Below are 72,089 nucleotides of genomic sequence, written 5' to 3' on the forward strand. Positions count from 1 at the left end.
TAGAGACAAGCTACATTAGCTTAACTTTTCTCATTTCAATAATAAACAAAAACACCATCATAGACTGTCACTAGTCTATAGACCAAATGTTATAAACGACTTTCTACCGATGTGTTTTAGACATGAAGACAATCTTAATACTCTAAGCGTCTAATGCTTTTACAATTTAGAGTTTGATATCTTTAACAGAACTGGCTTTAAGAAGCCTGATTGATGGTATGCAAAATTGACATGAAATAAAGTGACACTTCAATTTTATAGGATGGACAGCCAATTACAGGGCTCTACTCTCAGATCCTTCTGGGTTTTCCCTCCTCTACAGTGTCAGAACCCTTTAGTAGGTAAACTTGAGAAACAGTTGATAAGCAGGGACAATTATTGACTATCCATCAATATTTAGCTAAATAAAACTAAAGCATAAGGGTGTTTTTCTGTCTCTAATGGGAAATTAAATTACACAAACACTATAATCTGCTTGGCAATTGGAATTGCAACTTCCTTCAGCCATTTTTTTCTGCCTCCACACTGAGTATAATCTGTTGTAGCATTAGGTTCTGAAATAAAGGCATTCTTTTTAGAATTCCTTTGCCATGGTTTGATAAAATATACAATGGATTATTCAAATTAGTGTGTTCTAAACACAGTAAGAGTAGTTTGCAAATGCACAGATTAAAAAGGCTTATTGTTTCAAAGACAGTATATCACATACTTTACCTGAAAGGTAAATTTGTTATTCCACTCTATTCCAATCCTTAAAGCCACTTTAGAGTTGAAATAGCTGTGACATCATGGAAACATTTTTCTTCCCCATCTCTTATGACGTGTTCATTTAAAGCTTTGATTATACGAAAGCATATGTATACTACCGCTTGATGAGTCATTAAAGGAAAAATGGTTTACATTGAACTGCACACTTTAAACAGGTGAACATGATCATATTTAATTATATCTCAATAAAGCTGCTAATAAAAAAAGGTGATTTAGATAGCCAGTCACCTAGTCTTGTGGCTCTTAACTGTAGTGCAATGGGATCAGAGGCAAGGAGGAGGAGTGTGATGAGGCTAGCCAACCAGGAACTGGGCTACATTTCCAGCCTATTTTATGTGGCCCTTAGTAACCTAGAAAGAGAATGTGCGCGTGTGTGCATGTGTGCTTATGGGAGACAGGTAGACTCTGTGAACAAGGGAGGAAGCACGAGGGCAAAAGGTCAAGAAGAACCAAATGTTACTGTTGAAACACTTTTCTTTCACTAATTCCTATAAACATAGACTTACTTAAAGATTTCTGGCCCTGGCTGATTTGTTCAGTGGATTGGGCGCCAGCCTTCAAACCAAAGGGTCATCAGTTCGATTCCCAGTCGGGGCACATGCCCAGGCTGCGGGCCAGGTCCCCAGTGGGGAGCTCGAGAGGCAACCATACATTGATGTTTCTCTCCCTCTCTTTCTCCCTCCCCCTCTCTAAAAATAAATAAATAGTATCTTAAAGACTTCTGTCAGACACTAATAAAAGGAAATGATAGCCCCCTCCCTTCATTCACAAACACGCCATTTTGAAAACAGTAGTGAGAACACAGGATTCCTACTTAAGACTTCTTTCCACAGCCTGCAACAACTGTGACATACGGACTGCTGGAGTGCAGACTGAAGGCTGTTTTTAGAATCAAGAATTTAAAAACAACTCAGATCATACTTTATGTAAAGGGAACAATTTTGATAGAAAATATACATTTTTTTTAAAAAAGACAACACATAGATGATGATACAACATAGAATGCTGGTACTCGTTTATTTTTTTATTGCTATACATCAAATGCCAGCAACTCTGGTATTTTCAAGTTAAACCTTAAGAATGAATTACAGCACAGTCAAAAGATTTAGAGAAAAAAATCTCTGTGCACCATTAGTACATGGACATTCAATAAATACCATAGGACAAACTGATGACGAAGAGCCACATATCCATGATGCGCATGTTTACAACTTACTGTTAGAACGGACAATGACCTACAAGAGTGATTATCAAAAGGTCAAGTTTAACTGTATGTCTTTTAAAACTGAGATGCTGAAGAGAATATATACATTCTTTACAGACTGTAGGTAATTTTTAAAAATCCTCAAAAATGTAAACAATGCAGAGCAGGAACACTGAAAATAAAATTTTGTTGAACAAAGTGACAACACAGAAAGAACTCCTTCAAATTCTCAAGATAATTCATTTTTCTAATTGCTCAACAGAAACCAAAATGGGTTATTTTCATAAAGATGATAATATACCAGGGACACAGACCTTCTGAGTTATTTTTTATGTTAACATATATTTATAGTAAATATTTAATAGATTTTATAGCTTACTTAAATAGATACATGCTTTCCTAAGCCATAAATAACACGATTCATCATCCATTCAACCACATTTGTTAAGTATTTATGATGTCTCATGCACTGTGTCAGGGATGCAAAGATGAGTGTGACATGGTCCTTGCTCTAGAAGTGCCCACAATCAAGCTGAAGAGATAACATGTAACATTTCCTTCCTTCCTTACATGAGGAGGACATTTCTACACAAATGGGGCTGATCTGCTCAATATCCTAATAGAATGGTTCCCAAATCTTGACCCTATGAAGCTACAAAAAAGAAAGAAAGAAAAGATGTGTTTGGGTTTTTTTTTTCACCCAGAAAATTAATGGGAAGGATTTTCTCTACTAAATTTCTCTCAGTTTTTAAAAAACTGACCTGCACATTAAACAACATTTTCATTAGTAAACTGCTTAGTTCATGTAATCGAATTCATTGTGCAAGTATTTCATGGTATTCCCCAGGTTCTACCTGAACAGGTCTGAACACTATCCTGCTAACACACTTTGATCCTGAATGGACTGTCTGCCTACGAATAGAACAAATGCCTTTTTCCTGGCATAAACCAATAATCTGTATGGTTTTAGTAGTGGTAATAACCGACCACCTCAAGTCATTAATTAATTAAAATCATAATCAATACATAATTTATTTAAGAAGGCAGGCAAATATGTAATACAATCTAAAGAGTTTGTTACAAATGATTAAAAACTTTTAGTGCCTAAACAGCAACTCAGTGATCTGCAAAAGGTGAACCCCATGGAAGACTTCACTTAGTGAAGAAGTTGGCTACATGACTGTTGGTGTTCCTGAGTGTATGAGAGAAGCACGCATTTGTCATCAAAGAAAAGCATGCCCATACACTTCTAAGAGTACAGTGGCCTGCTGACTTTCCAAATCTCCTAGGGCTGCATCTCCCTGGGAATTATATATTGAGTTTTTTTAGGCACAAGGGTTGGTTCCCAGGCTCTGGACAATTCATGTTTGCACTCACGTATAGCCATTCTCATTGTACTACCAAGTCTTCTGTGGACCCACTGAGGTAGCTTAGGAGAAAGGTGGAAAGTCAGGACTAGATGTTTTGTTACCCAACACAGAGGAACATGGCGAGCTGCTGGTGAGGACAGAGCATAGCTGAGCTTAAGGTAGTTGCTTCTTGAAGACAGGAACCCAGGAGCTAGGACCCAGATAGCCCCAGCAGCATGAGAAAATATCTACCCTGGAAGGATTCCAAGCTTCAAAGCTCTGTAGACGATGGTAACCAGGATTGCAGAGGTCCTGTGATGTGTCTTGTGATCCGCTGGAAGACCTAGCTCAGTTCTGAGGTTAAACCCTAACTGCCTCAGCCCACATGCTGCAAGTAGGACACAATTCCTGCAGCTCATTATAAATGTCAAGGCTAAGTGCTACTTTGAGGGAATGGGAAACACATTCTCAAAGAGGTAACTCTTGTGGGGCAAAAACATGTCTCAAGATATTGTGGGCTCTACTTCCTACTTTGTTCACTTATTTTGGTATCATTTGACAAAGATTTCCCTTTTCCTGTCAGAGATTCTATGATAGAATTTTGTTAATTTAATCAAATCAGATCTCAATTATCAGAGTACAAAACAGTCCACCATTAAGTTTTAGAATACTTTTCAAACAAGACAAAGGGCAAGAGATATAGGCCAAGAAGATGCTCACCCTACCACTTGGCCAAAGTCTGGTCTCCTTCAAATCTGGATTAATGATGCTTTTTCAAGAAGTTTCCCCCAATTAATTCCACCTAATTCTGTTCTCCTTTAAATTATTGTGACATGATTTGTAGTCACACAAAATGGTTTAGTAAGAATCTGCACTTGTTTAGAAATTGTTCCACGAGCATCTGCAGTTTGTAAGTTCAGTTTTTAAAACTAAAATGTAGTCAAGAACTATATCTTGCATTTCTTCTGTTTATTCCCATCAGAGTTGGGATACTCTGGATATAGGAGGAGCTTACAAGTTGTTGGCTAAAATGTAATTTTAAGGGAACACTTTATATTTCATACCAAGTGATGGTTTTCAATATTGCATGTTGTAACTCAGAGATTCTGTCAGATGAGCACAAACATTACCGTGCTGTAACCATCCAGAGCCCCAGGGTCACGTTGGCAGCCAAAAGCACACTGCCACCAAGCAAGATGAAAAATCCTATCAGATCTTTCACATCATTGTCTCCAATCACTGAGGTAAGGGTAGCATCAAGGAAAGAGTTTAAAATCCACTGTCCGTCCAAAGCAAAGCAGGGCACTGCATTAACAATAGCCAGAGCTCCTGAGAGAGAAATTAGGTACCTGGTTAAAATCAATTAAGGAGCCAACAGCGAGGTCGGAGTGGAAACCACATTTCCAGGAGTGAGAAGATATCTCTGCCCACCAGAGTTCAGGCCACTCCTTCTTAGATATCTACTATTTAAAACAAATGACATGTTATTTCAAAGTTCAAAAACCTTGACTAGAAAAAAAAAGGCCAACCATTTGTAAACTAAGGTAATCTATAATGAACGCTTAGAAAGACGAAGTCCTTTTAATTCTTTTTTTAAAAAAAGATTTTATTTATTTATTTTTAGAGAGAGGGGAAGGGAGGGAGAAAGAGAGGGAGAGAAACATCAGTGTGTGGTTGACTCTTGTGTGCCCCCAACCAGGGACCTGGCCCGCAACCCAGGCATGTGCCCTAGACTGGGAATCTAACCAGCGACCCTTTGGTCTATAGGCTGGCACTCAATCCACTGAGCCACACCAGCCAGGGCAGTCTTTTTAAGTCTCTAATGATAGAACAAGGAAAGGAATGTGGAAGGAATAAGAAATAAAAGAGCCCTGACCGGTGTGGCTCAGTTGGTTGAGTGTCATCCCGCAAAGTGACAGGTCGTCCATTCGATTCCTATTCAGGGCACATGCCTAGGTTGCAGGTTTGTTCAGTGCCTGCTTGGGGCATGCATGAGAGGCAACCGATTCATGGTTCTCTCCCGCCCTTCCCCTCTATCTAAAAATAAATAAATAACATCTTTTAAAAAAGAAATAAAAGAGAATTATTTTTTGTTCCTTATAAGGCATTTTGGCCTCATGACCTCTATTTTACCATCGTTTATAAGGTTATAGTGTAAATATAACACTATTTTACTATCATCTATAAGGTTATAATGCAAATCTCTGAGACAAAGCTGCAATCTACAAGATACAATATTGATTGTACATATTTTTTGGCTAACTGCTCATTTGTTTTCCATTTCTTCTTCTTCTTTTTTTGCAAATCATTGAGGAAATAAAGATTTAAAAGTGGCAAAAAGAAACTCTCCAAAACTGTTCAGTGTATTCAAATTCTACATAATTGTTTTTTTTTTAAAAAAATTTCATCATGTATATGCAAACATATACTAAGGAACACGAGAGATTTTGTCCTCTGAATTGTTATTTTAGTAGTGGAAACCGCTTTGCTCTCTCGTATGCATTCCTCCATTTGCTCAGCACTTACAGGCTCAGAAGAGGCAGATTTCATCACCTCACTAGAAACTGGAGATTTTATCCTTTATAATTCAATTCTTAATTTGTACTCTGTGTTCCTTCCCTTCCATACCCTCAACCTTTCTCCTTCCCTGATGAATCTCTTTCCTCTGAGTTCCTCCCTCTTAGGTACAATCTGGTCTTTTTCAACTTTAAAGTCTGTCTTTTAGTTGTTAGTAACTAATCGATACTTGCAAGGTGTACACATGCTCTATTCAAGATAAGACCGATCAAATTCCAAATAAAACTTTTAAAACAGTTTCACACCAGAAAGGATACTTGACAAATGTCTCCACAACCACAGGCAGATCTATGCTTAGAAAGTTAAAACGTGGGATAAAACTGGTGATGCTCACTAAAAAAGAAGAGGGAATAATGCATATTATTCATAAACATTATGAATAGCATTATGAATTTTACCATACAGTGAAAAATTGGGCTAGCCTATTAAATTGGTTGAGAAAGTCCTTCTCAAACATACGTGGCAGGTTATGCCCCTCATATAAAAACAATACAATTATTCTAACAACATCTAATACAAATAGTGGAATACAGAAATTCATGTCTTAGGGTGTACTTATATTTTGAGGTAAGACTAATACAATGGACTATATGCCAAGTACTAATACTAAATACAGAGACTGACTTAATAAATATAGAATTTACATCAAGAATCCTTAACCTTCCAAAGAGGTATAAGCCTTAAAATCACATTCACTGCAACTATTATGTCACTTAACCTTTCTGGTCTCACGTTTTTTCTTCACTGCTAAAACAAGGATTAAGACTAGAGAATTGTTAAGTGTTAAGGCCTCTTCCACTCTGTGGATTCCATAACCCTGTTTTGTTGAAAATATTCAAACACATTCCTGTAATTAAATAGAACCCACAGTACACTCTTTTGAATTACCCTAAATGGGGGCCCTTTCTCATTTGTTCAGGATGTATTTAATATTTACATTCTAGAGTCACTTAGTGTAAAACTCAACCAGTAAGCATGACCCAGGTTGTAACTCAGGATACGACCATGAAGCAATGAGAGTCTTTTAAAGAGTAACATAAAACCAACTGACAATAAAGAAAATGTGCTTTGCCCACACAATGGAATATTATTCAGCCATAAAAATGATGTACCAGAACAGGCTACAACACGAACAAACCTTGAAACCCTTATGCTAAGTGAAAGAAGCTGGTCACAAAATATTCCATTTATGTGAAATGTGACGAACAGGCAAATTTATAGAAACAGAGAGTAGGCTAGTGATTGCCAAAGGTTGGGGGTTGTTGTGGAGAAATGAGGAGTGACTGCTAATAGGAGTGGGGTTTCTTTTTGAGGTGAAAATATTCTGGAACTAGATTTTGGTGATGGCTACACAACTCTGAATATATTAAAAACTACTGAAGGCATGAATTATGTGGTAGCTGAATTATATTTCAGTAAATTATTTAAAGAGGAACATAAAAATCTTATACAAGCCCTGGTTGGTGTGGCTCAGTGGACTGAGTGCTGGCCTGTGAGCCAGGGGGTCGCTGGTTTGATTCCCAGTCAGGGCATATGCCCTGACTGGGAATCGAACAGGTCCCCAGTGGGGAGTGCATGGGAGGCAACCACATATTGATATTTCTTTCTCCCTCCTTTCCCTCTCTATAAAATATTAATAAATAAAATCTTAAAAAAAATCTCACACAAAATGAGTTAGACTGTATGATCTTTAGCCATATGGAAAAGCTGTTTATTTAGTCCAATCGTGTTGCTGCTGTTCAAATACTTATACTGGCCCAGTTTTGAAATTATGTTTACATAAAATCCATGTGTCATGCATAAATTACTTGTCATATCCCTATGATTCCTAGCATTCTGGGGTATGCTGCTCGTCACTGATTTGGGAGCTTGGATAAATTTAATAAATTTTCACAGAATATCTGAGAGATCAGTTCTGTGATTTGGGCATAAATGGTGGAGAAGGAAAAATATACTGCTCTTCAAAGGCAGACAGGGGATTCAGCTCCATCTTGTTTTATAAATCCAGATTATTTTTCTACTGCCTAAATGTTATTTAATGCTTAAGAATAAATTAGGAACACCCAAAACTAATATACCATTGTACATCAACTGTAACTAAAAAGTTAAAAAAATTAAAAATTAAAGTACAAGTTAACAGGGCTTTGAAATCTGACCAAATTTATCATCAATAAAACTAATGCAAGGATTTGTACTGAGCTTCTACCTCTGAGAATATATGCCATCTTAGTGATTTTCTGAGGGTCTACCGCCAAAGCACTCACCTGTGTAGTGCAGGTGCAGCGGGTGTCCTACGTACAACATATCAATTTGAGGGGGATGTTTCACTTTTATTAAGCGAGTGTGAGTTTCCAAAGAAGGTATTATGCAGAAACTTGAACTTGAGCTTTTTTTGCAATCTTTATTGGTTCTACAAACTTGGGTGGCTTCAACTGCTTTCCGGGCAGGTAAACATGTATGCTATGAATAAAATATTAATTAGTCAATACTAAAAATGATTTATTAAAAGAAAAGCACCAAGTTACAGTCCTTCAATATCTGTCATGTCATCTAGCATATTAGGAAAGAAGTTCATGTAAAAGAAATGTCATTTATGTGCACATACTATAAATTAGATTCAAGTATTCTACTTTGTCCAAATAAGATATTATCACTATAAATTTTTAAACATTCTCAGATGAAAAGTGACATGTGAAATGTAGAGATTTTAGCAAAATGATACAAAGCAAAAGGGAGAAGTTTTCATATATTCTATTTTAGCTCTATCTGCTTATTTACAATTATATCAGACAAGCAAGACAGCTTCAAGGACAACTTACCAAACGCTTATTAAAATTATTTCTGTAGGAAAAGCACACATCTGTGAGGCTTTGATTGTTACAGCATTCAGTGGAACCATCTAGCCGTTTGTATGCTAAAGGGAAATAGTTTATGAGAATCTGTTATATATAAGTACACTGTAAGAAAATTTTGCTTTCCAGACAAAAACAGTAAGTAAAATGCATATGAGTTCAGAAACAACTGGGTAACTTAAAGTTCAGCTTAATGGCTACTCACTGTAGTTTGATTTTACATTACAAAAAGATGTATGTTCAACTTGAAATCAAGAAGCAACACTTACCCTAGGTTAGCCATCTTCATATAAACTTACTCACTCATAAAGCTGGAGCTCCAGTGTCTCAGTGGGTTTTGCAGTAATTCCAGCTGGTCAAGCACCAAGTATTTAATGAGCCACTGTTAGCTGCCCTAATGCCACTGATCCAGTATTACTACTGAACTCCTGTGCTGTGGTGTTAGCAAACAGAGTGGGCCCAAGGATACCCAGAGACTCATTCCTAAGGAAATACTTATCATATCGAACACTTATCTCAACTCCAGTCTTACCTTGGGGTTTTCCTCCCCAAACCAGGGCAGCCCAATTCAACCCCACAGGTATGTACACATTTGCCTGCATAACAATAATCCAGTTACCATTTTTGAAAGACGAGAGAAACAACTGTTTATTCTCAGTATTAATTTATTTTTTCAAAGTTCTTTGGCAGACTGCTTCACTGATACCTGGAGCAGAATAAGGAAGCTAAATCACTGATGCAGATGGCACGAAAAATGATTTCTACGTCTTTAGTTTGGAAGATTTCCTGCATTTAGCACATCAAACTCGTAAAGCATAAATTGATGTATGGAAAGGACCAGTTCAATTTAGAATCTTACATTCATACTACCATACTCTTCTGTGCTGAGGAAGACAGGCTCAAGAACAAAGTTACCACAGTATTACAAAAAGAAGTACATTTCCCAGTACAAAAAAAAAAGCTTCGGTATTACCAAAATGTCTTCAGAAACACTAGCATGAAAACGTTAGTTGATATGCAATGCAATTTTATAAGGACTTTGTATTTGTTTGTTTTCAAATAGTTTTTTTTTTTAAACTAGGTTATTTAAGGAAGACACCTTGTATTGGCTACACTGGATGTTGCCTTGCCACCATTGCTCTCTCTCCTTGGCCAATGTAAGTGGAGAACAACAGGTAAAGCAAACTAACCAATGCATCGATTTCTCCTCTGCAATAGTTGGCTGTATGGGTAGTTTCGTTTTCTTAGCATAACTGAACAGATACTTAAATTTTGGGTGACAAATCATATTTAAAATGTGAAAGTAAACTGTGAATACCTAATGTCACTGACAAACCTGTGTCCACAGTCACTCATCAGCTGAACGGTAAAGCATAATAAGGTAAAACGTTGTTTAGAATTTTATTTTATTTTATTTTTTCCCAAGATTTTATTTATTTTTAGAGAAGGGAAAGAGAAAGAAACATCAACGTGTGGTTGCCTCTTGGGTGCCTCCAAAAGGGGACTTGGCCTGCAATCCAGGCATGTGTCCTGACTGGGAATCGAACCGGCGGCCCTTTGATTCGCAGAATGGCACTCAATCCAATGAGCTGCACCAGCCAGGGCTGTTTAGAATTTTTTAAAAAATCAATCCTGGCTAAACCCCTCAGTGTTCTCTTTGGTTGGTCAGTTGCCAAGTCCTACCAATATTTACCTCATCATTTTTTCCTTATCTGTTCCCACCTGAGTACAGACTCTAATTCCTTCTCACCTGAACCATCTGAACAAAGCCCTGATGAGTCTTGTTTACTCACCACCAAGCAGGCACATGCAAGCCTGTCCCACATACTGAATGCTTCAAATTAACCAGCCAATGTAGAACTATAAGAATGTAAGTCCTCTAATCTAACATTTCCAAAGACTCTGCACTATTCCCAAATAAAATCTAAATTTCATCGCCTAAAACTTAAGGACTTTCACTTTTTATCATCTTATCTCATACTATTCTCTTGCCGAACCAAATTACTAGCAGGTCTTTGAACACCTTCTAGTCACGGTGCCAAGGTTCACTTCTATCTTGGCCTCCTGAAATTAAACTCACTGTTAGGATCAACTCAAAGGGCTGCTGCTATGAATTTTGCCCCAATCTCCCCAGTCAAGACTGACTGCCACCACTCCCAATGGTTCTAGTCATTACTTTACATCCAACCTCGTGCTATAATAATGGTCTGTTTCTTTGAAGCTCCTTGAAGGTTTCTCAGTATCCTATACAGGGTAGATAATTCGATATGCACCGAACACTTAAATGATGTTCTATATTACTTGCCTTTGTATTAGTAATTATTTTTTTAAAAATCACATCATGCCCTGGCTGGTGCGCCTCAGTTCGTTGAGTGTTGTCCTGCAAACCAAAAGATCACCTGTTCCATTCCTGGTCAGGGCACATGCCTAGGTTATGGGTTTGGTTCCCGGTCAGGGTGCATATATATGGCAACTAGTCGATGTTTCTCTCTCATGTTGATGTCTCCCTCCCTTTCTTTCTCTCCCCCTTCTCCTCTCTAAACAAACAAAATTACATCTGATGCTTGACCACTGACTTTTCTTGGAGGATTGTATCCAATATAGAATGAAAGTCAAGAATTTGCTATTACTGTTGATACAGCATGTGGTAACACAAATGCTTAAAAGAGTCGAGCAAATACCAAACTAAATGAAATGGATAGTGTGTGGAAAAGCAGAAAAGAGTAGAGACTGTAATGAATTAGAAAACATGCACCCTATTCTAAGGAGTTAGCAGCCAGGCCACTCAACTTGGGGCCCAGATTCAACAGTTCATCCATTTTATTTCAAGAGACGTCAGAAAGCTGGACCTTCATTTGAACCCTCTTGCATTTTAAATATTAGCAGCCATTTAAAAATTTAAAAAATACAGTGCAAGCCAAACCAAATACATCTGCCAAGGCTGGATTTGGCACCCAGGTTTCCACCGATTTTCTACCTCTGGGCAATGGCTTCTTCCTATGGTGATTTTTCCAACCCAAACATAAAGCCGTGGCTGTGAATGTCCTGACAAGATTAAGTAGCTAATAACACACAGAATTTTCCAGTAAAAAGTTAAATACCTTGTTACTGTGTGAGAAGTAAACTTGATATTTCTGTTTATCAATTTAAGAAAAGTTAGGTCTAAAAACATTTTATTTTAGAATTCTACTGGGTCACATTAACAAATATGCAATCATAAAATATTTCTCTCAGAGAAGAGCACATTGTGGGTTACATACCAACCTTCTGACAACTGAAAAATTTTGGAAGATAAGTGGCTCTGGAGAAGAGGAAAAATTTACAAATATTTCAACCTTAAAAAAAAAATCAGGTTAGCCCATTTCATCAACATCACCAGAAAGGAGACAACTTCACCCTGCCTCCTGACATGATGTGATAGGAAGTATTGAGTGCTACCCAGGAGTACTTTTGCCACCCCCCTCAAATGGATCCTGAGTATAATCAAACCTGTAGACCTAATCACTGTTTATAAGAAATTTGGGGGACATCTGAACATAATGACATCACAAGGATAAGATATAATTAGACAAATCCAGAATATGGGAAATCTAACAAAACAAATAACTCAGTTTTCTTCAACAAATAAATGATATCTTAAAAAAAAAAAAAAACCAAGGAGAATTGTTACAAGTTAAGAGACTTAAAAGACATACCATCCAACTGAAATAAGCCAAGGGGAAAAACATAACAGGGAAAACCAATGGGCTGTTAGGAATTATTATTAATTTTGTTAGGTTTGATAAGAGTACTGTGGTCATGTTTAAAAAGTCACCTTCTCTTAAAGACATGCTGAAGTTATGGATGAAAGGATAGGATGCCTGGGATGTACTTTAAATACTCCCCCCAGAAGTGAGGTGATTCAATGAAAAAAATTGGCAAAATGTTGATAACTGCTGAAGTTGGAAGAAGGATGCATGAGTTCACTTATACCACTCTCTTGACTTACGTAAGTTAAAAAAAAATTTTATAATACAAAGTTCTTAAAAATGGTTATACATACAAAATTACACTTGAAAAAAAAAGTTTGAAAATCAGTTCTTACTACTTTATCATTGTTGTACACAGCACCTCAGTAAGGTTATTTTTGATTGTTAATCATACTTCCTAACCCCAGTAAATGTGGACAAGGATGCAGGACATTTCTTGACTTAAAGATATAGTTTATGAGCATAATTTGTGTTTTCCAACACTTCCAACAATTTGGTACCCCATAATTTTATATAAAGAGTTGGGAGACTGATTTTTCAGAGCTGAAAGAACTCAAAATAAATTTGGCAGCTTCTGAGAATAAACTTGCTTCACCCTGCCACCTGCTACATGGAACAATAGATCTGACTTCAGGGGATATTTTTGGAAGACAAGATTACTTCCACCGAATATCTGCCACGTAAAATAACGACCCCAAATAGTTTTGGACAATCCCATCATCCATATAGCACAGGGACATTTAATTACTGGAATTTAACTGGTTATGATTGAGTTTAAAATCTGACTTAACCCAATTTTTAAAAAAGAGTTTATTTAGAAAGTATCAAAGTATAAACAATTTGATGGCAAAGAAGATACACGTACCTATCTTAGGGGAGCCTAGTCCTATGGTTGCTTATGTCCAAGGGTGATAGTAAAAATGTTTAATAACCAGGATGGTACTGATGGTAGCAAGATCTGTTTCAGCTCTGACTCAGCCCTGCCTACTTCATTCTTTGGCTTTTAGGTCAAGTTAATCCCACTCTTCACACAGCGGAGGGTCAACCTCTGCAAAGGCAGAGGGTGTACGATGAGTCTCTGAAAGGACTAACTAGAAGCAGAACTGAAACTGCTACCAGTTAGGGCTCTGTAGTGAAGCTGCAAAGTTCCCTTGGTCCCCGATACCTGCACCCAGAAAAGCTCATCTAGTCCTCTTGCCTCAGGTGGCAGATATAACCAGAATCTTTCTATGAGTTAACAGAACAGTCAGGAAGAGCCTTGTGGAACTTTCCATGCCCACATTTTCCATGGGAGATATCAAGTCTTAAATATGGACTCAAACAGATTTTGAATCTTAAACATCTTCGCATGGACTCTGACTTAATATTAACATAATTAATGAAACCATTCACCCATGAGAAACAAACAGAAGTATCCCTTGAACAATAACTGATTTGACAAATATCGACACACACCTAAGATTATGGCATAAATGTTATCTCATACAGGCACATGTCAAAGTACCATTGCTTTCATCATGGCAAACCTCTTGCAATGAGAGAAGTATTAACAAAAACAAAATCCAGGAGTGGCCATGAAGGTAACCTCCAGAAGTGTGGGGTTTTTGTTTTTAAATCTGCTCCAAGTTACAGACCAATCACATTATTAGTAAGTCAATTGTGACCTGCGGATCAGAGGAATATCAATACTGTCACATGGCCACTTTCCATAACTTGTGGGCAGTTCAAACACCATGCTTTGGATGATGTTTTCACTAATAAAACTCAGGAGCCAAAAATAACCCAGCAATTTGATTTTCCTCAAGTCTATTTTCATCTCAAAGGAAACCATTTAGATTTCACCAATAAAAGGTTGAAGGGGATGATAGATTGCCACTGAAAATAGTTTGTAAAGGGATCAGGAGCTACATGTGTACTTAAAGAAAACTTAATAAAGAATCTGTACAGTATGTTGGCTTAAAAAACACACACAAGATACCACAAGCTTAGTACATTCACCTTTCTGAATAACCACCACTGAAACTCTGCAACATCCGCATGATTCAGCTCCTTGACACTGGGTCCAGAAGGCCAGGCAGGAGAGGCAACTTGCACCCGCATTTTCACAGTTTTTCCATTCACCCGGCACAGAACAAAGTGGTGCAACAATTCAAGGTCTCTGCTTCCACTGTGCTCACTGACTTTTTTTCCTTCACAGAAAAGCATCAATGGGAGATAGATAGCCTCCTACCTGCTGCAAATACAGGGGAGGGCAAAAGTAGGTTTACGGTTGTTCATATGGAAAATAATAACTACTAAATAATGATAAAAGAATAAACTGTTTTGCGTACTTATAACTGTAAGCCTATTTTTGCCCACCTCTGTATTCTGTTCAGCAGTACAGTCCACTTCAGGGGTCTTGACCTCTACCAAACCAGGGAATTCCTTTTTAGAGAGTTCTTCCCAAGCAGGAGCCAGATTCTTACAATGACCATACCATGGGGCATAAAACTTGGTGAAGGTTATTCCTTCTGCAATGATGTCACCTAAGTTATTTTCTGTGAGTCCCTTGTTGGCCCCACGCTCGGCAGCCAGCACTGTGGACTCTGAATCTTTTTACCACCTCAGAACCAGAGAAGAGTAGGAAAGCCACAAACCTAGTTTCCTGAACAGAGTCCACCAGAGTACAGTTATCCTTGTCAATCTTGACAGTTTCAGAATGTTCACAGCCCAGAGCTAGCTGCTCGGTGGCTGGAGCCAGAGCTTTGCAGTGACCACACCATGGAGCAAAGAACTTGATAGTGGTCATCTTCTACGACCTGTAGCTCAAAGTTGCTCGCTGAAAGCTCATACAGCTTCTGCTTGAACTCAAGGGCTTTGGGTGGTTCTACCTCTGACTCTGGTGTGACGGACTCTTCATTCAGTGTCTGTGGCATCCAGTTTTCCAGTGTTTGGAAGTCCCAGGGACCCTGGTACTTTACAGCTTCTTGGCCAGGCTGAAAAACTTTTAAGATGGGGTATCCTTGCACGCCCTGAAAGGAGCACATGTCTGAGTTGGCTGCGTAGTCTACTTTAGCCACATAGACTTTGGCATCTTCCCTGCTGCAGTACTCATCTCCCAGGTCATTTCAAGCAGGTTGCAGCCAGTGGCAGTGCCCACAGTACATGACAAGTGTGTGGCACTCTGGATCCCGTGTGTGAACATGTCAGCTGTGTAAAGGTGCTTGGCGTGCAGGTCCTGCCCTACCCCCTCTTAGGCCGGTATGCCGCCACCAGCGCCGCGTCTGGCTCCTAGGCTGTGGCACTCCAGCACCCGCTGCTGCTATGGCCAAACAAACAGCAGCAGCAGCTGCGCACCCAGAGTCAGAGGCCAGGGCAACATTGGGAGGAAGCATGGGAGTAGGGGTTTGGGGCATGGAGGCGTGGCTGGCGCACCCCTTCCAGAGGCCAGGCTGGAGCATTCTCACAGTGGCAGCAGGCGTCTCCATGGTGCCCGCACCCTGCCCCGCAGAGTATACAAGTTTTGTTGTTGTTTTTTTTTTTTTGAATGCATAAATAATTAGATATAAGAGTCCTGAAACTCAAATATGATGTTATAAAATAAGGAGTTCCACAATAATGTATAATAAAGGTAATATACATATTAGTACCTGATTTACCATGAATGTTTACTAGTTCGGGCCTATTATTACTTTTCTCATTTATTATTTTACTTTGTAAAAAGATTTTATCTCTTTACTTTTAAAGAAAGGGGAAGGAAGGGAGGGAGAAAGAGAGGGAGAGAAACATCAATGTGTGGCTGTCCCTCAAGCACGTCCTGACTGGGAATCGAACCGGTGACCCCCTGATTTGCAGGCCAGCGCTCAATCTGCTGAGCCACACCAGCCAGGAACACTTTTCTCATTTGTTTTAAAGAAATTAGAACAAAATAAATCTATAGACATGATCTAAGATTGGTGAATGGCAAAGTTCACCAAACTGCTGCTTGAAGTATTATACTGGGGGAAATATACATACCTCTAACTGGGAAGCTTAACTGTTGTAAAGTTGATGCACTTATGCAGTAACCAATTTGGGGTTCATAGGCAATGGTATCTAGACATTCATTCCAATCTTGAACATTAGTAACAGGACAATCCTGTAGATGGGTAACAAGGTCTCCCACGAAAAGGCCTCTGGGTCCAACTGCAGGCGAGTCCTTGGAAAGAGGGCAAAAACAAATCAGATAATGTGTGTAAACAAGCTATGATTAATTTCAGCAAGTAATTAAAGACAGAGTTGATTAAGTAGATTATTTTGAAAAATACAGAAAACAATCCAGCTTTGAATCCAAGATGTATAATCTTAGAAAATTAAAACAAAACCCAACAATTAGTTACTTTTACTACTTCTCCAAGATTTTGAATTTTTTGCAACTGAGAAAACAAAAACCTACTTGCCAGCAGTTAAGATTGAAATGATAGCTTTTTAAAATAGTTACTAAATTTTTTGTGAAAGTAGTTATCAGAAGGCCTTCATTTTTCTATATCCTCAGTGGATAAAACTGTAAGGCAAGTCCTTCTCTAGATATAGTCCCAAATATGCAGGTGATACTGTCAGTACAATGAATATGTGAGCCACTTGCTCACAAAGGTAATTTTTCTCTTCCCTAAGTCTGAATAGAAGACTTGATGCTATCTCAGTAGTTATTGACTAAGGGAGTGAAACACAGAGTTGAAGACATAAGCTCCCATCAAATGTTCTGGCTGGCTAGCCTAGGTTTCATCTTTCTTACTTCTTACAAGTAAAGATATTTGACTCAAAAGCAGAGTTATAAACATAAACAGTAAAAGTAAATGATGCATTTCATTAACTACAGGTGGAAAATCTTGATACTATTTTTATAACTAAGAACAGAAACAATTTTTAGTTTTTTTAAAAAGACGGTGTGTTTCACCAAACTATCTGATTTGAAAGGGCTGCCAATAATTTCTTCAGGAGAAACTGACCATTCTGTCTATGAGAACTTGAATAAAAGCCCCTGATATAAAATGCTAAGTGTTATATCACAAAATCTGGTAAAAGAATGCCTAAGTAATCCATCATTTACCTCAGCAACTTCAGTGATAAGCACCCCAACTCCAGTGTAGTAAAAGGGGAGGAGAATCACAGGGAGGAGAACAAGAGCTAAAATACCCAGGAGTGCAAGGACAAAATTATGCCAGATACCTGAAAAGAGGAAAAAAAAGGAATAAGCTCAACCAGGGGAAGGAATGACATAGGTATTTGGATCTCATAACACCCGGGCATTCTTATAAATTAGGAAAGTAACCAGAAGAAGCTGTGAGGCACATAGATCTACTTAGTACAGCAGACAGATGTTCAGTTAGAGGCCTCTTTCATTTCAGATATTAAAATGTAAAATAAGCATGTTAATACCACGTGGTAATATAACACTAATAAAATCTATACTCTATTATATATACCTGATATATATATATATATATATGTATATATCATGAATAGAATTAATATCTTCTATTTACTACATCCTCTTCAGAAAATGTATACATAATTAATATAAACATACTTGTGATCTTTGAAAGGAATTATCAGAGCTATTCAAATAAAAGCTAAGAGGAAATAAACATTCTTGCTAAACTGGGGTATGGAAATCCAAATGGTATTTGAAAAAAGAAATTGTTTTAAGAATTAAACTATCATGGAGAATACTATTGGTGAGCCGAATAGAGTATGTATCTAACATCATGTCACAGACTATAACTACCTCCATCATATATAGAGTAGTGTGCTGGAGCCTGCTTCTACCAGCATGCCATAGCCAACTGTGTGCATCCCTTCCCAGTGCTTCTTTCAGGGACTCCAGGTTTGCACCTTGAAATTGGTCATGGTGGGACCACATATTTACAAGACAGAAACCAGCAAATGCTGCATATCAGAGCTCCCCACCCTCCCTTTCAGAGTCAGGTGTTAAAACATACACCAGCACACCACTATACAGCCCCTCCCTCCATACCTATCCTTCCCTTCTTATACTAGTTTTTGCCACGGGGAAGAGTGCGGGCACTACTAGCACTTTGAGCAGTGTGATTCTTGGTTGTGCAAGTCTGTCCCTTACATTACAGGATATTTAGCATTCCTGGCTCCATCCATTAAATATCAACAGTGCTCTCCTGTCAGAGAACCAAAGAACTGCTCCCACTCCACACATTCCATACATTCCCAGGGAGGTGAGAGCATCAGTGGTTGAGAACCAATGTTCTATAGTGAGAGAAATGTAACCTAAAGACATTTCCCAGACTCTCAGGAAGCTGAGTGTGGTCATATGACTGTTTTGAACAAGAGGATGTGAGTGGAAGTAATGGGAATATTCCTGTCCTACTGGCTGGAATGAGGGAGCTAAACCTGAGTCTACAACATAGAAGCTGCATGTTAGGAATAGCAGAGCTAACTAGACAGAAAAGGCCTGAGTCCCCCAAATCATAGAATTATCATATCAGCACTGAGCTACTTACATTTATGAGTTTAAGCCTGTTATTTTTAGCTATTATAACAGCCAGATACTTAGCTAATAGACGTTCTGCATACCACATTCACATTGTAAGGATCTAACCCTTCCTCTTTTTGGGTGTTATAAGTCGTTAAATTCCAAAAATATCCAGAACAAATATAGTCCAGGAGATATAGGTAAATAATCTTTTCTGTTCTATAAGTTATTTATTATTTTTTTATTTTAATTTTTTAATTAAATCTTTTTTATTGCTGTTCAATTATTGTCTGCATTTTCTCCCCACCCCTCCACCCCATCCCAGCCAAACCCACCTCCCTCCCCCACCTCCACCCTCCCCCTTGGTTTTGTCCATGTGTATAACAGTTATTTTTAAAAAACACCAAATGTTATCAAACTATCAGAAACCATATTTTGCTTTTTCATTTATCTATTTTGGTCTTTTCCCTTTTCTGCACATTCATCCCCTTTCTTATATGAACTACAGAGTAACCCATTTTTTAAAAACATATTGACTTAAAATTCATTTCCCTACTAATGATCATTTAGGCTGTTTTAACTTTTTCATACAATGCTGCAACAAACAGCTTTGCTCATATTGTTATGCATCTAATTAAATATGCATCTGTAAGGGTATGGAAAATTACATAGGAAAGGAATTGGTGTATCAAAAAATATTTGTATTAAAATTGACCTCCAGTGAGTTTGTATTAATTTATGTTCTCATAATTGGCATATTTTCCCACCTTCTTTCTAAACAACACTGGATGCTACCATAATTTCACACTTTGACATCTGTTAGGTGAAAAGTAAAATGTCTTAATTTCTATTTCTTTAATTATGAGTTTGTACAATTTTCATGTTTATTTCTATTTATTAAAAGGCTATTTCTATTTCCTTGAGAACTAGTTCTATCCCTTCCCTGTTTACGTTTTTGACTGGGTTGTTTTTTGTTTTGTTTTACTAATTTGCAGATACTGTTATTTGCAATATATACATTGAGGAATTTGGTCTTTTGTAAGAGTTATTTAATCATTTCCTCCAGTGTGTTGTTTGGCTTGGTTTATAGTCTTGTTTATTCAGACATTTTAAATTTTGGTGTGTTCAAATTGTTCCTTTGTATCAAGTCTTTTCCAGTTCAAGACTATAGAAGATAACCTGTTTTCTTGTACTACTTTTATAGCTTCATTTATAAAACAAAATTAAAACAAAACACACACAAAAAACCCCACACTAATTCTTTGGCACACTGGAATTTACACTAATGACACTAATTTTGGAATACAGGTCACTTGTATTGACACTTCCCACTTCCACTTCCTGCCACTTCCACTTCCACTTCCCACTTCCACTTCCCACTTCCACTTCCCTGCCACTTCCCACCCCCCTCACCAAGTTGCTGGCCCCAACACAATTCCACAAAATAATCCATCCTCACTGATTACATTTGTCACCATTCCTAAATTCATGTCCTAAATTCAGCTACCCCAACCCACATCAGTATGAAACAGTCCACCAGGACTGCCTAGATGGTTGCATCCTCACTAACTCTCCCATCCAAACAACAGTCAGGGTAGCACACAGCAGAAGTGATCCCTTGACTCTGGGCAAACTCCTATGCCTTGACAGGGTCGCAGCTGGTACCAGACCACCCGCTGTAGATTCCCGATTTCCCCATGATGGCTAAGAAGCAACCAGGGTGGTTGAAAACATACATTTCCTTTATTTAAACAACCTCTATCCATTAATAAGTACATCAAATAAATCCACTACAACTTTTACATTAGTCACAGCAGGGTTTCTATTGGCATTTTGGGGCAGATAATTCCTTGTTGTTGGAGGACTGACTCATGCATTGCAGGATGTCTAGCAGCATCTTTGGCTTCTACTCCCCAGATGCCAGTGGCAACCTCCCCCGTTTTCTCTATTTTCTAGCTACAGTATTTATGTAGGCAAATTTATTTTATTTTTTTTAGAACAGGTATTTTATGTTTGTCTTTTCTATTATATAAGGTATACATATCAAGTGTTAAAAAAAGTCAGTATATAAACAATACAACTACAACTGAGCACCACTCTGTAACTAAAGGGGCAAAGAAATTACATTAAATAACACTACTTGGCAGTGTTTGGGGGAAATAAAATGACTAAGATAAGTTTAAATTGACTAATACTATTAAGTCACATCTAATATTCAATGCTACATATATAATTCAATGCAGCTAAAAGACAGTTATGCAAAATGTGTTAATATCAAAGAATACAACCAAAATTAAGATATCAAACAAAACTTATTTAACCTTTTTTAAAGTGGAAATATATGTATGCATATAACTGTTCATTCTCTTAAAATCTACAGCAGAGTTGTCAACATTCAAAACCCCCCGACACATATAGTTAATTATTAAACATATTTTTAAAAGTATAAACATAAGTATTTGGAAAACACAGAACTTTAAACATTTGTAAACAGGTGAAATTGAATCTGAAAAGTCCAATTTTTAGTATAGTTGCATTAAAAAATCTTTTGATGTGAGGTTCATGAATTATCCTCCTATTGGGATCAAACTTTACAAAAAAACCCGTATTTTTCAAATAATATTACAGAACAAGATAAAGCATCTTAACAATGTACTCTCATATATATTTTTAAACCTTTTTTCACTTTTTACTACTCTATCAAAACATGACATTTTAACAATGTAATCTTTAAAATTTTTAACTTCTCAAAATATGACCCTTAGGAATCATAAAAGGGTTTTCTCTCCTTTTTACTGACTATTTTTGCTCTTAGCATGCGTGAAGATATGAGATTTCAGGTTAGTTGACTGAGCAAACTTCCTATCACAACCTTCGAAGGGGCACACATAAGGCTTGTCACCAGTATGGATTCGTACATGTGTACGCAAATTGAAATCCAGGGAAAAGCGTTTTCCGCAGCCTTCAAACGTGCACTGAAAGGGCTTCTCTCCAGAATGCACCAGGTGATGTCGTTTCAGTTTTGAACTCTCAATAAAACCTTTGCCACATTCTGCACATATGTGGGCTTTTGGACCGTGGATGCTCAGATGCTTTCTCATAGATCCAATATCTTTGAACATCTTTCCGCAGCCCGTATAAAGGCAAGCCACTGTCCTTGGAACATTATCTTTGGGCCTTTTTGGCCTCATTTTAGTAAATTCTGCCAGCTGTTTGGGATCTGACAGGTCCATGCCAGGTATTCCTTCAGGAGGAAGTTTCTTTCCCTTCATGTACTCTGAAAAATCGGGTGGTGAGTTCTCCACAACCGGTGCTTCAGTCTCCTGGTCTCCTTCATTGCGTGGGGACCACATGGTGACTGAAAACTCGCCCTCCAGGGTTTTGATAAACACCTCCTTCTGCTCCCACTTCCTGCAGCTTCCCACTGTCGCTGCCTCCGTCCCAGCAGCCCTCCTGGCCGCCGTCCGGGTCGCTGCCCCGGCCGCAGTCCCCGCCGCCGCTGCCGCCCCCGCCGCCGCCACCTTCCCGACCGCTGTCCCAGCCGCGGCTGTGCTGCTGCTGGAGCTCTGCTTACCGACGCTGGGCTTTTTGCTGCGGTTGCGCTTCTTAGGGTGGCTCTGGGTCGATGACGACGACGTGGACGCTTCCAGGGAAGCCAGGACCTGCTGGAAGTAGATATCTTCCTCCACCGAGGCACCCATTTGCTGCGCCTGGAAGTTGCTACGGGGTGGGTCGCCTAACTCGCAGTAGCCTACCACCTCCTCCTGAGTTTGTACCATCACCGTTTCTTCGTCGCGGTCCCCTTGGTTTTGGCTAAAAAAGAGCGGGTGCAGTGCAACCAGAGACGCACTGTCGTCGACACCCTGCACCCAACTGCCGCCAATATCCTCATATGCAAAGGTTTCCATCGTCACTGGCTCCATGGGGGTGATCTCCACAGGGATATCCCCCACAGGAACAGTCCCCATAGCGAAAGTCTCCACAGGGATAGTCCCCATACCGAAAGTCTCCACAGGGATAGTCCCCATAGCGAAGGTCTCCACAGGGATATCCCCCACAGGAACAGTCTCCATGGTGAAAGTCTCCAGAGGGATATCCCCCACAGGAACAGTCCCCATGGCGAAAGTCTCCACAGGGACATCCCCCGCAGGAACAGTCCCCATAGCGAAGGTCTCCACAGGGATATCCCCCGCAGGAACAGTCCCCATAGCGAAGGTCTCCACAGGGATATCCCCCGCAGGAACAGTCCCCATAGCGAAGGTCTCCACAGGGATATCCCCCGCAGGAACAGTCCCCATAGCGAAGGTCTCCACAGGGACATCCTCCACAGGAACAGTCCCCACAGGGACAGATTCCAGAGGGATGGGCTCCAGGTTGATCTCGTGCAGCTCCACAAACTCGGTAGGCACCTCCGAGTTTTCTGTGGTGATGTAGATAATGTTGTCTGAGGCCATAGCTGAAGGCTCGGAAGAGGATTTTGCTACTGAGCAGCGCGTAGTATCGCAAGGTTCCGGAAGAGAAAAGCTGAGGACAAGAGTGTGAGCTCCAGAAGCAAGCTCGAGCTCTGGAGATTGGCGCGAATGCCAGAGAACCGCGCGCGCGTAAATAATTGAACTGTTAAGACGCGGGGGATTCTGGGCATCCTGGTACCCCACGCATGCGCACATCCAAGCTCATACCCACCACGCACACACCCATATAGTTTCGAGCGCTACCCTTCCGGCCTCTAAGCTCTGCCCACCCGCCAAAATGTTGCCTTTTGAATATTGATTCGGTAACCAGACTCTACTTATTTTTTCTATATTTCATTTCCGTTTATTTTATACACCACATCCCCCCCGCCCCCCCCCCGCCCAAGTGTATTAACAGTATCTGGGAGGGAAAAGACCTAATATTTATACTTTTTATTTTCCCTCTTATTTAATTGCACTGACCCACATTTACAGACTATTTAATAGTCTGATAGGAGTGATAGGAGATAGTGGGATTGCTTGTCTGTCCTTTAACAGGAATGTTTCTAAGTGTTATACCATTAGGAAGTACCCAGCTATTTCTACTTTTACTAAGGATTTTTATTCTTTAGCCATTAATAGATAGTGAATTTTGTTAAATATCTATTTCAATACCTGCTGAGATAAGGATTTCCCCCCAATGGTTAATAATGTTTATCACATTCAAAAAGACTACCTAAAGTTAAACCAACCTTGCTTTGTTGAGACACACCATGTGTCTGTAGTTTTTTTTGGTGCTTTAAAAGATGTATCTGTTATACTGGCTTAAAGAAATCTTAGTTTCCTTCTCCATACGATCTGGAGAGTTTATACTAAATTGGAATTAAAAAGAAAAATCTTTTCCTTCAAGATTTGAAAGAATTCCACCTATGATACTTTCAGGGGCATTTTTCATTAACTTTCTTAATTTCTTGTATTGTAATTAGCCCATGTATACACATATTTTTCTATCTCTGCTAGGATTTATTTAGGCTGGTTTTTTTTTTTTATAATCATCCCGGGCTTTAAAAATTTCTTGCAGAGATGAACAAAGAACAGTTTTATAATTGTTTTAATTTTCTCTATATCAGTTGTCATTCCCCAATCTGACTTCTTATTCTGTCTATAGAAGCTTTCTCCCATTGTTTAATATTTTTTTTCAAATAACTAACTCTCAGATTTAACAGCTGTATTTTTTCCCAATTTATTATTTTCTGTCTATATATCCTTACTAATTACATCATTTCTCAACTATTTTATAGTTTTTTCTCACTCCTTCAGTTGAATGTTTAACTGATACTTTCATTTCTTTTCATAAAACTGCCTAAGGCAGTGAATTTTCCTTTTGGCCAAACTTTACACATTATTTTATCATCATCTTTAAATATACTGCAATTATGGTTTTGAATGAAATTGGACAATTTTTGTTTCATGAGCACTTGAAATTGTGGTGTAGAGTTTGACATATCTATTTTACCTTATTAAGAGCTTCAATGATCTGACTTTTTCATACCTATATGTCATGTGTTGAGAGATATGAGTCTCTCTTATGACACCTGTTGTTTTCTTTGTGCTTTTTCCATTTTTGTTTTGATGGTTTGTTACTCGATACAATAAGATTCACAGTGATTACATTTTCATTGCAGATTATATTCCATATGATTAAGTGCCCCTTCGTCTCATTTAATGCTTTAGTCATGTTTTCTTTTAAAATGGTATGTTTTGCTCATTTTACTTTAATTTTTTAAAAATTATGTTGGTTTTAGTTGTTATTCATGAAGAAACTGGAATGTAAATTATTTTGCTTCACTACTTTTGAATGAGATTCTTATAAAATGACTTTATCAACCATAATGAGATGTTTTTATTTGTGATATACGTACATTCCATGAAACTACTAATAACACATAGATGAATAAAAAAATTTAAGTCTGTTACCTGCACAAAATATCCTTAGCTGCTGGACTGGTGATATAAGTTGCAAATGAGTGGTGAACAGATCAACAAATGCTCCAGGATAAATAATGAAGAGAAAAATCCCAAAGCCATTAAATCGAACTTGTTCCCTAAGAAATCACATAAGAAAAAGGAATTTAATACTAGTATTGCATTTATGAAATTAATAATATATGTAATCTTAAAACTTCTCACTGCACTTCAAATTCTTGCTTATACAAGTCTCTCTGGATAGACAAAAAGTTTACCTATCTATATAGCTCTATCATAATTTTACTATACAGATTTGGTCATCCGTGAAATTGCATTTTATAAAACAGGGCATTCTGAAATAGACTTACAACTTCAAAATTTTTAGAAACTAAGCAAAATTTTTAGAAACTAGTATGCTGAACAAATAACTTGAAATTAGTCACACACATAAAGAAAAGTTTACTATTTCTATGAGAAACTAAATGAAAAGCGTGTTTATGGCTTACTGTATATTATTTTCCAAGAACACGGTAGAAATATAATTCAAGTAAATTATCTAAACATTTGTATTTGTTTTTCCTAGCTATTATAAATAAAGGTGGAGGTTTATCTAAGTATATTCCTGTTGAATTAATGTTAAACTAAGTACAATAAAAAATGTATAATGCTCAAGACTGTCCTTAGGAGAACTATTAATTAATTCAGTCTCTAAAAATGGAATTATACTTAATAGCCTTGTAAGACTGAATAGTTACTCTAAAATAAATTAGCATCTTAATATATTGTGCTATCACTTAGTACTAAGTAAAATTCACTTTTTCTTGGCAGTTGTGATTTTATTAATAAATTATCCACATCATATTATGAATCATCTGTTAATAATGCTTTTATATTTAAAACCCCAAGGGCTGCAATGCTAAAAATGCAGAAGCAAAGGTGAAAGAGATTTTTAAAAATAGTAGCCACTCACTTAAACCACTACACTGTACACCAGTCAAGATGAAGGTTTATTGTTAGTCTATATAGACTCTTGTTCATAAGTAACTGAAAAGTAGTAAGTGATTAAATCTTCTCATCTAAAACCTTTTACCTGGTCCACACACTGAAAGGATAGAACATTCCCATCAGTATGTGTTCCTTATGGCAGTGATTATCAGTGGGAGTGAAGAGGAGTTGTGACTCATCTTCTACCCCATCATGATATTGCAGGTTTAGGAGCCTTTAAAATAGTCAGGTATAATTACGATACATTCAGGTAGTTACGACAAGAAGAGGGCATGATACTTGAAGAGAGACCCAGGTCTCACCCTCCCTTACCTTCTTCCACTTGGGTATCTAAATAGGCTATATTTGTTAACAAACCCAGAGCTTTCAGTGTTCTTACTCTAGCTAGCAGAGGCAATTAAGTAGAAGCAGGAAAGTATTTCAGCTGGTAAGCCAAGGAAAGTACTAAGAAGCAGTGCAGAGGTTATCATTCTGACCCAATGATGAATAGAAAGATTAAGCTTCAAGATTGGATGAAAATCTTAAAGCACCATGAGGATATAACCATGCTGGCAGAGGGCAAAAGACAGAAAGACCCACATTATAATTACAGTATGTACATGGTGCACTGAACACATTTATCAATATGTAAATCTCCTCAGCAAAAGAGAAGGTACCTAAAATAATAACAAAGGACATGCACTGGATAATATCTACAGAAAGAAAAATAACAAATGTAGATTTCAGTAATAAAATCTCCTAAATGAAAGCTTCTTTGCATGTAGTAGGAAAAAAAAGGTAAATATCATTACCTAATAGCTGCTATCCCATGTCCAATTTCATGTACAACACCACTAATGAGGACTGCAGCGAAGAAATAGGTCAGTTGGTTGACGGGTAAATTTATACCAGGAACCTGTTCATAGACACAATGATAAATACACACTTGGGCACCAAGAGACCATGATGTTCACTCTGTATTAAAGCTTAAACTTCCAAGCTGAAAGTTTTATAAACTAAAAGTAATGTGAATATCAATGGTTCACTTTTTCATTTCTATGATAACAAAAGTAAAAACACTGGTCAGTTTTTTTTGGCAGCTTTTGAACTAACCACAACACCAGTCTAAAGAGAACAGGAAACACCAGGTTAAAAAGTTGAAATTTTAGCTTCCTGAAATCTTCACCACAGGAAAGAATTAGAGGGCCCAGCCAAGCACCAAGGACCAGGGAATGTGAAGTGACACTGAAGGAGTCAGCTGGAAGCCTGATTTGGGAATTTTTGTTACAATTCCTAGTCCCTCCTCTCTATTGTTATTGCAAGGTTCCAAGTACTTATGTGAGCAATATAGAGTGTCCCGAACCCCATCAATGAATTTCCCTTTAGTAGCCTCAAGTTACATAAGTTAATTAAAAGTAGTGTAACAAAGCACCTTGTTAGTGTGGGAACACCATGCCTTCCATGTCTTTGATTTCATCAGTTTGTCTAGTACATTGGTAGTAGCAATGTGATACATACATATTATATTAAAATTGAAATTTAATGCAGAAGGTACATTTGGAACATACATATAAGAACCTATGAAGAACCAAGAGTTGTCTTGTAATCATGTGTTCCTAAGATGATGTGTGTAGATATACATCACTGCATACACAAGGGAAGTTTGCTATTTAAGGGCTGTGTGGTAAATCGTTTTTAGATACCTAAGAATCTGCTTGTAAGGTAAATACTCCCTTCAAGTTATGTCATCTGTTAAGGAAAGAGTATGAATTAGGCTAAGTGGGGCACCCCAGGCATCAGTACTATTTAAATACTGAGCATCTATTTCTCACAGTCTAAAAGTTGGGACCTTAAAGGTATCCTTCTGGAGAAAATCCCTTTTTTCTGTTATTAAATATTGCTTTAAATTATGTTTAAAGCAGGAAAAGTTGAAAACTCAAAGAAAAATAGAAGCCTGTAATCTTGCTCCCAAAACAAAAAACCATTCTCAATGTTTTAATGCATATCATTCTAGTCTTTTCATGTAGATATTTTTAAAAATTATGCTTTTATTATGCGTATGGTTTTGAAATCTGACCCTTTCACTTAGTACTTTCACGAACATTTTCCCATGAACGTTTTCTGATTCAACATGCATGGTTGGTTGAGGCTCCAGAGAAATATCTCTTGAGTTTGACAGTCTGGTTCCATAACTAACTAGAGTTAAGTGACCTGGAGGAAGTTCGATTATTCCCCCAATACTTCAATTTCCTCATCATTAAAATGGAAACAACCAGTCATGTAAAACTGTAATTTTGAGGATTACCTATGATAATCCTTGTCCAATGTTTATTAGGCCTCACAGAGACAGTAACAAATGCTGTCATTACACAACATTTAAAGGACTTTGATACACATCAAACTGCTCTCTCACAGCACACACTTCCACAATCTCAGGAAAACTCATTTTATTCAAATCTGCAGTTTGGAGAAATAAAAAGAATCCCATTATTTAATTTATATTTCTTTGATCATTATTAAAGCTGAACTTTCTCCACACTTTTGACCATTGATAGGTCCTTTGAGAGTAGCCTAATCATGACATTTTTTTTTCTCCTCGAGTGTTCATATTTTCCTTATTGATCTGTAAGATCACTTCAAATATCAATGATCAGTCCTCTGTAATACACGTCACAGATGTATTTCCAAGGTTTTTTGCCTTTTAATTTTATTTTTGTTAGGTTTTTTGATACATAAAATTTTATGTAGTCAAATATATATCAATATTCATGGTTTCTGCCATTAGTTTTATGCTTATGCCTTCCTTTAAAAAAAAGATTTTATTTATCTCTAGAGAGAGGGGAAGGCAGGGAGAAAGAGAGGAAGAAACATCAATGTGTGGTTGCCTCTGGCATGTACCCCTATTGGGGACCTGGCCTCCAACCCAGGCATGTGCCCTGACTGGGAATCGAACTGGTGACCCTTTGGTTCGCAGGCTGGCACTCAATCCACTAAGCTACACCAGCCAGGGATTAGGTCTTCCTCATTCTGTGTTCATATAAACAGAAACCTGTTCTTTTTTTTTTCTTTCAAGGTCTATTACGATTCCATGTTTTAACTTTAATTCAACTGGAATTTATTTTTATGCACAACAGAGGAATTTCACTTTTAAGTCCACTTTGGTAACTGGAGAGGAGATTCAAACCATGCTGCTTGGACAGCTTTCTAAATTCATTAGTAATTCCAAGTGTCCGTTCCCTAGTTTTCATAATCATCATTTTTAATTTAGACATAATATTTCATTGAATGGCAATCCCATGATTTAGCCACTTATAAATTGCATATTGTGATTGTTTCCAATTCTTTATAACAATAATGTTAGGGAAAAGAGCTTAATTAATACCATTACTTTCCTACATTTGGGACACTTTTACGATGCTCATTATGTGAAGTTCTCTTTACCCACACTCAACTAAGCAACTCTTTTTAAGTATATTTTATTGATTATGCTAGTACAGTCTTCCCAATTTCCCATTTATCCCCTCTCCACCCTGCATCCCCCAACCCTCCAGCATTCCCCCTTAGTTCATGTCCATGGGTTGTACATGTAAGTTCTTTGACTTCTCTGTTTCCTATACCATTCTTTCTTTTTTTTTATTGTTGTTCAATTAGTTGTCTGCATTTTCTCCCCACCCCCCACCCCCACCCTATACCACTCTTAACCTCTCTCCATCTATTTTATGCCTACCAATTATGCTTATTCCCTGTACTTCCCCCCATTCTTTCCCCCCCCAACACTGAAAACCCTCCATGTGATGTCCATTTCTGTGGTTCTGTTCCTGTTCTAGTTGTTTGCTTAGTTTTTGTTTTTGGTTTTTTAGGTTCAGTTGTTGATGGCTGTGAGTTTATTGTCATTTTACTGTTCATATTTTTGATCTTTTTCTTAGATATCTAAGTCCCTTTAACATTTCATATAATAAGGGCTTGGTGATGATGAACTCCTTTAACTTGACCTTATCTGGGAAGCATTTTATGTGCCCTTCCATTCTAAATGATAGTTTTGCTGGATAGAGTCATATTGGATGGAGGTCCTTGCCATTCATGGCTTAGAATTACTTCTTTCCAGCCTCTTCTTCCCTGCAAGGTTTCTTTGGAGAAATCAGCGGACAGTCTTATGGGAACTCCTTTGTAGGTAACTGTCTCCTTTCCTCTTGCTGCTTCTAAGATCCTTTCCTTCTGTTTAATTTTGGGTAATGTAATTATGATGTGTCTTGGTGTGTTCCTCCTTGGGTCCAGCTTCTTTGGGACTCTCTGGGCTTCCTGCACTTTCTAGAAGTCTATTTCCTTCGGCAGATTGGGGAAGTTTTCCTTCATTATTTGTTCAAATAAGTTTTCAACTTCTTGCTCTTCTTCTTCTTCTTCTGGCACCCCTACGATTATGATGTTAGAGCGTTTAAAGTTGTCCCCAATTTTCCTAAGCCTCTCCTTAATTTTTTGAATTCTTGTTTCTTCATTCTGTTCCAGTTGGATGTTTATTTTTTTTCCTTTTGTTCCAAATTGTTGATTTGAGTCCTGGTTTCCTTCCCTTCACTGTTGGTTCCCTGTATATTTTGCTTTATTTCACTTTGGGTAGCCTTCATTTCTTTCATTTTGCGGCTGAGCTCAATCACTTCTGTGAGCATCCTGATTACCAGTGTTTTGAACTGTGCATCAGATAGGTTGGCTATCTCCTTGTTGCTTAGCTCTTTTTCTGGAATTTTGATCTGTTCTTTCATTTGGGCCATATTTCTTTGTCTTGGTGCACCGGTCTGGGTGAATATTTCTTTAACTCCTTGGTTGTCGGAATTCCATGCATTTCAATTTTTTGGCACTTCTGGTTGTTTATTGTTTTTAGATTGGTTATTATCCTTTTTGGTTGTGCAAGGAAGCTAAGTGTTTCTACCTATGCCTCCATCTTGGCTGGAACTCTCTAAGCAACTCTTTTCAAGAATGTCAGTGTATCTTTTTCAACATACTCCATTCCCAAGTGGCAAGGTCTCTTTCTGTTCATATTAGGAGTTTCCTTTTCTCTGACCCCTCTCTAAATTTATGTACTTAAGATTAATTCTCATACATTCATTCTATATCACAAAGTATCCTGGTGGTTACTTTACTTTTATGTCAAATAAGTCAACAGGCTCAATACAACAGGACAGTGATTTTCAACCAGTGTGCCATTAAGAAATTTTAAAACATGAAATACCTGATATTTAGTCAGGGCCACTGACATCATTCCCCTCAGACTGTCAAAGGAAAATGGCAATAGCCAACACAACAACAGCCATCTGGTGTGAATGCCCTGTCTTGAACCATAAATATATAGGTCACAACACAGAGTTGCATTTTATCAGTCATGTTGCATAATAAAGTTGTGTCTGATTGGTTAATTCTTGGTACCAGAAATCTTTATATATAAGTATAGGCACCTGATTTTTAAAAAAGATTTTATTTATTTATTTTCAGAGAGGGGAAGGAAGGGAGAAAGGGAGAAAAACGTCAATGTGTGGTTGTCTCTCATGTGACCCCTACCGGGGATCTGGCCTGCAACCCAGGCACATGCCCTGAATGGGAATCAAACAGGCGACCCTTCAGTTCACAGTCCACTGCTCAATCCACTAAGCCACACCAGCCAGGGCAGCACCTGATTTTTTAAAAGTCATTTTGGAGCAAAAAGCGTAGTTAATTACTATTATGATTTTCTTTGTAAATCAATTAAAATTATACTTTTTTTGTCAGATCAGCAAAAAATATATTTTTTGGTGTGCTGCAGAATTTTAGTAATTAGTTTGCATGCTATGGGATGAAAAAGGTTGAAAATTGCTGTAAATGGACACTGTTTCTTTCTCTTTATTATTTTATAGATGTACCGTATTTTTCGGACTATATGATGCATCAGACCATAAGGCGCACCTTGGTTTTAGAGGAGGAAAATAGGAAAAAAAAAATTGAAGCAAAAAAAAAAAAAGGTCCTGCTCCTGCCTCCTGTGACCCCGCTCCACCACTGCTCCCCCACCCCCACGAGCCAGCTAAGCTACATTAGGACTATAACACGCACCCCCACCCCCCCAAATTTGGGGGGGGGAGTGTGTCTTATAGTCCAAAAAATACGGTAATAATGAGACAAGGTCAGGATTTGAACATGTGACTATACCAACAGATGGTAGGCCTCATTTGCTGGCAACAGTATGAGACTGCCCATCTGTCTTGGACATAATCACACAGGGTATTAGATGTACAAAAATACTAATCTCTCAACAACAGAGTGCCAGGTTTTGGGAATTAATACTGAATCAGACTGTAGGGAATTATAGAGTAAATAAAAAGTACGTTCTCCAAGCTATCAGAGCTCATATCAAGGTCAGGAGATAATAACATTCTTTTTTTTTTTAATCCTCACCTGAGGACATTTTCCCCATTGCTTTGAGAGAAAGAGGGAGGGAGGGAGGGAGGGAGAGGAAAGAGAAAGAAAAAAACATTGATTGGCTGCCTTCTTGTACACACCCGGAACAGGGATTGTACTTGCAACCTAGGTGTGTGTCCTGACTGGGAATCAAACTCATGACCTTTCTGTCTATGGGACAATGTTCCAAGCAACTGCGCCACACTGGCCAGGGCAATAATATTTTTAAATGTATACAATATACACAGTGGACTACAGAGGGCAGCTGACTACTTGATGGTTCCAAAACATAACTCACTCTCCTAAGAGAGTCAGTACTTTTGTAAGCTCTATGAATAAAGTGAGAAGCAAAAATAAGAAATAATTTCTTCGTGGCACAACATTTTGCCATTCTAATCCCAGCAGGCATACAGGACACAGATCATATTTCCTTCTAATATGCTCCTGTTTCTACTGTCCTTTTTCTTAGCAAACAATAACTAATTGAATATCCTGAGAGTTTTCCTAAACTTTTCCTTCTTCCTTCAGCCTCACATTCAATTAATTTTCAGGGCCCGAGAACTCCAACCCAAAATATCCCTTGAATTGACCCCCTTTATTCTTCTTACCACTAATTTAGTTTAGATCTTTTATCACTTCTAAAATAAATTATTACAACCACCCTCTTAAATGGTCTCCCCATCTTACATGTAACCCTACTCTGGTTCATTTTGTCCACATAGACCTGCTATCGGCAGGTAAAACCAGAACTTCTTAGAATGGCCCTTTATAACCCAGACCCTACCAATATCTACCATCTTATCCCATGTACCATATACATTCCACCATATACCTGCTAGACATGGGTCAAAGTTATACCACTTTATAGTTGAAGAATTATTGGTGTTTTTTAAGGGAGTAGAGCATAATGGCTCTGAGGTCAGTGGTGGATGAGTGATGGACCTCCCCACCCTGCCCCATTTACTAGCTGAGACCACAGGCAAATGACTTAACAATTCTGTGCCTTGGTTTTCTCATTTGTCAATCTTACCTCCAGACTGTTGTAACAATAAAATAAAATGGGCACAAAAACCTCACGGAGTACTGTATATTAACTAGGTTTTATTATATTATTTCCTTTGCCTTTCCATTTCATATGGTCTCCTCTGTGAGAGGGATGCTCAGTTGCCATTTTCCTTTCCCAGGCTATGCGGATTCTCCTCCCCCTTCCTTGGAGCGCTCCTCTACTTTCTCCCCAATGCCAGGCTCATCTCATCACACCTTCTCTCTCCCTGTTCCCACAGTACCTTATGCTCTGTCCACCTGTAGTACTATCATAGCAGCTCTCCCTCTGGACTAAAAGCACCATGATTGCTAGAATTGGATTTCATTGTATAAAGCCTTAACACAGGGCCAATACACAGAATATATTCATTAAATGTTTGCTGAAGAAACAATCAACTCTTTTTTTTTCAATTAAATATATTTTTATTTTTATTTATTTACTTTTTTAGCACATACATTTTTATTTATTTATTTTTATTCAGTTACAATTGTCTGCATTTTATCCCCTTCCCTCCACCCGACCCCAGCCAGTCCCACCTCCCTCCCCCACCTCTACCCTCCCCCTTGATTTTGTCCTTGTGTCCTTTATAGTAGCTCCTATAGACCCCTCTCCCCACTATCCCCTCCCCACTCCCCTGTGGCTATTGTTACAATGTTCTTAATTTCAATGTCTCTGGTTATATTTGAAACAATCAACTCTTCTGAGGCCTGTGGAGGATCCTTTTAACCTCTAAGAAAGAGCTATTACCATAGGAGAGATTCTTTATCATTCTCTACAAATGACTTCTAAATTTTTCCTTAGTAACCCATCCTATAGTAAAAGCCACAAAGAGATGAGTTAAAAGAAAGATCTGTCACTAACTTTTTTTTAGTTTTTATCTTTTTTAATCCTCACCCAACGGCATGCTTATTGATTTTAGAGAGAGGGGAAGGGAGGAGGAGAGAGAGGGAGAGAAACATCGATCGGTTGACTCTCAAATGCAGCCTGCACTGGGGACTGAACCTGCAACGTAGGCATGTGCCCCTACCAGGAACTGAATCCGTGACTTTTTGGTTTACAGGATGACACTCTAACCAACTAAGCCACACTGGCCAGGCTTGTCCCTAACTCTTAAATAATCTATTCCATCAATAAGAATATGATTAAAAACGTAACATCGATGATTCATAGAAATGAAAACTATAAATTGTAAAAAATTTGAAATAAAAGCCAGCAGTAAAGCCCCCTTCCAAACCCTGGAGACATGATTTGATAAGGTGTGGGTCTACACATGTGCCTTAAAGTGAGAATTATTACAAATAGCTCAGTCAAAAGAGTACAACTCAGCATATTACTCTTCACATCAAAAAATCACAGGGACCATTCAAAAAGGTCTTACGCCTTTAATTAAAAGGATATTATTGGTTAGAGTATGAAAGCCATGAAGAGGAAAGGGGAAGGGAACACTTTGCATAGGATAAAAACAAAATTTATTTATACGTTATAGAGCTCTCAAATCACGCTTATTCTTTTATAGTAACAACCATTTAACCTCTCAAGAAGACAACACACATTAAATCAAAATCCATGTAATTGTCAAGTCTTAATTATGATCCACTTCTTCTATTACCACTATTATTGCTACTGCTACTACATACTGCAACAATTCCTTGTTATATTCCTACTAATATTTTTGTTTAAGCAGGTAATTTGAGAAATCATGTGACTTTTCATATATTTTTGTATTTATATTATAGACAGGAGTTATGCTATCCAAAAGAAATTATCTTTTATCTATGGTTCAAATAGTTACTTAAAGCAAAAAGAAGGCACTTACCACAACTTGTAGCACCTGTTCGTTGTGAAGTGAGGAGGAGGAAGAAGAGGAGGAGGAAGAGGAGGAAGAGGAGGAAGAGGAAGAAGAGGAAGAGGAGGAGGAAGAATAAGAAGCAGAAGAGTCAGCCATCATTTGTGCTAAAGTCTGCATCAGCGTTTTCCCCAGGAGAAAAAAAGAGCTAAACATGGCAATTACGCCAAACACCATTCCAAAATTGAACCTGTTAAGAGAAAAAAATGCACAAATGACAGTTCCTCACAATTCATGGACTAAAAAAATTCATCAACCAGCCACATTTCATAGCTTTAAAATGTATAAAAATTTCAATGACCCTGTGTTTTTTTCCCTACCTGAACTTCAGATATGTAACTGAAGCACAGGCACTTTAAGCCATTCTAATAACTTACAATTCCCTCATAACTGGAGGCTGAATATGCTTCCCAATAAAAAGTTTGCTTCCTCTGCTCTTTTCTCATTTATGTAGCATTGTTTTGATCTTGTTCTCATACAGTTATGAAAGTTCTTTTGACGTTACAGCCATCTACTCTTTTCCATCTACCAATTCTATTGGCATCTTATGTTAGCTGTATTTTATGATGAGTTTAAATACTAACATGGTAAAATTTTTTTTAAAGATTTATTTTTAGAGAGAGAAGAAGGGAGGGAGACAGAGGGAGAGAAACATCGACTGGTTGCCTCTCACACGCCCCCAACCTGGGACCTGGCCTACAACCCAGGCATGTGCCCTGACCAGGAATTGAACCAACAACCTTTTGCTTTGTGGAATGATGCCCAACCCACTGAGCCACGCCAGTCAGGGCTAACATGGTAAAATTTAATGAGTTTTTTCTTTTACTGTTTTAATAATTAGAAGTTACCCTTCTATCTATTACATTTTCTAACTTTTTTATAAGTTTTATTTTCCAAGGAACTTGTCCATTTCATCTAAATTACTGAATTTATAGGCACAGAACTGTTCAGTTTCATTTTTTAAAATGCCTGTAGAATCTGTATTAATGTTACCTTTTACAATTCTGATCTTTAGTTACATGCATTTTTTTTCTTGATCAGTTAAAATAGGGGTTTATCAATTTATTAATACTGTCAAAAAACAACTTTTGGCTTTGCTGATTTTCTCTACTATAATACACTTTCTATTTCACTGATTTCTGCTCTTTATTATTTTCTTTGCTTTGATTTGCAGGTGTATTTACTGCTTTTTGATGATCTGACTATACACATTTAGCTCTACTTCATTTGGAGCTAAATTTTTGAACAAAAGGAGACCCCTACTCCCACAACTTTAACTGGAACATAATAAGTAGAAGAAAAAAAGGACACAAAATATAACCAGAGACACTGAAGTTAAGAACAATCTAACAATGGGCAGGGGGGAGTGGGGAAGGGACAGTGAGGAGAGAGGATTATAGGAACTACTTTAAAGGACACATGGACCAAATCAAGGGGGAGGGTGGAGGTGGGGGAGGGAGTAGGATTCAGCTGGGGTGGGGTGGAGGGATGGGGAGAAAAGGCACACAACTGTAATTGAATAACAATAAAAAATTTAAAAAAAAAAGAATAAAAAGAAAGGGTAGAAAAACAAAAACAAAACAAAAAACAAACAAAAAAAAGAAATTCTCTCGCAACTACACAACCACCAGGACCCTGGCATTGCAATCTGCCTGGCCATTTCCCCACTTGGTTTGCATATATGTCTCACTGGTTGTTAAATATTAAAAAAATCCTTCCCCTGGAGGAGTATCCAAAAACAAATACAGGGAAGATCCTGCAGATTTTGGGGCATCCTTTGACTCCCAGACCTTGTTGCTATGTGTGATGATGGGGGGAGAGAATTCTCCAGGGCTATTTTCCTGATGAAAATGTCCCATATTTGTTTTGCTTTTCTACTAGTATATAACGTACAGAATAAAGTGCACGTCTGAAGTGTACAGCTCACTGAATTTCTACAAATGTGCACCCATGTGTCTATGACCCAGATCAAGAAACAGAACCTTGATTTTTAATGTATGCAAAAGCACAATGACACAATCCCATAAGCTTATATAAATCCAGAAAGTTTCTATACTATCAACATTTTAAAACTCAGTACATTGGAAAATGATGGAAACAGTTCAGTTAACAAGCATTCTCATGATCACAATGACTAATTAAACCAAAAAGAGAAAAATGAAGCATACCATTGGTAAAGCATCCTTGCTTTCCGCCGTCCCCAACTATAAAAGGCACGATTGAAAACAGCAGTTTGCCATCTTATGTGGAAAGGGGAGATGCTCAATCCGTTGTTTTCTAGCCAATCTTCATAAGAGTGCTTAAAATACACAGATGACTGAGAGAGAAAGGAAAGTTTCATACCATTCAATTTTGAACAATTTATACTGTTTAAGAAAATTTAAAAAAAAAGTCTTTTCTGTAGGAAAGCAAGATATTAACTGCCCAAATGCTCATAATTTTAAAGCCTTATGCCAGGGGTGTCAAACTCATTTTCACTGGGGGCCACACAGCCTTGCAGTTGCCTTCAAAGGGCTAAATGTAATTTCAATTCCTTAACAGTTAAGGAGTAGTTACATTTAGACAGTCCTAAAACTATTTTGGCCCTTTGAAGGCAAGCATGAGGCTGACATGGCCCCCGGTGAAAATGAGTTAGACACCCCTGCTTTACATTCATTCCTCAGTGTATTCAAGTCAAGGCCCCAGACTAGCTGGTCTGCTGAAGTTAGGGTCTGGCAAACAATGGCCCATGGGCCAAATTCAGCCCACAGGTAATTTTTGTACTGCTTATGAACTAAGGATGGTTTCTGTTTTTAAGAGATTGCAGAAAGACAACAGAAAAACAAGAATATGTGACAGACACTGTGTGGCCCACAAAGCCTGAAATACTATCTGACCCTTTACAGAAAAGTTTGCTGACCTCTGCTTAGAATGGCATTGTCCAATAGAAATATGAGCCACAAATGCCAGTCACATATATAATTTTAAATTTTTAGGTAGTCAAATTTTAAAAAGTAAACAGAAACAGATTAACGTAAATATATTTTCAACTCAAATCAATATAAAAATATTGTAATGGGTAACATCAGAGGAACGGGGGTGGAGTGGAGGGGGGCATTGAGAGATCCCCTTGGTTTCTCCCCTTGAAGTTTCAACAATTTGAACAGCTACAATTCAACAAAAGACTCCCTGCTCAATGCACCAAAACATCTGTGAGATCTGCAAATTGCAACATGTAAAGGTGGGCAAGTGAGAGCCAACCAGGGAAGCAAGAAGAGAAAAGCTGAGATGAGCCACAGATGCAGCTCTGCAGCCAGGAGTTCACTGCAGTTTTCAGCCAGAGAGAGTAGGAATCAGGCTGTGGCTGGTACTCCCTTCAGCCAGGAGGAGCAAAGAGATTAATGAGCATTCCTGCAGGAGTGGGCAGTATGAGCTGCAGCAGACCCAGTAACCTGGGCAGAGACAAAGCACAAAGGTGTGGCCTCAGTTATCTGACAATCAGCATTCCACAGAGAAACAAAGCCATGGAGCCTGGTTGCCCTTAACCTGCCAGAGCTCTCTTTCCTTCACTCTTTGTGTGGGTTTGCAGAGCACATTATCTGCAAACCTAAGAACTGGTACTAAGAATCACATTTTCCCTGAGTGACAGGCTCACTCTGTGACTAATCTCAGGTTCAGGTGGAGGTGCATGGCGGACACCACAAAGGTCCATTGGTTGCCACTGCCAGGAAGGCAAAGCAGCAAAAGAGAAGGCTGGGTTCCCCCAGCTCACCACACTCCCACGCATCACAGCTATACTGCCAGCTGCATCTGGCTGTGGGGACAGCACTGGGATTTTACACATTTGGAGTCACATTGCACACTGAGTTCCCCTGCAGGGTTGGTCCCCTGGGACCGGGGTGACCAATCACAGGGGAGGCACCCACCTTCCCAGGGAACACAGGCCATTTCCCACCTCCCTGCAGAGATCTGAAAAGCCAGAGAAGTGCAAAAAGCAGGTGTAGCCACACTTATATCTGAAAAAATAGATTTCAAAATAACAAAGATAACAAGAGACAAAGGTGGACATGTTATAATAATAAAAGGGACACTACATCACGAAGATATAACACTTCTCAATACACACACACACACACACCCAACCTGGGAACACCGAAATATATATAAAGCAACTACTAACAGAAGGGAGAAACTGACAAAAACACAATCATAGTAGGGGATGTAAATACCCCATTGACAGCTACAGATAGATGACCCAAAAAGAAAATCAATAAAGAAACATCAGCCTTAAATGACACATTAGACCAAATGAACAAAATTGCCATTTACAGAACCTTTCATCTCAAATTATACATTCTTATGCAGTGCACACAGCACATTCTCAACAATAGACTGAATGTTGAAACACAAAACTAGCCTCAACAAATTTAAGATTGAAATCATACCAAGCATATTCTCTGACTACAATGCTTTCAAATTAGAGATCAACTGAAAAAAGGAAGTAAAGAAACCTACAAATATGTGGAGTTTAAACAATGTACTACTAAAAACTGACTGGGTCAAAGAAATAAAAGGTGAGATTGATGGACATATGGCAACAAATGACAATGACAGTACGACATATCAAAACTTCTGGGATGCAGCAAAAGCAGTAATAAGAGGGACATTTATATCATTACAGACCTGTCTCAAGAAACAATAGGAATTTCAAGTAAACAACCTAATATTACAGCTTGAAGAACTAGAAAAAAACAAAAGCAACCCAAACTCAGCAGAAGAAAGGAAGTAATAAAAATAAAAGCAGAATTGAATGAAATGGAGAACAAAAAGACTATACAAAAATTAATACAACAAAGAGTTGGTTCTTTGAAAAGATTAATAAAATTCACAAAGGCCCTGGCCAGGTAGCTCAGTTGTTTAGAGCACTGTCCTGATACGCCAAGGTTGCAGGTTCCTTCTCAGGTCAGGGCACATACAAGAAGCAAGCAATGAATGCATAAATAAGTGGAACAACAAATCAATGTCTTTCTCTCTCAAATTTTTAAAAACTAAAAACAAAATCGACAAACCCCTGGCTAGAGCTGCTGAGGAAAAGAGAGAAAAGACTCATAAAAACAAAACTGGAAATGAAAGAAGTTACCACAGACTGCACAATTAAACAAAGAATTATATTAGAATACCATGAAAGACTATATGCCATCAAATCCAATAAGTTAGAAGAAATGGGTATGTCCCTAGAAATATATAACCTTCATAAACTGAATCATAAAAATTGGAAGATCTAAATAGGCCAATCAACAGTAAGGAAAATTAAAACAACTATCAAAAACCTCCCCAACAATAAAAGTGCAGGGGCAGATGGCTTCAGTATTGAATTCTACCAAATACTCATAGATATGACACCTATCCTTCTTAAACTCTTCCAAAAAATTGAAGAAGGGGCAATACAATCCTAACACATTTTATGAGGTCAACATAACCCTCATAGCAAAACCTGGCAAGGATAACACAAAAAAAGAAAACTACAAACAAGTGTCTCTGATAAATACGGATGCAAAAGTCCTAAACAAAATACTAGCAAATTGAATAAAACAATACATTAAAAAAAAAAAATCTCGATCAAGTAGGGTTCATTCTGGGGGCACAAGGGTGGTTCAATATATGCAAATCAATCATTGGATACACCATATTAACAAAACAAAGGATAACAGTCGTATGACCTTATCAACAGATGCAGAAAAAGAATTTGATAAAATACAACATGCATTTATGACCAAAAAAACTCAGTAAAATGGGTATAGAAGGAAAGTACCTCAATATAATAAAGTCCATATATGAAAAACCCTCAGCTAATATACTCAGTGGTGAAAAACTGAAAGCTTTCCCCCTAAAATCAGGAAAAATACAAGAATGTCCACACTCACTACTGCTTTTCAACATAGTACTTTAAGTCCTAGCCAGAGCAAGGTCAAGAGAAAGAAATAAAAGGTATCCAAATTGGGAATGAAGAAGTAATAAAAGTGTCACTTTTTGCAGATGACATGATTCTATATATATTCTATAGAAAATCCTAAAGATTCCACCAAAAAACTATTAGAAACAATAAACAAATACACTAAAGTTGCAAGATACAAAAATCAATGTACAAAAATCCACTTAATTCCTCTACTAATAAATAATTTTCAGAAAGAGATTAAAAGCAATTCTTTTGTAACTACAACAAAAAGAACAAAATATCTAGTAATAAATTTAACAAAGGATGTGAAGAACCTATATACTGAAAACTACAAAGCATTATCTAAAAAGACTGAAAAAGACTCAATGAAATGGAAAGATATTCCGTGTTCATAGATTGGAAGAAATAACAGTTAAAATGGCTATAGTACCCAAAGCAATATACAGATTTAATACAATCCCATCAAAATCCCAATGTCATTTTTTAAAGCAATAAAACAAAAAATCACCAGATGTTTATAGTATGACAAAAGATCCCAAACAGCGAAAGCAATCCTGAGAAAAAAGAACAAAGCCGAAGGTATCATACTACCTGACTTCAAATTATACTACAGAGCCATCAGAATCAAAACAGCATCCATTGGCAGAAAAACAGACACACAGACCAATGGAACAGAATTGAGCACCCAGAAATAAAACCACAGTTATACAGGCAAATTAAGTTTTGATAAGACAAATGGAAATCAGTCCGGCCCAGATGGAGGCGTAGATAGACACACTGTGCCTCCTCGCACAACCAAAAGAGGGACAACAACAATTTAAAAACAAAAAACAACCAGAACTGACAGAAAATCGAACTGTATGGAAGTCCAACACCAAGAAACTTTCATCCAGACCAGTAGGAGGGGTGGAGATGGGCAGCCGGGTCGGAGAGGACTCGCAGCAAGGCTGCAACTAGCAAACCCCACAAGGTGGTGGCTGGCAGACCCTGTGGCCCCACATTCGTGGACAGATAAACCGGGAGGAACCGCGGGGGAGCAAAGCAGACCGCGCAACCCAGGGCTCCAGCCTGGGGAAACAAAGCCTCAAACCTTTGATTGAAAACACCCGTGGGGGTTGAGGCGGCAGCAGGAGAGACTCCCATCTTCACGGGAGAGTTCGTTGGAGAGACCCACAGGGGCCTAAAACGTACACAGACCTGCCCACTCGGGAATCAGCACCAGAGGGGCCCACTTTGATTGTGGGTAGTGGAGAGAGTGACTGAAATCCGGCAGAGAGCAGAGGAAGGGCGGTTGCTCCCTCTCTGACCCCTCCTCCACATGCAGCATCACAGCTCAGCCACCAGCATTACCCCGCCCTGATGAACACCTAAGGCTCCGCCCCTTTACGTAACAGGCAAGCCAAGACAAAAAAAAAAAATGTCCCAAATGAAAGAACAGATCAAAGCTCCAGAAAAATACAACTAAGCAATGAAGAGACAGCCAACCTATCAGGTGCACAGTTCAAAACACTGGTAATCAGCGTGCTCACAGAATTAGTTGAGTATGGTCACAAAATAGAGGAAAAAGTGAAGGCTATGAAAAGTGAAATAAAGGAAAATGTACAGGGAACTAACAGTGACGGGAAGGAAACTGGGACTCAAATCTAACAGTTTGGACCAGAAGGAAGAAATAAACGTTCAACCAGAACAGAATGAAGAAACAAGAATTCAAAAAAATGAGGAGAGGCTTAGGAACCTCCAGGACATCTTGAAACGTTCCAACATCTGAATTATAGGGGTGCCAGAAGGAGAAGAGGAAGAACAAAAAATGGAAAACTTACTTCAACAAATAATGGAGAACTTCCCTAATCTGGCAAAGGAAATACACTTCCAGGAAGTCCAGGAAGCTCTGAGAGTCCCAAAGAAGCTGGGCCCAAGGAGGAACACACCAAGGCACATCATAATTACATTACCCAAGGTTAAAGAGAAGGAGAGAATCTTAGAAGCAGCAAGAGAAAAGGAGACAGTTACCTACAAAGGGGTTCCCATAAGACTGTCAGCTGATTTCTCAAAAGAGACCTTACAGGCAAGAAGGGGCTGGCAAGAAGTATTCCAAGTCATGAAAGGCAAGGATTTACATCCAAGATTACTGTATCCAGCAAAACTTTCATTTAGAATGGAAGGGCAGATAAAGTGCTTCTCAGATAAGGTCAAGTTAAGGAGTTCATCATCACCAAGCCCTTATTATATGAAATGGTAAAGGGATTTATCTAAGTAAAAGAAGATAAAAAATATGAACAGTAAAAATGACAGCAAACTCACAGCTATTAACGACCACACCTAAAACCAAAACAAAAGCAAACTAAGCAAACAACTAGAACAGGAACAGAACCACAGAAATGTAGATCACATGGAGGGTTATCAACAGGGGAGGGGAAGGAGGAGATGGGGGGAAAGGTACAGAGAATAAGTAGCATAAATGGTAGGTAGAAAATAGACAGGGGGAGGGTAAGAATGGTATAGAAAATGTAGAAGCCAAAGAACTTGTAAGTATGACCCATGGACATGAACTATAGGGGGGAATGTGGGAGGGAGGGGGTGGGCAGGATGGAGTGAAGGGGGGAAATGGGACAACTGTAATAGCATAATCAATAAATATATTTAAAAAATAAATAAAAAGAAAAAAAGTTTTGATAAAGGAGCCAAAAACATACAATAGAGAGAAGAAAGCCTCTTCAAAAAATGGCACTGGGAAAATTGGAGAGCCACATGCAAAAGGATGACACTAGACTACAGCTTGTCCCCATGTACAAAAATTAATTCAAAATGGATCAAAGACCTAAATATAAGATCTGAAACAATAAATTCCATAGAAGAAAACATAGATCATGGGCCCTGGCCTTAGAGAAGATTTTATGACTTTGACCCAAAAGGCAAGGGAAGTAAAGGCAAAAATAAATGAATGGGATTATATCAAACTAAAAAGTTTCTGCACAGCAAAAGAAACTGCCAACAAAACAAAAAGGCAACCAACTGAATGGAAGATGGTATTTGCAAACAATAGCTCCGATTCATAACCAAAATATATAAAGAACTCACACAACTCAACACCAAACAAAACATCCAATTAAAAAATGAGCAGAGGACCTGAACAGACCCTTCTCCCAAGAAGATGTACAAATGGCCAACAGATATATTAAAAGATGCTCAACTTCATTAGCTATTAGGGAAATGCAAATCAAAGCTACAATGAGATACCACCTCACACTGATTAGAATGGCCATTATCAACAAGACAGGTAGTAAGTGTTGCAGAGGTTGTAGAGAAAAAGGAACCCTCATTCATTGCTGGTAGGAATGTAAACTGGTACAGCCACTATGGAAAACAGTATGGAGGTTCCTCCAAAAATTAAGGATAGCATTACCATATGACCAACAATTCCTCTTCTGGGTATCTACATGAAAAATTTGAAAACATTTATTTGCAAAGATATTTGCACCCTATGTTCATTGCAGCACTACTCACAGTGGCCAAGATATTGAAACAACCAAAGTGTTCTTCAGTAGATGAATAGATAAAGATGTGGTAACATATACGAGGTCTGTCCAGAAGGTATCCAGCCATGTGATATAAAAAATAGACATTTACTGAAGAAGATAGGAGATACAAGAAATATTGTACACAGGACAATGATGCCTCAGTCGCCTTCAAAGCAGGCACCTTGGGACCTCACACAGTTTTCTCATCACCATCAGCTGCCCCAATGTATTTTCCTGAATCTCATCGATGGTCTGAAATCTCTTCCCTTTCAAAGGTGATTTGTTTCGGGAAAAGCCAGAAGTTGCAGGGCACCAAATCTGGGCTGTAGGGGGGCTGACTCACCTGGGGGATTTTATGTTTCACCAAAACACTCTGCATGAGACGTGATGAATGAGTTTGCTCATTGTTGTGATGAAGCTGCCAATCACCAGTTACCCATAGATGTGGCCTTCCACACATGTGGCCATGTATGATTCGAATCATAGGAATAGATTCCACAGAGGAATGTTAAAGCTTAATGCAAAATTTGATGCAGATACATTGCTCTGCTTGCTCAGTCATTTTGAATGTGATGGCCACACAGTACACATGCTCACTCAACGGCGTCTACTGCCCCCCATGACTAGTATAGTGAAGTCGTCATTGTTCACACATACACATTCTAATCCGCTCTCCTGTTGCACACTGTTCTCATTATATTAACAGTGGCTGTACTTTTTCCACAGACCTCGTATACTATGAGATAGTACTCAGCCACAAGAAAAGATGAAATACTGCCTTTTACAATAACATGGATGGATCTTGAGAATATTATGCTAAGTGAAGTAAGTCAGGCAGAGAACACTAAGAACCATATGATTTCACTCATAAGTGGGATATAAAACTGAAACTCATAGACACAGACAACAGTATGGTGGTTACTGGAAGGAAGGGGGTGAGGGAGCAGTAAACTGTAAGGGAGCCAAATATATGGTGATGGAAGATGATCTGACTTTGGGTGGTGGGCACACAATGCAATATACAGATTATGTATCAGAAATCTACACTTGAAACCTAAATAGTCTTATTTACCAATGTCAGCCCAATACATTTTATAAGAATAAAAATATAATTTACAATTCTATTGACTTATTTATGCACTAAGTCTTTGAAATCCAGTATGAACTTTATACTTACAGCCCATCTCAATTCAGACTAGCCCTATTTCAAATGCCTGATGGCCACATGTAGTTAGTGGATACCACATTGGACGGAGAGGTCTAGAAGACTTGTTACCATAGAGAAAGGTTTTGTGTTATAATTTTAAAAGACCCAAACCAATCCAACAGAGGGGACAGGTTAGTTGGAATCAGTGCTTTCTATTCTTTTCTGAACAACAACCCTAAGAAATTAGGTCGACTTAAATCATGTAAAAGTGCAAGACTTATCTAAAGCCCTCTTGGTCTCAGTAACTTCTCGTACATTCTTCAGGGTTGGGAGGATAGCGCTTATATACAGCCTCACAAGAGTTTTATCTTTAGTGCAGTTTGAAGTCCTTGAGTAAAAATTTCAAATAACATAAGGCTGTTTAATATATACTGACCCCCATTACCTCAGTTACAGAAAGTACAATAAGTATTTTGTCCTATCAATGTCCATCCACTTGAGAAACTTATCCATCTCTAGAAGAATATTTCACCTCTATCACAGTCCTAAAAAATGACTTGAGTCTGTTTGCCTTTGGATCTGTAATGTTCTCTGCTCTCAAACATCAGGTGAAGAGTTTGAAACCTGCTTGGTTTCTAAGACTTGAAAAACGAGAGTGACAAACCCCTTCAGCAGAGGTCTACTGAGGAAATCCTAGAACAGGGGTGTCAAACTCATTTTCACCAGGGGCCACATCAGCCTTGCAGTTGCCTTCAAAGGGCCAAATGTAATTTCAACTCCTTAACAGTTAAGGAGTAGTTACATTTATATAGTCCTAAAATTATTTTGGCCCTTTGAAGGCAACCACGAGGCTGATGTGGTCCCTGGTAAAAATGAGTTTCACATCCCTGGCCTAGAGGAACCAAGGGTAGAACAGCAGACCATGTAGGGAACAGAGGAGGTGAAGGTGCAGGCTCTGAAAACTCTGAGGTTTCTGCATTCCCCAGGCAGACTGAATGAGAGTTAGGGTTTTCACTCATGTAATATTGCTATCTTAGGGAGTCAGGGGCTGATACTGAAACTAAAGTGCCATCCTGATCATCTCACACACTTGACCAGAGACCACAGAGGTTTAAATAAACTCTTTTTATTCTGGACTTTTGTCACACATGCAACATGAAGAAATCATGTGGCTCTGTGTTTTCTAAACAACAAAATCACTGTTTAAAACAGTGGCCTGTATCGCTTACGACATGCTAAGCACTATGCCAAGTGCAGAGGAAGCACGTGGGGAATCTTGTGAAGATCCAGATTCTGATTCCATTGTCCAGGAATGAGGACTGAGATTCTAGATTTCTGAGAAACTTCCATATGATGCAAGTGCTGCTAGTCCTTGAACCTCAGGTTGAATAGCAAGGCTTTATGTGGGTGAACTAATGTAATCTTCTCTACAATATCAGGAAATCCTTGCTATTATTACCCCTATATTAAAGATGAAGAAACTGAGGCACAAGAGAGTAATTTGCCCAAGGTCAAAACCACTAGGAAGTGGGAAGAGGCCAGCCCTTGCTCTAAGGACTCCACTGTGTATCCTTACTTTCCAAGTTCAAATACAACAAGCCCAAGGATCATTTCATTTTACTATTAAACCTAAAATACACAAATTAAAGTATTTAAAGTGGTATTCATAGCATGGTTCTACTAGTTATAATTGAAATTTTTATTAAACATTTGACGATGTGTATGATTTTATCCCACACAGTTACCCTCACCCCCCAATATTCAATTCCAAAAGGTTGCATGAAGCATGTGGTCAAACGTTCATAGTTTTTTCTACCCTTCTCAAATAACTGGAGAGTGTATCGTGCACCCAGAGTGTGTGTGTGGGTGGCGGGAGTTAATGTGAAAAAGGAGTGCAGGGTGCAAGTTAGAATTCGAGAAGTCAGAAACAAGTTATCCAAATCTTTGCTACTAAGTACGGGCTGTAGACCAGCAAACAGCATTGGTAGCGCTTGGGAACCGGTTAAGAACAAAGTATCTTAGCTCCGCCCCTGACCCGATAAATCAGAGAATGTGCATTTCAACCGGAACCCCATATGGTCATGTGTACTTTAAAGTTTGAGACCACTGATCTAAATCACAACTTGATTAAGACTCATTTCAATGCCAGAGTCTCTACAGGGTCGTGGAGGGGACCCTGTAGAGACTCGCCGTCTTCATTAAAGTCAATGAAGGGGAAACAATGCCTTTCCTAGGCCGACATTTTATTTTCCTCTCTGGGGCACTGCCGCGGATTACGGCAGGGCCCAGTCCGTCCCAAGACCACTACCGTGGCCTCCCGGGCCAGACCCGAAGGCCACGGAGCGTGAACCGCCCCGCAATGCGACTGCCGCTCCTGCACAGACCGCCACACCCCTCCCGCGGCCTGCCAAAATTACTCCAAGGGCCCGCGCACCACGCGGACGGCCGCACGTGGGCACCGGCCGCACGGCTTCCAGTCCGGAAGGCGCGATGTAGGAGAAGAGAAATGGCCTCGGGCCTTGAGCCCTGGCCCTGGGTACCGCGGGCTTTGGCCGTCAACCCCTCGCCCTCACCTTCAGCACCAAGTCGGTCAGGTAGACGGCAGTCCAGCCGCCCACCACCACTACCACCAGCGACACCGGAATCATGGTAGCAGCGGAGGCAGCGGAAGAAAGGCGAGCCACAGCCTCCTCCTCGCGGCGAGCCTTGCAACAAGCCGACCGCCCGCTGCCTACAATCACACCATCTGCGCAGGAACAATCCTGCTATCGGCTCCTTTCTCGTGGTGGTGCCGTTTCCCACCGGACGTTTCCGGTTAAACACAGATGGACGTGTACGCGCCGGAACGGGAGGCGGGGGCTTATTTTTGTGGGGCACTGATTCGTCGCTCTTCCTGCACCAGTTCGTCGGCAGCGGCCAGCCCTCTAGCGATTTCTTAGGCTTTGTCCCTCCCTGCTGTCTGCTCTCCATTCACTTCGGTTCTGGTTGGGGATTTGTTGTTCCATTTAATCTAGTGAAGATAATCGTTTGCACCTCCCATACTTGTAGTAGGTATCCAGGTTTAAGTTAATTTCTTTTATTTGTTCTTTTCATTTAAGTGTAATTTACATATAGCGAAATCATAATACAGATCTCAACTGTTCATTTCATAATAACTATTTGTGTACCCTAATCAAAATAAAGAAAATTGCCATCTCAGTAATTTCCCTCCTGGTCAATCTCTTCTTCTTTATGTAAATAGCATCATACAATAGGTACTCTTTTTGTGTCTGCCTTATTTTGCTCAACATAATACAGGGTGGGGCAAAAGTAGGTTTACAGTCGTTCGTATGGAAAAGAATACAATAATTAATAAGTAATACAGGAATAAACTTTTGCGTACTCACAACTGTAAACTACTTTTGTCCAACCTGTATTTTCGAGCTGTGGGGGAGCAGAATTTGCGACTCCAAAATACCATTTTTTTGGCATAAGATTTTAAACTATTAAAAAAACAGAAATAAGAGGAGCTCTGAAACCAAGTAGAAGTTACCCTTTTGTAAGAGACATTTACATGTATAAAGGGCATCTTCATTTGCAAAAGCATCTCTGTGCCAGGAAGAGTAGGATGAATACATCTCTAGAAACTTATCAGTGGATAAGGCAAAGACTTAAAACTGCATAACAGCCTTACCCTTGTTTACTGTGCCTTCCCTAACTGGCCTCCTCTTCATGCTCAATATCCTTTGTTTTTAGCTGGAGGTGGTGTTTAAGGTGGTGGCTCCTGCTATTTTGGGGACTTAGTTTTCTTGGATCTGCAGGTTATTAAACTTTTGATTGTTTTGCTCCTGTTCTGTCTCAGGTCAATTTAATTCTTAGACTGGCCAGAAAAATCTAGAAGAGAAGAGGAAAAGATTTTCCTCCAGGTCAAGGAGGAAAATTTCATGTTGTCAATTAAATTAGGGTCTCTTCTATTACAAAATATAAGATTGGTGTTGTGGTAAAAAAATGGAGCTCCAAACATCTTAATATATTTTTATGTTGACATATACCTTATTATATATTGACTTGGAGTAGTGGGTCTTAACCTTGGCTGTACATTAGGATCACTAGGGGGAATTCTAAAATTTCTTTCTAAAATTTTGTAGCCTAGAGCAATTGAATTAGAATAGAAGCGTGGAACCCGCACATTAGTAATTTTTCTCCCCAAGCACTAGTATTTTTTTTTAAACTTATGTCATTCTACTGTGCAGCCAAGACTGAAAACCACTGAACTAGATGGTCTCCAATAGGAAGGAAAACTAATATTTATGTATGAAGTGTTTTTCTGCATTCTTATAATGTTTCAATCTTTAAAAGTTATTTGTTTTAACTTTTCTGGAAAAGCATCATCAATAAAAATACTAATACCCAAATACTGAGAACATAATACTATCTTAAGAAAAAGTATCCCAAATAAAAATGCACTTCCAAAACACCCTCTAAAGTAAAAATAGTGTAATACTAGAGACCCATATTACAGATATTGCTACTAGTTTGCTTCACTTTCCATATTTTTTCCTAGAGTTTTAATAATTTAGCACCATAACTCTCTAGCTTCAAGAACTCTTATGACATATCTTCTTGTATACATGTGTGTATATGTGTTATTATAAAATGTTCTAATTTATGTTGAACATAGCTTGGCATAAATTATAAGAGTTTATATTCAAGCATCCTATGACTCCACAATTTTCCATGTACAGGTGTCCCAAAAGTCTTAGTGTAGTTTTAGGCTCTGATAATTTCAGAAGTATAAATGCTACATACTTACAAAAAGCATCACCTGAATGTTTACTTAAATTTCTTCTATACTTAGTCATTTTGTGAATTTTGAATAATTACATTTTAAAAAATTTTATTTCTTTTAGAGAGAGGGAAAGGGAAGGAGAAAGAAAAGGAGAGAAACATTGATGTGTGGGAAAAACATCTATGTGTTGCCTCTTGCAATTCCCCAATCAAGGATCCAGGCATGTGTCCTGACCTGGAATCAAACCAGAGACCTTTGGTTTGCGGCACAACGTACAACCCACTAAGCCACAACAGTCAGGGAGAATTTTGAATCATTTCATTTTATTTTACTTTATTTTTTAAAGATTTTATTTACTTTTACACGAAGGGGAGGGGAGGGAGAAAGAGAGGGAGAGAAACATCCATGTGTGGTTGCCTCTTGCATGTCCCCCTCCTGGGAACCTGGTCTTTAACCCAGGCATGTGCCCTGACTGGGAATCCAACCGGTGACCCTTTGGTTCACATGCTGGGACTCAATCCACTGAGCCACACCAGCCATGGTGAATTTTGAATAATTTTAAATTTCAAATATTTAGTCCCCCTTATTGAGGATGTTAAATATTGAATGAAATAAAAATTGAAATATGTTTACAGTCCAAAAATTTCTAAGATCAATTAAGCATGAAAGAAATTTAAATAATTTTACTTTTCAATGATGTTTTGTATATTTGTAGAATTTGTACTTCTGAAGTTATTAAAGCCTAAAACTACATTAAGACTATTGGTACACTATTGTATTTGAACTGATCTTTGCACTTATATAATTCCCATTGTTTTTAATACTGTTTTCCACTGGAAGGAGAATATTAACTTAAGAATTGAAATGTCTTCTCTTTTGTTAGCCTGAATCCTTGCCTGGACTACTTGCCAGGAGAAGGACCAGCTGCTGTGTGGCTATCTGATTACCCAAAGTATGTAGGAAATAAGTTGGGTTTTTCTGTTCCAAACCTAAAAATCTACTTATTCAACTGACTTGGTGCTCTCATCAGGGACCCAGCAGTCAAAACAGAATATTGAATTGAATCCTGCTGGTTTCTGGAATTTATCAGTGGTAGAAGCCAGCTGGTGGCAGCAGAAGAGACAAGATAGAGGATGCAAGGTGGCAGCAAAAAACATGCCTGAATTCCATAAGATCAAGGTATTCTTCCTCAAGTAACTATTTTTTAAAAAAAGTTTTTCTTTATTTACCTTTAGAGAGGGGAAGAGAGAGAGAAAGAGAGGGAGAGAAACATCAATGTGGTTGCCTCTAGAGTACCCCTGACTGGGGACCTGGCCTGCAACCCAGGCATGTGTCCTAGACTGGGAATCTAACTGGCAACCCTCTGGTTTGCAGGCTGGCACTCAGTCCACTGAGCTACATCAGCCAGGCCTCAAGCAACAATTTTAAGTAAAGGTCACATAGCCAAGCTTTTATTCATATTACTTTTATTTAGAACTTTTTTAGGTGGGCAACAAATATATATTTTGGCTGAATGCAAAATAGCTACATGTTAAAAATCAATATTTGGCTGAAGCAGAATATCAGCATCTTATAATAAATTTCTAAGATATCAGAATCAACACAAAATATTAAAGTTAGACATTAATTTTGAAACTATTATTACAATTTTACTATTAAAATATTAATATTTGGATTTTTAAAGTTTGACATTCCCTTCAGGAATATTCATTTTTCATTGATGTAAGGTAGTAGTTCCTGGGGTCATTATACTCTACGTTATGACACTGTGAGTAAATTGTACCAGTTTGGATAAGCTAGGTTATGTTTGGGAAACAAACCCTAAAATCCCTGTAGCTTTAAAAAAACAAAGATTTTGTTTGTTTGTTTGTTTGGGAGTATCCATCAGGGGCTGGCAGACTGATGGAGACTCCCCCATTTTATTATGCCCACATCCTAAAATGAGGCTCAGGGTTCATTCACTGCAGCAGAGAAAGAGAGGACTGGAGTGTTTACCACTGGCAGCAAAATGCTATGGCCCAGACACTCAGTTACTTTCACTCACGTTTCATGAGCCCAAAGTAGTCAGATAGCTGTGCCTAACTTTAAGGTCAGAAGGAGTGTAATCCTTTACACCTATGCATAGAGAAGAATATACCTGGAAATAAACAGTAGTGTTGTCTACCACATAAATAGATGTTCTCTTTTGAAGGGGTTCAGAACCGGCCTTCTCAAGAAGTGCTACTTTGGCATGTGGGTTATTTTGAGCTGCAGGCAATCAAGTGAGACCCTGTGGGGTCAGAGAAACTTTTACCTCTCCATTAAAGAATTTAAATTAAGGGCCTTGCCCATAATAAGAGTTATTACCACATATAACTTTTTTTGAACAGGGCAAATTTCTAATTACCGAACATCTGCTCTTCTTACCTATCTCAAGTGACCCTCCTCCCCTCTGAAGCTTCAGGGCATCTTACCTCATCCTTAGCTCAGGATGCCATATGTCCACATTTTACTTTTCATTCCTGAAACTCTTATGTATGTGGGGTTCCCGTACATATATTTGTAATTAAATTTGGTTATTTTCTCTTGTTAATCTGTTTCTTGTTGATCATTAGATAAGCCAAAAGAACTTAAAAGGATAGAGGAAAATTTCTTTCTCCTTCACACTTCTACCTACAGAGGGCAGAGGAACAGATAATGTTCGGTTAGTGCTGCCATTATGGGATACTGCTATTGTTGATGCCACCACAAAATTATTAAACTTTCCTTTCTCTTTAATAGCAACCAATTAAAGTAAAATTGATCTCCAGTTTGGTTGCTGATGATGGTGTGGTTTGGTTGAAGCAGCCCCTCAAATAGAAGCTTTTAGTACTGGTTGAAGAAAAGATTTTCTAAATCTTTTCTGAAAGTATTGTCCCCACTTACATTTTTATTCCTAATTTATTTGTGTTTTCCCTGCAGTTGCTGTTTTTACACAGTCACATGAATAAAATTTATCCTTAAACTGTGGTTCTAAAAATGTGGCTTTCAAGAAACCCATCGTCTTAGTCTTTCCACCTGCATCTCAGTTTCATTTCATGTACACTGTATCTGTATCTTCCTGAGGGAGAATTATATGAGAATCTTTTCAGTAGCTATCATGTAAAAAATGCTTGCACTCTGAGAACACTGGTTTGGTTACTTCTTCCTCAGGTTCCAGCAAACAAAGTACTTTCTTTGCAAGCAGTTTTAATAAGTTCAGATATATTGTTTTCATCTAAAAAATGTATTATTGTGGTTTTGTTTAAGGTGGCTTTTAAACATGTAGTGGCTGTTATTTCATCTTGTTTAAACATCTTATGAAATATATGACAAGACAATTCCAAAATCTTTGGACATAATGTATTTTTATTTTTGCCTGAAGCATGATGAAATGGCCCACTATCTTTCTGCTTATAGGCAGTTATAATTGCGTTCTGATTACAGTAATGAAGGGGGTATATGAACAAAACATTGTGTTTTTATGATTCCCAACTCACTCTTAGTCTTTACCATGTTTGTTCTGTTATTGATAACAATTGACATGTTTAAAAAAACTGATTTTCCCTCTTATAAATAGTTCTTCATTCAGAATGTGTTATATTGATAGTTGTGTGAGACCTCAACAATTTATCAATAATTAAAGAGAAGCAGAGTCTAATTCATTATTAATTTACTATACCATCAGACTTAAATGACTTATAGTCGTCTCTGCATATCCAAATGCCTGACATCCAAGATAAAGTATCACATTTAGTAATATCGGAGCTTTTCTGTACACAGCAGACTACGATTGAAGGAGTGTTTTTATAACACATTTTCTAGAATGAACTTAACACCTAGGATTTATAGCTTCAGCCAATATGAAAACTCATCTTCAACTACTAAAAATAGCTCAGTCTATAGTAGGAATTGTAAAATATGGTCTTAGGATCAAATCCAACCCCCTGCCTGTTTTTTAAATAAGGCTTATTAGAACACAGCCGTGCTCTTTGGTCTGCACTACCTATGGCAGTTTTGCAACACAACAATAGAGTTGAGTAGCTGTGAGAGAGACCTAATGGCCCACAGAGCCTAAAATATTAACTATCTGGCCCTTAAAAGAAAAAGCATGCTGACTTGTGGTCGATAGTAATATCATCAATAAGATTTGTCTTTAAATTTTAGCTTCCCTAGACATAGAACTATAATGAAATCTCTTGTACAAGCTTTCTCATGAAGTCTATTATTTTGAAGTTCAATAAGTGGGAATAAAATTTTGATAACTTGCTCTGCTCTAACACTTTGATCTTTTTTTATTGTTGTACTATTACAGTTGTCCCAATTTTCCCTTGTTGCTCTCCCCTGCCCTGCCCACCCTCCTAACACTTTAATCTTATACTTCACGTTCTTTATTATATCTAAATTGAAGATGATTTATCAAGAATGCTATTGAACAGGATTTTGGAGTTTTTCCTGCTTATGAAATTTTCAGGTGGCAAACTGACATTCTGCCATTCATTTACCCTTATAAGATGTGAAGAATTCCCTAGAGGGACATTTTCTTGTAAGGCTTATGGCCTAAGTGGAAGTAAATAACAAAAAATTAAATACAGTTCTTTCTTTTAGACTTTGTTGCCACAGTATAACCTAAGAAAAGTCAAACAATGCAGATTCTTAATAATTGGTTTTCTACATAAACTTAATAGTTTAAAAATCATAATTATTGTAGCATTTTACTCTTAAATAATGGGTATAGATTTTTTATGCAAATGATATATTTATACTCAGAAATCAAGCAAAAAATTCAGCTTAAATTACTTTAAAATGCTATGTATATTTGAAAGAATATATGAAAATATTTTCAATACGTTGCCATGACACACTATATTATTGACATTGTCTCTCTTTAATAATATACGATGATACCTACTGCATCATATGTTCAATGGTTGTGCAAATTTTCAGGGATGCTAGAAATGATGTTGAAATAGGCATTTGACAGCGTTGAGGAGGAAAAATAATTTTCCATCTATTCTTCTAGGTTCTTGGCTGACACACCATTGTAATAAAAAGAAAGATTAATAGGAGAAAAACAAACAAAAGTTTAATAGCATTGTATACCTCCTGTGTACGTGTGAAATACCCAGGAAGACTGAGTGACTCCTCTGATGGCCCAGGCCCCCACCTTAAATACCATCTCCAGCTACAGACCAAAGATGCTGGGACTGGGAAGGGGTGAGGGCAGCCAGTTACGGGAGGTGACCTGGAAAATCACAGTAAACAAAGGTAAGGCCGGTATGTAGATTTAAGCCATTGGCTTGTGCATTGTTAAAAGTTTCTAGAGATTTAGAGCTATCCTCTTCTTGCCACAGAGAGGAAAACACCCTTACAAATGGAGATTTCCCTTATAAATGTAAATGTATCTTACAAAAGGGTAACTTGTACTTGATTCTTAGAGCTTTTCAGGTGTCTGCTGTTTCTTAAAAGTAACCAGCTTAAAATAACCCAAATGTCAAAGGGACATATTTTGTGTTCGCATATTTTGCTCCCCTCTGCCAGTTTGATTCCAGAGGCAAGGCTCAGGGGCAAACCAAATCCCAAATTCCAAGTCCCCAAATCTAAACTAAACTGCAGTTTATCCCTATTATTTAACTTGTCAGGCTTTAATAGTGATATTAATCTCATATCACTTGTCTGAAAATATCTTGATTTCTCTCTTATTTGTAGATGATAGTTTCATAGGGTATATAATCCCAGGTGGAAAGTTGTTTTCACTCAACATTTTAAGCATGTTACTTATTTTCTGGCTTCAATTGTTGCTGTTGAGAAGTCCGTTGTCAGTCTAGCTGTTGCTTCCCTAGGAAATCTGTCTTCTTCCTAGCTTCTTTCTAGTATTCTGCGTTTGGCTTTGGTGTCCCTAGGATTTCTTTTTATTTAACTTGCTTGGAATTCGGTATACGAGTCAGCGTCCAGGCAGGGAAACAGAAACCATGCTAGGCACTTTAAAACAGAGAGGATTTTGTAAGGGAATTGGCTACGCATATATTACATGGTTAAAAGAGAAACAAAGGTGAGGAAGCCAGGAGATTAGAAAGCAGAAAGTAGCTAGCACATCTCTAGGGCTCAAGGCACCAAAGAGAGGAGGTTATGCTACCAGAATCTAGCAGGGTAAGGATGGGGGCTACCATTCCGGGAACGCTTGGGCTATAGGGGCTGGATGGTTAAAGGAAGTGCTGTTTGGAGCCAGAAGGAGAAAAAGGAAGAGAGCAAAAAATGATAGAAGAAGTACTCCTGCTATTACCCTCTTCCTGCCTGTTCTATACTTGACAGACATTTTCTTGGGTCTCGCCAGTGTTTGGCAATTATGAATAATAATAATACTATGAACATTCTTGTGTATTGTATGCTATTACACACCAATAAGTGCCTCTTATTGGTGGAATCCAGCGGGTAGCCAGCTGCTAAAGGAGGCTGGGAAAGTATTGTAGATACCCAACCCTCATGTTGCCTTGCAGGGAATAGAAGGATAGGTGTGGAGCTGAAAGCTAGGTAAGTAACCAGCACAGTTTAGGTTCTTGAGTTTTTGGATTTGTCATCTTCATCAAATGTGACAAATTCTCAGCCATTCTCCGTTTGAATGCCCTCTCTCCCTTGCTCTTTTATCTCATTTTGAAAGTCCAATTAGATGTAACAGCTTCTCTATCCTCCATGTTTATTTTCCTTTCTTTAATATTTTCCATGTCTTTAATTTGCTGAATTCTGGGTAATTTTTTGAAATCTATCTTTCAGTTCACTATTTCTTACTTTAGCTGTGTTCAGTCTGCTGTTTTGAACAATCTATTGATTTCCTAATTTTAATTACTTTATTTTCCATTTCTAGAAATTATATTTGTTTTTGTTTCAAATCTGATTTACTGTTTTTTAATTCTCTGTTGTTTCTTAGTCATATTTTAATTATACAGATTAAACATGCTTATTATATACATATTATGTATCTGATAATTCTAGTATCTGTAGCATCAGCAGGTCTGATGCTTTGTTTTTGCTAATTGTCTCTCATGATGACTTGCCTTTTTTTCTCTTTTAGTACATACTCATGTTTGCTGGAACTCTATCTGGTAGAAGTACTTAATGCCTGAGCTTAAGGTGAGTTACTCCAGAAAGCGTTGGGATTCACTTTTACCAAGTACCTAAGGGTCTCACTAACCCAGGCTCACTTAAACCTAAATCATTAATGTCACAATTTTAGGTTATGGATTGGAAGTGTGGTGTCCAGGTGTGGTAGGTTGCTCCTGAAATGGCTCCCAATAATCTCTGCCTCTTGATAATCATGCCTTGTGTGGGCTGGACATAGTGACATGCTTCTAACAAATTGAATATGACAAAAAAGATAGGATGTCTCTTCCATGACTAGGTTATAAAAGACAGTCTCTCTCTCTCTTTCTTTCCTCACTCACTCGCTTGCTCTGATGAAGCAGGCTACTATGTTGTGGAGCTGCCCTGTCTAGAGGCCCTTGTGAAAAGGAACCAACAGCAGCCTTCAGCCAATAGCCAGTGAGTAACCAAGGCCTTTAGACCAATAGCCTGAAGAAACTGAATTCTACCCACAACAGCATGAGTCCACTAAATAATAACTTCTTATTCTCCCCTGCTCCCAGACCCTGGTAACTTCCTATGGGCCTCTCCTAAAGGTTACTGTAGATCTTTGAGACTATATCTGCTGAACCCCAGATGATCTCAGGCCCCAGGTTGAGAAAAAATGGTAAGACTATAAATTTAACATTGGGGACTTATTCCAGGGAAGTGCTATTGATTACCTCTGTGCTTGGTGCCCATGACCAGTCCCTTTTAAAGCTGACATGTGCTGCCAATATTCATATTTTAGGAAACTGCAATTTGGCTCTCCTGCCAATCCCTAGAAGCCATGCTGCTTCTCAATTTTATTTTTACCATCTTCTGCAAAAACAAAACAAAACAAAACAAAACATGCTGCATAGAATTCCTGGTATAGGCTAGTAGATATTGCTAAGAAGAGAAAGACAAGAGCTTTTTACGTTCTAGGTGAGGAGTCACTTGTTTGTACTGGTACCCACTATCATTAAAAAGAAATAACTACGCTGTGGTATCTTTTCCCTACGAAAGTCCAATTAACTTTATAACTGAGGGAGTGTGAGAGGACAAGATGCATTACTGGCCGTGCATTCACTACTTCTCTCCCTGTAACTCTAGTAAAGAAAATTTTGTCTTTGCTATCTTATTCGAGATCTCTCAGGATGCAAATTTGGGAGAATGAGATAGACTTAGAAAGAGGTGGACCTAAGAGGTGGTGGGCAAAAGGAAAGGACTGAATAAAAAGCCAAGCCAAGCCTGGGGTTAAGGTTGAAATAAGGGAGAGATAAAAGAAAAACTACCTGCTGGATGTAAGAGAGAGTTTGAGGGTGTGATCAATGAGAGGTACTGTACCCGCTGTGTATGCAGGGGAATTGGGGAAGAGAGGAAAGCTGACTTTAGGGCCATTGCTGTCAGTTATAATCTGGATCCACTTTAATATTCTTTGTTGATTTCACTTTCTAAACATTTCGAGATGTTACTCATGTACAGTGACGTGCACAAATCTTAAAGATGTGCTTGATGAAAAATTTTACGTATGTCTACACCTATTTAACTACCACCCAGATCAAGATACAGATAACAGCACCCCACATATCTTCCTCATCCCCTCCGTAGTCCACACCCCCAGAAGTAATTGCTCTTCTGGTTTCCGTTACCATAGGTTTATTTTCATCTTCGTACTTAACTTCATAAAAATGGAATCATGTGATATGTACTCTTTGTCTGCCTTTTTTTTACTCAACATTACATCTTGATCAATATCGATCAATATTGTAGGGAGCAAAAGCAGAATTTTTTTTTTACCACTGTGTACTATTTCAAAATTATTTATCTGTTCTATACTGGACAGACATTTATTTGGTTGTTTCCAGTGTTTAGCTATTATGAATTAAGTCTATGAACATTCTTATATATATGTCCTGGTGGACATAATCACTTTTGTATGTTGGGTATATGTCCAAGTGTGGAATTCCTGGGACATATAGTGATTGCTGCCAAGTAGTTTTCCAAAGTGCATGTACCAATGTATATTCCCACCAGCAATGCAAGAGTTTGTGTTGCTGTGTATCCTTGCCTGGACTTAATATTTTAAAATTTATTAATTTTTTCCAGCTTTGTTGACATATTTCGTTCCTTTAATTTTAGTTACTTCAACGTTATTTGAAGGGCATATGCAAAGATTAGAACTTCTTTTAAATTGTTTTTGTTGTTAAACTGTGCTTCAGTATAAAGGATTCTGTGCATAGACTGAGTGCACGAAGCCTTAGAAATTATCAGGGTCACAGCAGACCTGAGGTTTTGGGTTTGTGCAGATCCAGTCCAGCTGTTGAAGGGAGCACATCTTTCAGGAAAATTAAAGATCACTGTGGTCTTGAGGGCAAAACTTGATTCTGTAAAGGTAGGAGTGGCTCTTAAAAGATGGATGGTTCAACAGAAACTGTATAACATTGGCAAAGCTGTTAGAAGACTGGGTGAATGCACCTTTCTGGGCGTGTACACAGTCATTAAACTCGAGTATGTATCAGAATCCCTCAGAGGGCTTGTTAAAACATAGCTCTCTAGTCCCACCCCAAGCCTTTCTGAGTCAGCAGGTCTGGGATTTGCGGGGCAGAGAATCTTCATTTCTAACCAGTTCCCAGGTGATGCTCCTACTGCTGATCCTGAGTCTACCCTATGCCATTAGAGCCACTGAGGTCCCTTATTGCAATGTCCCAGGGAGAAGCAGTGGTGAAGGAGGGAAAGGTATTTGGATTTAGAATATGTTTGGAGGGATCTAGTCAATAAAACTTGATATTAAACATTGTGATCCTAGAATGTTCCCTAAGTAGGGTTCTTGCTTGTGTGCTTTTGCTTTTTAGTTTTTTAAATATAAGAGTCATGCAGTTTTATGGTTAAAACTAGAGTCTAGAGTTAGATGGCCTGTGTTCAAATTGCAACTCTACTACCTATCTTTCAAATTCATTTCTCCTTTGTAAAATGTGGATAATACGATCAGGGGCTTCTTGCAAGGAGTAAATGAGATATCTCACACAATATACTTACGATGCTATATAAAATATGGATATCTAATTGGTTCAATTTGGGACAAGTGCATACTGTTTTGATATGACAATGAGGATTGTCAAAATAAAATAACTGAGAAGATAATTCTGCATTTATTTTCTAATATTTTTGATAACCAAGAAAATTGGCAGAAAAAATTTTAATTTTGATTTGTATTACTTTTATACAAACATAAATTGTGTCAACAATAATTTTGATAGGTGATTTGAAAAATTTAGTTTGTACCATCTATACAGACTGTACAATATGATCTATGATATTCACAGTGGCCATTTTATCCATTTGGATTTAATGGATTTTGGTGAGAACTGCAAACTAGATAGCGGCTGTACTTGGTAATTGAAAGTTTTCATCTACTTATTTAGTGATCTTATCAGAACATAATTAAAAATTGCTTTGTTATTATCCAGTCAGCTAAAAAACTTCCAAAGGTCAAAATCACTGATACTGATTTTCAGCATATTGCCAGGCCAAAGAAAATGATGCAAAAGTTTTAACACATTTTCATAGCCCAGCATAATTGTGGCCAATGAAAGTTTTCATGCAGGAAATATGATGGAAACATTTATTTTTTCTTAGCCTTTGAGAAAATGGAATTGTCCACTATATAATAATACATAATTCCAACAAAATTTTCTGCATTCAATTAGCTATAAAAAGAACTAACCATCAAACGGCAATCATCTGTAGCAAAGGCATTTTATCTTTGTAGATGCCAATAAATGTCTCATTTCTTTTTAAAAATAGGCAAAGATTATTTTCTTGTAAAATGTAAACAGCCTCTTTGCATGATATAATGATCCAGGCTTGCTGTTTTCTGTTCCAGCAGCTCTTAAGTGAATACATACATCAGAATCACTTGGAGGTGGGAGGGAGTGTTTTCAAAATAGCCCTGGTCCCTGCCCCTGGCTGGATGCAAGGCTGGGATGCTCTGAGGCTGGAGTGTGGAAATGCCCTGGCTCCCTAGGCTTAGCTAGGACTTATGTTCAGGCCATCTAGCAGTTTGGATAGCCTGAATGAAACATCTAGAAGTGCGGCATAAAATAAAGTGAGCATTCTTTAAAACCCATAGTTAGGATAGTAAGGGAAATACTTCAGGGCCAAAATCAGAGCAGCACCTACTGTTCCACATGGTACGCAGCTGCTAATACTTTGTTTCTCCTGGAAGAGATAGGACTCCAATCTTTGTAACCAAGTACTCCTATCTTTGGGCTTGGGTTTTAAGTGCTTCGGGGGCCTAGAGAAAAGGCTATGGGTACAAACAAGATGGGGAATTGGAACTGAGAACCTTGTACAGACTTGGGACCCTGATCGGACTACAGTGGAGTAGAAAGCAAAGCCATTCAACCATCTGAGGTTAAAGAACAAAACAAAACTAAATAATATATATCTATGTCTCCATCAAAATTAACAATCACCACCTTCCCTCAGGTGGTTTTCAGTCTGAATTTACATTACCTGGGCAGTCTGGCAGCCCCGAGCTGATAAATTGTGAAAGAATTGGTCCCAGGCTGGGAGACTTGCGGGGCTCCTGGCAAGAGCAAATGCAGGATTCTCTTCAGGGACACACCCTCAAACCAGACCAAAGTGCAGTTGCAGGGGGTCATGGGGGTAAGTTAAGTAGAGCCCAGGTGCTCCTGGAGTGTAGGGTGGCTAAAGACAGGGGGGACTGCCTGACTTTGGGCAATCACCCCACTCCCTGCAGACCCTCGTAGCTGATGGAGATCTCCTTCTCCAAGTGCTGCTTTTCTCTGCAGCTCAAAGTACTTGACCCAATAACTTGCCCAGTGGGACAAAGCCAACAGGTGACTATTTCACCATCTTGTCCCCAGGACATGATTTAGTTGGTGCCTTGCTTAAGGACTTGCATATTGGGAGTACTTTTCACTGCTTTCCTCAAACTTTGGAATCGACTCAGATTATGGGCTGGCCTTGAGCCATTGCCTGTAGATATCATGAGGCCAAGTAGCCAGTACCTCCATGGGAATATGAGTTCACAGGCCAAAAGAACCAGACGTCTGAAGAGGACAGATACCTCAAAAAAAAAAAAAAATGACAGACTGGAAACCGTGTACCAATTGCATTAGAAATACTAACAAACCATTTAACCAAGGATTTTAAATAAATATGGAAGCGGTTCCCCTTCTAATCAGGAAATAGAAAGTTGGAAGACTGTCCTTCTCACCCTCTCAGGTGATTCTGAAGTAACTGTCCATTGAGAACTGTTTCATTAACTGGTATAGCCCACAGGCTAAGTATGACAAGAATGGTGATCTGTGGTGATATTGTTTACATGCTTGTGATATTGTTTACATTTTATTCAGTGCCGTGCAATTTCATTTTGAAAAACTGCTTAGCTGATTAAGGGGTAGTTGGGGGAGATGTTAGGTGAATACACCACTGACAGAATGATTTGTTATTTTGTGGTTCATTGGAAGACCAAAGATTGTTCACACGAACAGTTGTGAAGTTTTCTCCAATTAGAAGCAGTGTGCCAACACTGTGGTATTATAACCAGCTTTATAATAAGAGCCAGCCAAATTTTAATTTATTTAGCACTACTTCACTTGTTTTTTTTTTCTTACAAATTGCATTTGTGTATTCAACTCTTTTGTATTGAAACATTCCACATGGGAGAGCCTCATGGCCAAGAATCACGGTCCTGATGCAGGGAATTGCCCTCAGACGCTTTGTGGAAACCCAGGTGTCAATCAGAAACACAGATTGGCCAGCATTGCAGTCCTAGATAAAAGCACGGTGAGCGAGGTAAACATCAATAGCACCTATCTAGCCACTGTCCTGGGGAAAGGGTCCCCTGTGAGTTTCAGTAAATACCCCAAATGTCTGACACTTCAAACCCTGAAATTATGTCAGGCTAAGAAAACCTGATTCCATTTAAACATATACACCCTCTTTCTTTGCTCTAATTTGATACACCTCAAGCCACCTTCAAGTCACCTTCTGGTAATTAGACATCCTGTATAGCTTGTTTAAAGCAAAAAAAAAAAAAAAAAGTACTGGTTAGCGAAGTTCAGCTAATAATTGTATTTCTCAATGGAAATTAATTATGAAGCATATTGGTATGTAATATTTATTCTCTTACGGGTTAGTAGGAATCAGGATCTCTGAGATAAAGCTCATCAATGGTAATAACTCAGTGGCAGACTTAGAGCAGCATTAATCCTTTAAGGTAAAGGCCATAAAGGTAGTGGTCATCTTGCTGGCCCTTCTTGGCTGTGGTACCTTCCTTCCCATATCTCCAGTGCTCGTAGCAAATATTCTAATGCCTACTGATGTAGAACTTAAAACCAAAAGAAGCAGGATGAGGCAGCTTTGGTTGGCAATGTGGTTTGTTACCCAGCACCGCCCAGCCCTCAGAAGTTAATAGCAACCTACTGGTGGCCCAACGCAATTTTTTCTCTATCTTCATACTACACTCTCTTTGTGACTTGAAACTACTGGCCATCATCGTAGTGCATGGGACTCCTATCTGAGCAGTCCATACCGGAAAGAGATAGAATGGTGAATCTGAGCCAAAGTTTGAAAAATTAAGCACACAAACCAAGTATTTATTAGGCACCTACTAATTATGGGTGCTAGGCATTTTCTTTTAGGTACCGGAGGTGTATCAGTGAATAAAACAAAGATTCTTGTCCACAGGAATGAATATAAATGTCTCCAGGAACATTAATAAAGGACCATTTTCTCCTTTATGTTCCTGTAGGTTTTATTTTTACTTTTATCACAGTACTTCCAACATATTCTTGCAATTATTTGTTCACATGTCTGTCTTTCCTTCCTGGACTGTGGACTTTGGGATGGCAGGGGTGTCATATCTTATTATTCTAACACATGGCAAGCAGTTAATAAATGGTCATAGAATGAACAAATGAAGGTGGACTGCTAAACCGGCTGCTGAGTTCTAATGTCTTAGAGACATTGTGCTTACCTTGGTCTTAGAGGAAAATAGGTTTCATACTAAAATGAAAAAACACCCTAACTAAACAGGAATCAGTGCTTCTTTCTGTCTCCTACTACTGACATCCTAGGCAAGACCACCATTATTTCCCTCTGGATTAACCAAATCATCTCCCAACTGGTCTCTGTACCTCTTCCAACTGGTCTCTCCCTCAATCTGTTTTCCATAATGGAGCCAGGAAATACAACTACAACCATGCCACTACCCTTAGGAAAATTTTGCCATGGGTTTGTATTTTAGTTAGTAGTTGCTATAAAACAGGCCCCAAATCTCAGTGGCTTACCAAAATAAATATTAATTTTCATTCTTTCAAGTATGTGAGTTGGTGGCAGCTTGGCTCACTGAGCCTGGGGTAGAACCCCAGGCTTCTGGTTGGGTAAGGTCTAGTTCATGGACTAGACCTAAGGCCTAGACTGAAGGGGAGGCTAACACCTGAAGCATATCCTTTTCCTGGATAATCATAGGGGTGCAAGAGAACAAGAAGGCATAGCTTCCACTGGCTTTTTCTGCTAACATTCCATTGCAAATCACATTGCTAAACCCAAAGTTAAGGGACAGGGATGTACACTCTGCCCACCATGGAGCAAGAGTCAGTTCTATAACATGAAGTGAGTGAAGAATTAGGAATAATTCAGTCAACCCCACTTTTCCTTGACTTTACGGTCAAATCCAAAACCCTTCACAATATGTTTTTTTCTTATTTTCCCCACCTTCTTGCAACTTCTTTGCCTTACTCGCTGCATTCTCCTTGCTCTATTCTCCTGCTCACCTTTCAGGTCTAATGATGGGGCATGCTGTCTCTCATTTTCAAGCCTTCATCCGTGCTGTTGTCTTCTCCTGACAGTCTTCCCTCTCTCTTCTCCACCTCTATCTTCCTGCTCCTACTCACGTCGACGTATTTACCTCTCCTGGCCGTCATTGTAAATTTCACTTTCTGTAGGAATGAATTAGCTGTTCCTTTTCTGCATTACCAAAGGTCCAGTACTTGATTTTATCAGAGCCTTTAGCACAAGGTATTGTTTTTTCTTATTTAATTGACTGTCTCCCTTCATGAGGTTGGGAACTGTGACTCTATTTCACCATTCTGTCCCCACCACCTAATATAGTTAATGCCTTGCCTATAGGAACTACTCATTTTGTTTTTATTCATTGAATGTATATATGAGCAAGAACAAACAAGTAAGAATACAGTTTGTTTTGAGGATCTGCTCAAAGTAATTTAGTTTGAAATATCTAGTATAGAGACCTGTCCGAAAGACACATGACAATGAAATACATATGTGTGTAGCCTTTGCATTTCTCAAAGTCTTCTCTGTTCTGTGCTATGATTTTCATTGTACAAATCTCCCTTTGTTTGACTTTTGTCATGCACATACTGCATTACGTGACAGCCTACATACAGGTGACCTGAGTAGTTTGAAGAGAGACTTTACCCTGTGGCTATTAAAAAAAGACAGAACTGGGCTGATAATGTTTGCAGCTATGCAAAGGATGCAGTCATAATAATGATCAACTCTTGTGGCTGATTGGATGTCAAGGGACAAAGGCATGCCCCCTGCCCAAAGGAATAGTAGGATCTGCCTTTGTAAAATACACTTGGAATATATTATTCCAAGTTATTTGTTTATAGCCAGAAGATTAATTCTTAATGGATGCATTTCTGAGTGAAGAGCCCCAGATGTTACATGCTAATTTTCTTTTTTAGAGTGTGTTGATTTATGCAATTCTGGCTTGAGGGCTGGGAGAGTCAATCAGTCACACCTGACTATCAGCTCTGCATGAAAATATGAGCAATAATGTTTTGTCTCTGGAATTTGAGGAAGAAAATGTCATTAAAGACAGGATCCATTCCTAGTCCCCAGTAAAGGGCAGGCAAGAAGGCTGGTTAAGGATTTGAAAGTGATAGGCTGGTGGGTGGGGTGGGATGGTGGATGTGCATAGGTAGGATGGGAAAAGTCATGGAAGAGACCCAAACCTTTCAGGGTCCCAGCATATGGATTTGTTGAATTTGAGAGGTAATTGCCAGCTGAGGCCTGTGTTCTTGTATCTCGTCTTGAATTCTGCTGATAGAGAAATTATTCCTTTTTCTGATGATGAGAAATCTGATCCAAGTTGCATAGGCTTAGAAATATCTATGCTAGTAATCTGTTAGATTTAAGTATATAGGATTTCACAATTACATTCTCATTTAAGAAAAGCCACCTTGCTTATTTAGAGAATTAGTTTTTTTATTAGTCAAAATGGATTTACTTCTGAGGCCTAAACTACTTGGACTCATTTCAGGCAATGTTTTCTAAGAGCTGAGTTCTTAAATTGAAAGAGAAACATAATAACTTATTTAATGAACTGCATGAATGCCTTGGAGAATCCCATCCTGGCCAAAGAGAACAGAAATCACTACCAAAGGTGCCAAATAGCATCCATTTCCCCCAAAGGCCCAAATCATCTTGGTCACAGTATAGACACATGCATTTATTGATTTTTTATTTCCTGAATTTCTTATATAAAGCCTGATTACTTTAAAACCTGGCTTGATTTTCCTGGCTAACTTAAGGGCATGCTTGGCAACATCGAATTGTTTCTCAGATGAGATCCTGACCCTTTGGGAAGAGTGGGTGTGCTCATATGTGTGTGTTGGGGAGCAGTGGGAGACAGTTATGAAGAGACTTTGGAAACAACACTTTATACACCCAAACAGGAATGTGAATTGCTCGAGATTATATGATTAGCCTCTTCCTAAATGTATAAGAGCTCGCATCCTTTGTCTTGTGACCCTTCATCTCCCAATTATTTCAAAAGGTGCCATGACATTCTCAGCATAGTTGCTTGAACTTAACAACAGCCTAGAGGACTTTCCTTCTGCCCCGTGTGTCACCCACAGGACAGTGAGCCTCTCGAAGTGCCGAAGGGACTCTTCCCGTGGCCACAGAGAGGAGCCCAGCAGGCAGGGCCTGGGTGAGGGGTGGTGGTGAGGAAAGCAGGGCTGAGGGCTGGAGGGAGGCTGCTGTTCTGGGATCTGGGATACTGGAGGATCATGAAGGTTGAGGACATGGCTTCACAATGCACGTGTTTGTAAAGTTCCAGAAGGAGAATTTTCATGGACGGATGATCTGCTGACCATGCTCTTCTGACTAAATATGACCTGTGGCCTTGGGGTTCTCTCATGGGCGATGCTGCCACCAGCAGCAGCACTCCTAGAGCTCTTGTAAATGAATGTAAGTCAGTGTGGCTGCTTGGTCGTCACCAGGTTCTTTGGTCAATATAGGGAAATACTTAACGATCAGAGACAGATGAGAGTTGTGAACTTCTTCCCTATAACCAGGTGGGAGAGCATTGTAAAAGCAGGTCACAGAGCAAATTCAGCCAAATGCACAAGTACTTAGAGTGAACAGTCACCAACAGGCAATCTGTTCCTGTGAGTTCAGTGACCTTACTGTCAATTTCTTAAGCATTCTGACAAGCACCTGGCCCCAAAGGTTTAATCCAAGGTGGAATCTGCACTCTTCTGAAGACAGATGAGCAAGCGTTTTAGTCAGATCAGGCCCCTTTCTCCTTTATGAAGGCAGCAGGTCACCGGATCAAATGGAGCACTGTGCCACCATGTTAGGCTTCTGGGTGTGCTGGATTCTTATTTTCTCATTAATGTAAGAGCTGTGAAGCTTGTGCACTCTTTCTGGCCCATCACATGTCTCAAACAGTACTCATTTCACCAGTGAGAAACCATTTCTAACACCCCTTAAGTTAATATAAAAGCTCCAGGGCAGACTCAAATGGCTGTGTTTGCACAGCTATCCTGGAATGTGGATTACCGATTAGAGCCCTTCAGTGTTCACTAACTTCCCCTGGGGTGTACATTTTCACTGACAGATTTAGCAATTGCTGTGCTCCCCTCCCCCTTCTAATCCCCATCAATGATATTGGAAACATCATTCACGGAAATAAAATAACTCAGTAAAATTCCTGCCACTCGGAGTAAAGCAGTGTGCAGGTTATTAAGCCATTGTTTCTCCATCCCAAACTCTGTGATGCTGGGGCAGGGACTCTGCAAACATTTATGTCCCTGTTAGGCTCTGCCCGGAGGGGCACTAGAGAGAGACCACAAGGCTGAAGAAGAAGGGACTGCTCCTTCCTGTGTCCAGCACTAGCTGGACACTTCACTTTATCAGCAGTAGAGGGTTCTGGCACCAACTGGTTTCACTTTCCACATTGCTTTCAGCACTCCTGGAAACAGCCTTATCATATTCTCAGAGGTGTGGGTCCCAAAGGTGTAGCTCCACGAAGCCATATCCTCATGCTTTCAAGGCACCAGCACCAGCCAAGCAACTCCCCCCTCAGAAGTCTGGGTCCCAGCTCTATGGGGCCCCTCCTCTGAGCTTCTAGACTCTGGCAACTGTGACTTCTTTCCTTTGTATCCTGAGGCCCAGGACTGGTAGCTGCTTCTTGCAGTTACTGTCTTTGTGTCCCCCTTTGTTTTTCTGACCCTCTAACACCAGATTAGCTTAATCCCTACATTAATTTTTTTTTCTGTTAAAATAACTGGTCTGGGCTCTATTTTCCAGACTGGATGCTGAAAGATACAGTCAGGATCTAAAAATAAGAATGGAAGCTGAAAAAGTATTCCAGGAGCCTTACAAAGAAAATTTCAAACCAAAAGGTTCATTTATAAGGGAAGGACTAGTAAAACATGATTATCTTTGGAGAGCCCAAGATCTGAAATGTCAGTATGGCAGGGCTGGGTAGATAATCGGAAGATCTGACAGCAGGTATTGCAGAAGCAGGCACTAAGTGCCTAGGAGTCATACACAGTGCGCTAGCTAGTCTTCAACAATGGCTTTAGTAATGCCTTTCCTCTCTCTGTGCTCATGCCACTCTTTACATCAAGAGTAGAACCTATTTCCCCTCCCTGTGAATCTAGGCTGGACTTAGAACTGGCTTTATGCTGGCATTCTAGGAATTCTGAGCCCAGTCATTAAGGGGATGGGCAGCTTATGCTTCTTGCTCTTGGGTTGCTCATTCTTGAGATATCGTCTCTCATTACCCAGTCACCATGCTGTTAGAAGCCCGAGCCACATGGAGATGTCACATAAAGGACAACTGAGGTACCCTGGTCAACAGCTCCAGTTGAGGTCCCAGGGGACAGCCAGCATTTACTACCAGCCAGGTGAGTGATCATCTTGAATGTTTCAGACTAGTAGAGCCCACAATTGACTGCAGTCCCAGATGACATCATGTGGAACAGGAGAACCACTAAGCTGAGCTCAGTCAACCAAAGGGACTGGTGAAGGAGAGTGAAATGATTGTTTAACCCACCAGTTTTGGAGTGTGTTGTATGCAACAATAGAAAGCCAACATGGACAGGAAGTCCAGATCCTAGATACTGGGAGGTTAAGATCACTGATAGGAAACTTGGTGACATGGTTACTAAGGTTGGTCAAACCCATCCTAGCAGTAGTATTTGTACCTCTACCAAATGATTCCTTTTAATCTAGTACAGCAGGGTAAAGTTTGGATTACATCAGCTGCTACCAAGAGTTTAGGGGAGGATCTAAAATCCTTTGATAGGCTGGTTGGGAGGTGGAAGATGAAGCACTTGGACATTGAATAGAAGGAGACAATAAAGGTATAGGCAGAATTGTCTACATAGAAATGGATAGGAATTGCTGGAGTGATCGGAGATGGAGGAATGAGGAGAAGGGGAAGTGGAGACTTTGAGAGCAAGTGAGCAAGTAAGCAAGGTCTAGGGTGACAGTGAGGCTGAGAATGAGAGTGAGCAGGTGAACAGGCCTCAGGGCAGGAGGCCAGGTTCCTGAAAAATTCCCAGTGGTGGTGGGGGGTGGAGGACGGTTACAAGGTTGCCCAGTGTTCAGCATTTACTATAACCTGCCTTTTTGGAAGGTTTTCTATTGAAATTGATGTGGAAATGGGATCCACATTCCCTGGGATCCACAGGGAATGGAGACTCCTGTATTCATTAACAAATTTATACAAATTTGAAAACCAATTCAAGTATATGTTTTGAAAACAAAGGGAGTCAAAGTAAATAGAAGGAGCATTCACTTGGAAAAACATTCATGTGACTATTTAAAAAGAAAGAGAATGACAGTGTTCACTGAGAAGAAAAGAGGGATTAAACATTGAGTGAATAAAGCATTCAGGCTCTATTTCATTAGTTGGATTTTTAACTTTTGGGACACATGAGATAGAGTTCTTTTGCTTTGGGGTAGCTGATCTCCCTCAACTAGATGAAGGATGAAGGGCTGCATTTCCCACTTAGATAGAGATGAGATAACATAATAGGAAGAAATATGTGAGTGAGATTCAGCAAGAGCTGGAAGTCTTTTCAAGAAGTGGTCAGGAAATCATGAGCTTCTAGGAATTTTCAGACATTTGGGGACAGCACTGAATTTCTCACAAGGTTTGGGGAGGCTTGAGCTGAGCTCCTCCAAGTCCAAACAACAGACAGATGCAGGTGACAATTACAGGAGAATTCCAAGAGAGAATTCAATTCTCATGTGTATGGGCATCCATTATATGTAATGAATTAACTTATTTCCTGTGCATCTAGAATGGTACTTGTTATCAACTCTTGTTGGAAGAACTGAGAACAGTCACTTGAATCACCTCCTGTGTTCTGGGATTCAGATATAGAACTCCAGTTGAAACATCAATTTTTTTAGCCCAAATAAGGTACTTTCTGATAAAGTCAGGATAGTTTCAGAGTTTTTAGAGATAAACTTTGGTGGTGTACTCCAGGTTTTGGCCAGTAAGAGGGTCCTTAGTCTAGCTATCAGGAACCTCTGGTCTCTGAGATCAAAGACACCTTGAGAGTCGTGGAATCCAGTCCCTTATTTTCCTGATTGTGAAAGGGAAGCTTAGGGAGGTGAAGTGACTTGTTCAAGGTCCAGAGTTG

The 72,089-nt window shown here is 38.9% G+C and overlaps 2 protein-coding genes and 1 pseudogene across 2 annotated transcripts; all 3 read right to left on the reverse strand.

The window, feature by feature from the left end:
- Nucleotides 1–1,766: 1,766 nt before the first annotated feature.
- Nucleotides 1,767–49,054, reverse strand: MBTPS2 (membrane bound transcription factor peptidase, site 2). The gene is made up of 11 exons (XM_024569905.3): nt 48,851–49,054; nt 37,846–37,994; nt 35,648–35,867; nt 27,181–27,284; nt 25,394–25,521; nt 17,568–17,686; nt 16,496–16,676; nt 8,718–8,812; nt 8,163–8,358; nt 6,156–6,231; nt 1,767–4,670 (listed from the first exon to the last, which is right to left on the reverse strand). The coding sequence occupies exons 1-11, from the start codon at nt 48,923–48,925 to the stop codon at nt 4,448–4,450; spliced, it is 1,566 nt and encodes a 521-aa protein (XP_024425673.2). The 5' UTR covers nt 48,926–49,054; the 3' UTR covers nt 1,767–4,447.
- On the reverse strand, nt 14,613–15,606 carry LOC139440553 (thioredoxin domain-containing protein 5 pseudogene; annotated as a pseudogene).
- YY2 (YY2 transcription factor) lies at nt 21,669–23,557 on the reverse strand. The gene is made up of 3 exons (XM_053917246.1): nt 23,309–23,557; nt 22,499–22,882; nt 21,669–22,399 (listed from the first exon to the last, which is right to left on the reverse strand). The coding sequence occupies exons 1-3, from the start codon at nt 23,417–23,419 to the stop codon at nt 21,758–21,760; spliced, it is 1,137 nt and encodes a 378-aa protein (XP_053773221.1). The 5' UTR covers nt 23,420–23,557; the 3' UTR covers nt 21,669–21,757.
- Nucleotides 49,055–72,089: the final 23,035 nt, after the last annotated feature.

This window comes from Desmodus rotundus, chromosome X, assembly GCF_022682495.2.
Source record: "Desmodus rotundus isolate HL8 chromosome X, HLdesRot8A.1, whole genome shotgun sequence".
Lineage (NCBI taxonomy): Eukaryota > Metazoa > Chordata > Mammalia > Chiroptera > Phyllostomidae > Desmodus > Desmodus rotundus.

What these genes read in the sequence shown, in the direction of transcription:
- YY2 (XM_053917246.1), bottom strand. Translation starts at nt 23,419, where the DNA reads ATGGCCTCAGACAACATTATCTACATCACCACAGAAAACTCGGAGGTG. An exon ending in TCCCTCTGGAATCTGTCCCT is followed by an intron (nt 22,883 to 23,308) that starts GTGGGGACTGTT and finishes ACCCCCATGGAG; the next exon opens with CCAGTGACGATGGAAACCTT. An exon ending in GCACAGCCGCGGCTGGGACA is followed by an intron (nt 22,400 to 22,498) that starts GCGGTCGGGAAG and finishes GCTGGGACGGAG; the next exon opens with GCAGCGACAGTGGGAAGCTG.
- MBTPS2 (XM_024569905.3), bottom strand. Translation starts at nt 48,925, where the DNA reads ATGATTCCGGTGTCGCTGGTGGTAGTGGTGGTGGGCGGCTGGACTGCC. An exon ending in GCTGCACCTGCACTACACAG is followed by an intron (nt 6,232 to 8,162) that starts GTGAGTGCTTTG and finishes CTTCTTTTTTAG; the next exon opens with TGAGCATCACCAGTTTTATC. An exon ending in GTTGTGGAGACATTTGTCAA is followed by an intron (nt 4,671 to 6,155) that starts GTATCCTTTCTG and finishes GATTTTAACCAG; the next exon opens with GTACCTAATTTCTCTCTCAG.